The following is a 70,942-nucleotide window of genomic DNA, read 5'->3' on the forward strand; positions in this document are numbered from 1 at the left end:
TTAACCTGATGCTCTTTTTTCTTCAGAAAGGTCAACAGTTCTTGCCTTTCACTCCATAAGTTACTAAGAAAATTTTTGGATTTAAAACGTGTACATAAAAGCACAAGATGCTTTCATGATTGGTATCAATCTGTAACATGCAATACTATGGAGGAAATGCTTCATTTGCATTTTAATTAATTTTAATCCAATTAAAATATTTTCCCCTAAAGAGACATTGGAAAATAGTAGGAAAAAATTCTAAGTCTTTTACATTTTTATTTATTTTTAAGTGATAGTTCTTGAAATCTGTCATTATGGGAAGACATTTCATGGATGCATGTATAAAAACTGAAATAACCAGCAATGCATCTGACAGCACAGCACTAAAATTTTTTAAAAACACATTGTGCTAACAAGTATAGCACAATGTGTCTTGGCAATTAAATCTGATTTTTATGTTTTAAAGGCTTCAGCACACTATAGTTTGACCAGACAGTTCCAATAAATATAAACCAATACCACAACAGATACCAATTCTGTGTCAGTGAAAGCAAAAAGCAGAAATGTTGCCATTTCTGTTTAGTGTGAGATAGATGGCAGTGGGCACAGGCATAGACACCAATTAGTAGAAAATTATCTGCTTTGCATCCTACACAGTGCTTCAGGCTGATTCTCTGCCATAAGGCTGTGTTAGAGAGAGTGAAACTGGATATTTATATTGTCACATTCTATTGCTTTAAGCAGAATGCAATAGTTGGACTTGTAGAGAACCAGGCCCAGGAAGTGATCATTAATTCTAGTTAATTGAAGTTGCCCTACATCAGCATATGTATTACTTCTAATGTTAAGTGTTGTTTCCAAGGCAGATTATCTGTCACACCCACAAATTTTGACACACAGAACAATCCAAACAAGAAAGAGCAGAGCTAATGAAAGGAAATGGAATTATTTGTGGAGCTCTTTCTTACCATGGGAAATAAACCAATATATTTCAGGTTCATTCTTCCATTTCTACCCACTTCAGGGATCAATTTTGCTTTGTGGGGAGAGGCTATTTAGAGCCTAAAACCAACATTGTAATGTCTGTTCAACAGTTATGCAATCTTTTTATCTGAGAGATTCTTCTGTGTTCCTGCTTCCACTTCCAATTTCCATTCATAAACTGCTCAACTGCACAGTGAATCATTCAGTTTTCCCTCTGTGGGAGAGAATAAAGAGATATCCCCTGATCAGAGACAACAGAAAACAAAAATCATATCCAAAGGAACCACAGGGTGCAACATACTCTGTTTCTGTAAAGATATGTACCAGGAGCATTTCTGGAGTAGTAGCAAAGATTTAGATGAACACATTTAGATAAACCATTCTCCAAGAGATACAGCTAAGTTTTAAACTAAAAAGAGGTTTTCTTCTTCTTTGGTGTGTTTCAGAGAGGAAGGAAGATGGAAGAAAAGGAAATGGAATTATACTGGGGTTGTTGTTTTATTTTATGTAAACACCCACGTAAACATCTTGCATGCATTTCAGCAAATGGGTCAAGAAAACGGTGCCTTTCAGGAAGAGCAGAAGAAGTACCCAGATAGGACCGTGTGTAGTAGGGAGGATTACATCCTGTTCCAAGAAAGGAAGAATGATCTGTATTCTGGCATGAATACAAAACCTAGTATCTGCTGTTTATAGCCTATTTTAATTGTGTTTATGACTAGATCTCTTATATGTAAGTAACAAGCACTCCCTCTAGTGAACTTCTGTGGGATTTGGTGTTTTAACTACAGAAGGTACAGAACAGAGTGAATAAGCAGAAGTGACATCTTCCATAAGAGTCTCTGTTGAAGTCAGAAAAAAGGTAAAAGCTTTCAGACATGATATACAGTTTGTAAGGTCAACAGCACAATGTATTTGACAGAGTTGGGAAAATCAATGTCTTACAGTAAAAACCAGATTTACATGCCCAGTTGCACTCAGAAAGTGTCCCTTACAGATGTTTACTTTTCTGGTTCATCCTTCTGCCTCGTTGGTGTAATATCCTTTACTGACCTTCACTTCAGACTCTGAAAGCCAAAGGGAGAAATTTCATTTACTGATTTAAGTATCTCACTGAAAAAATAAAAATTAAATTAACACATCTGCCCAGTGTAAAGAACTGCATTTCAGCAGAGATAGTTTACCCTTTCTATACTGCAGTACAGATGTTTGATTACATCTTTTAAAAGGTGTGTACATTATCAATACTTCCTCTTGCCCATCTAAATATAATGTTTGTAACAGTTCTTTTGAGTATATCAGAAAAATAGTCTGTGATAGCTTTTAAAATTGTGGCTAATGTCCTGTCATGAGTAACCTCAATGCTGGTATTTTGTAACTTTTCAGAGCATTGTTCCAGTGTTTGAGTTTAAAATACAGAATATTGATTTGTGGCACAGTCTTGAGCAGTGGGGCTGTCATTATGCACAGGATTCAAAATCACTGCCATATGCAGGGCCTCTCTGCACTGCTGCTGAAACTCCCTGGAACATATCTGGCTTAGCTTCGTGTGCTCCCAAGGGCAGGTCTGTAGAAGAAGGTGCGACACACAATGCAGGGGCTCTCACACTACAAAGCACGCACTGTGTCAAATGTTGTCGGTAGCAGTAGTTCCTTACTCTGCGTTTATACTGCTACTTAACCATAACAGAAGCAGAGGGGGACCAGCAGTTCCCAGCATCTGCGCTGTGAAGTAGCACCTCTGTGCAACAGCTGCGGTCGTGCTGCAGCTGCTGGATTGATGGTGACCTCTGCACCGAGGTCAGTGGTGCTTCAAAGCCATTATTTACACACAGCCTGCTGCTGAAGGTTTCTGCAGTCCCAGTTTCCCAAATGGTGGAATTCTATCAAAGGCTGGACCTGAAACCTGTTTTAAAATAGTGGAGCAGGGGCAGGTTACCATAGTCAGCCCTGCTCTGCCTTCCAAGGTCAGGTGGCCTTGGCTGTGCCCTGATGTCCTGGGCTGACAAGAGGGAACACGGGTCCTATGGAGTGCATGTCCCATGGAGTGTGTGTCCTGTGAGGAGTGGCTGACGGAGCTGGAGTTAAGCATGGAAAAAAGGAGGCTCAGGGGGGACTTTATCACCCTCTGGAACCACCTGAAAGGAGGCTGTAGCCAGGCAGGGGTCAGCCTCTGCTCCCAGGCAACCAGCAACAGGACAAGAGGAAATGGCCTAAAGCTGTGCCAGAGAAGGTTTAGGTTGGATATTAGGAGGAATTTCTTTACATAAAGGATTAGACATTGGGATGGGCTGCCCAGGGAGGTGGCGCAGTCACCGTCCCTGGAGGTGTTTAAGGAAAGGCTGGAGGCGGCGCTCAGCACCACGTTCAATGGACACGGTGATGTTCAGGCAGAGGTTGGACTCCATGACTCAGAGGTGCTTTTCCCACGGAACCGATTCTGTGCAAGGGGGAGCACTGGCATGCAGCGAACCCAGCTGTCCCCAGAGCCGGGTGTGCTCTTAGCACAGCACACGGAGGGTGCCGGCGGAGGCCGGGAACGCGGGCCGCGATTCCCCGGGGAGCGGAGTCCCCGTGTCCCTGAGCCCCGCATCCCGCCCCGCCGCCAGGCGGCGCCGTCCCGCCGCAACGAGGCGCTCCCGCAGGCCGCGGCCTCGCGTCACGCGGAAGCGGAAGCGGCGGCGGCGCACGCGGGGTGGCGTGTCCCGGCGGCTGCGGGTGAGGCGGGCGGGGGGTCCCGTCCGGGCGGCGGGAGCGAGGGACGCGGGGCCGGGCTCTGCCTGCCGGGGGACGCAGCGCCCGCGGCGGGGGTTGCGAGTGGACCATCGGCGAGGTGCGCTTTTCCCGCTGTCGTCTTCCCGGGGTGTCCCCCCGCCGCCCGGGCTCCGCCCGCCGGGGGCAGCTGCCGGCCGTGGCCGCTGGCTCCGGTGTGATTCGCGGTGTTTCCCAGCCTTGTCCTGCGGAGCCTGCTCCGCGCTGCCCGCAGGGAGGGGCGGTGGGGCTTCGGGCTTTTAAATAAAAGGGGCGCTTTTCTCTCGTTGCAGACACTTTCCAGGTCTTCCTTCCGGAGAACGTGAGATCCGCCTCGGCGCCAGCCTGCTGGGGTTCACTGGTTGTTAAGTAGATTGGGGAGCGGTGTGACATCGCGCCGCCAGTCCCTTCCCTCCTGAGAAAGGGTAGCTGCTTTCTGAGCAATCACATACCAACTTCATGTATTCCTAAGACTGTCATCAGCTTCTAGTTTTCTATTCAGAGGCCTTACAGAGATTTAATTACGTATAGACTCTAGAGGTTGTAAAGTAATTTAAGATGTTTGTACTACTCGGTTGTAATTATCTAATTCACTCTTGTGTTAAGAGACATCATTTTAACTTGGGAATGGTTAAATCGCCAAAGAATTAAATTATTTATGGATAAGGGCTATTTTATTTGACTACTGTTGGCCTGCAACTTAAACTTGCATCTTTTATTTTTTTATCCTATGCTTTTTCTTTGTTATGGCTGCTGCAACAATAGTTCATGATACATCAGAAGCTGTAGAGCTCTGTGCTCCCTGTGGGTTATACCTTAAACCCATTACAAAAATGACCATCAGTGTGGCACTTCCTCAGCTGAAGCAACCGGGAAAATCCATTTCGAACTGGGAAGTGATGGAAAGATTGAAGGGGATGGTGCAAACTCATCAGTTTTCCACTCTGCGGATTTCTAAAAGCACAATGGATTTCATTAGGTTTGAAGGAGAGGTCGAGAACAAAAGTTTGGTTAAATCTTTTCTGGCATGCCTTGATGGCAAAACAATAAAGCTGAGCGGCTTCTCTGACATTTTGAAAGTGCGTGCCGCGGAATACAAGATTGACTTTCCTACCAGACATGACTGGGACTCATTTTTCCGTGATGCAAAAGATATGAACGAAACCTTGCCTGGGGAAAGGCCAGACACTATTCATTTGGAGGGTTTGCCTTGTAAGTGGTTTGCAGCAAAGGAGACTGGCTCAGAAAAGCCAAGTGAAGAAGTCCTTATAAAAGTTTTCCAGAAATTTGGAGAAATCCGTAATGTGGACATACCCATGCTGGACCCTTACAGAGAAGAAATGACTGGCAGGAATTTTCACACTTTCAGCTTTGGAGGCCATTTAAACTTTGAAGCCTATGTTCAGTACCGGGAGTATGCAGGGTTCATCGAGGCCATGAATGCCCTGCGAGGGATGAAGCTGATGTACAAGGGCGATGATGGCAAAGCAGTGGCTTGCAATATAAAGGTGAGAGACTGCAGCCTTTTGTGAGGGAACCCGCATGAAGGTCTAAATACAACTAAAAGTTATTTCCGTAGTGCTTGAAGCCTTTATCTGTGTACCACAGTGATGGCAACAAGTGACATTGACAGCATTAATATAGCTTTATGGGACAGACATAGTACAATTTTCAAAGGAAAATGTTGGTAGAAAAATGCGTTGTTAGACTACATAACTAAAGTGAGTGGGGTTTTGCTTTTTTCCTTAATAAGAAAATTCTAGAAATGAGAACTGCTGGTGGAAGGATCAAGTTTATGAACATGATTTTCTAAATTTCTTTAAAAATAATATGTATTTATAAATCGCGATTTCACTTAAAATTCCAGTTCTGAACAAGTTCAGACAAATTTCACCCAAAGATTGACTGTAAAGTGCATTATTCTTTCACATGAGAGACATTTTGGGGGAGAATTTCACCCCTGCATTGATAGCTGGGTCTACCAGTCAAAGGTCAGAACTAAAAGGCTTTGTAGCATGTTGTCTGTCTGGTCTGGGAAATACACAGTTAATAGTCAGTGTACCTTGTATACAGGAAGGCCCCACAGAAATTTAAATGATAATTTTCATTTGTAGCACAGCTTCCTGTAATTTTCCTATGCTTATTTCTTAATATTTACATACAGAGTTTTCCAGAAGTAATTTTCTGTAACCTTATTGTCTTAGAAATTACAGCTGTGACAGGAGGGAGCAAGGCAGTCTGTTCAGATGGAGTGTTTCTGAAAGCACAGCCTCAAGAAAACTTCCTCTCTTTGGGAGTGGTCTGTGCATTTACATATGGGTTGAGTGAAATGTTTGTGGATGTATTTTGGGATGCTCAGTAGTCATTCATCAAACCAGGGAGTGTATTTCAGAAAAAAAACCCTTGAGTATTCCTTTGTGCAATATGGGAACATGAAGATATTTATTCAAATTGTAGTTTAGTCAGTGTAAGTAAAATACTGCAATCTTTTACCTTGCTATCAAAGCTTGTCAGTTGTGGGATAGAAACTGTGCCTTGACCTGGTGAAACTCAACCTGTCATTTACATGCAGGGATCAGGGTTCCCAAATTTAGTATGGCTGTGCAAGAAGAGTCATGCCTTTCTGGCAGCTGCCTTTTCAGGACAGCAGCTCTCTGTCATACAAGGTCATCAACACCTTGTCTGTTTGTGCCTATTTGTCCTTTCAGTATGTTAATGAAACATCATTTGGTCTAAAGCCTGAGTAGATTAACCTGCAGAGGCTGTGCTCCTTGTTCTCTGCCCCATGGTTCAATGGCCATGGGTCCATTGTGGAAATGTGTTATAGATCCCTGCCTGCCTGCACTCAGAATTGGAGATTAGGACACCAGGGCTGTCATGTCTGGTGGTGTCCTGTTCCAGCACGCAGCTGGACGTGACCAGGGTGTGTTCATATATCCTGGAAGCTGAGTGCCTCTGAAGTCTCATTTTTCAGATGTGTGTGTCTTTCTTTTCTTTCTGCTCCTAGGACTTGGGATCTTCTGCCCAATGTACCTCAATTTGGGAATCTTGGTTTTAGAACTGGTGGGGAGGCTTGAACCAGGTGTTGAATGCTGTAGAGCTATGTCTTCTGCTGAATTTAAGGATCACACTTTTAGACAGAAAGGAAGGCCTTTATTAAACTTATTTCTACATAGTGCTGTACAGTCCCTAACAGCTTGCATTAATTAAGAGTTCTGTACATGCCCATTCTGACACATTGAAAACATGGGACAGACAGAGCCTCAGCCACATGGGGGTTTGTTTTTGGTTGTGAGACACAGAAGTGGTATCTGATGTTGCTACATGTGTGCACACATTTAGTACCCAGTTACCTGATTAGAATAGGTGGTGCTTTCTCTGGGCATACAGAGAAAGCACCTTCCCTTTGTTTTGAAGAAGGTTTTACACATCTGATTGTACTTACACCAAGGTCTAAGTTAAAACTGTCAGGTTGTAATTTTTGATCTTTTTTCTGTTTCCTTAAACCTGTTTTCAATTGTGTCATGTACAGGTTTCTTTTGACTCAACAAAACACCTCAGTGATGCATCAATTAAGAAGCGTCAACTTGAAAGGCAAAAGCTTCAAGAGCTTGAAAAGCAGAGAGAAGAACAAAAACGTAAAGAGAAAGAAGCTGAGGAAAAACAAAAAGAAGAAGAAAGGTATTTAGCGCTTGTTGTTCAGTTATAGTTTTAACAATCAGGCATAACAAAACTGCTCTTTCATGTCAGCATCAAAAGATAGAAAATAAGTAAACACAAGTTGCCTGTAGCTAAAATGAAGCACTTAAAGCTGACTGTGGTTTAGTTTACCACTTATGCTTATGTTCAGTTCAAAGTATTAAACCTGCAAAATATTCAATTTCCTAAAAGTCTTGCCATTACACACCTCGTTTCAGAGGCCTTTAACAAAAGCTACTATTTTGTCCTAATCACAGAAATAAAACCCACCACCACTGCACACATTTGTTGGCTTGATAGTCTTCTGGCTGTGATAATTCTCTGCCCAGCTGCCTCATGCATTGTTATTGCCTCTGGTCAAAGTTCAAAAAACAATTATTTGCTGTAGCAATTTTTTTTCTTTGAATTCCGGCTTGTTAAAAATAAATAGAATATGATTGTTTGCTGTCACAAGTTTAAATGTTCAGTTTTCTACATTTGTTCTTCATCAGCATGATTTATTTAGAAACAAATTTACTTGAAGTGTAAAATGTACATATAGTAGGAGTTTGAAATTGTACTTTACCTAGATAAGGCAAAAATATTTACTCGTTTTAGGAAGCAGAGAGAGCTTGAAGAATATGAGAGAGAGAGAAAAAGAGAAGAGAAGTTGCGCAAGAGAGAACAGAAACAGAAAGATCGTGAAGTTCGACGAAACAAAAAGCAACTTGAAAAGCTTCAAGCTGAAGAACAGAGAAAACTTCAAGAGAAGATAAAGCTGGAAGAAAGGAAGCTCCTGTTAGCTCAGAGAAATCTTCAGTCCATTAGACTAATCGCAGAACTGCTAAGCAGAGCAAAGGTAATTTCAATATTTATTTCAGAAGCTAATGAAGAACCCAACAGAAAAAAGCTCTTTGCTGGCTTGAGAGGAGGTGGGGAGCTCTGTTCATTAAACACAAGGTTTGCTACCTCTGCAGCTGCTGTTCCTTAGACCAAAATTTCAGAAAAGCACAATGAAACAGTATTTCTCTCTTGGTAAGATATGCACTTGTAGGTAAATGAAAAGTGAACTTGAATCTATAGTCCTGAATAGCATTTTTTATCTGTAAATTGTCAGGTTTTCTTAAGTCCAGGCATGATGAAGTGAGCTAACCACAGAGGATAAGATGCAAGACTCCTTTTCTAATTCTGATTTAGATGCAGTTTCCCATCTGCCTTGCAGCAATTCTGTTCACTGTTCTTTGCAGTTTCAGAGATTGAACTTCCATTAGTCAATGTTTGAAATGCACAGAATGTTTCTTCTGTAGGAAAAGTACTGTCAGCAGAGGTTTCAAATGTTAGATCCTCTCTCTCTAACAATACTGTTATTTTTTTCACTGAAACATTGAAGCTTAAGACTTGGATAAAATCATATTAGGGTGTACTGAATGTGAAATATTTTCTGTAGAAACGAAAAGCTCTGTGGTAAAGCACACGGTTTTTTTCTTGATGCCGGTGCACCTCAGGAGTGTTTTTGAACTCACAGTACTATGTACAGATCAGCTACATACTAGAAGAAGGGAGAAATGCCTTTTGCAGGCTTTTTAACTTTATAGCTGTGCATTAGATTGATGAAACAAGAGAGTGTTTCTCTCATTTAGAGAATTCTGAGGTCTCTACTAAGCCACTTGACTAGGTCAGAATAGAAAAAGGTTTGAACCTTTTCCAGTATTGTGAGTTTTTAAAGTGGTTGACAAAACGACAGTCGGTTTCTACATAATAATTGTCCATTTAGTTACTTGCTGTTTTTGTGGACTTACTGTAAAGTCATCTACAAGCCACAGATAGCAATCATCTAAAAGAAGTTCTTTTCAATAAAATTAAAAACATTTTCAATTTGACTGAATTTTGAAATTTTAAATTTGACTGAAACCTTCAAGTTTTCACCCTGATAAATGTACTTCAATACTGCAGATTTCACATGTTACTTTTGTTATATTGAGGAGCCATGAAGACAAAATTTTCTCTCAAGAATTGTGGGCAAATAATGTTTCAACTTAGAGCAGTTTTGGATTAGTGGGATTTGTTTATTGATTTGTTTTGGTTTTTTTTTTCCCTTTGAAAAGGAAACACCATTTTCTTTTGGAATGGTTAAGTTCTGTTGGTTAGATTTTATTTTCTTGCCACTTTACTGCCTTTGTGTTATGTTGTAACTTGGAAGCAGGAGCAGGTATTTTTTGTTTACTCTTCCCTTTGACTGTCTTTCAGACAGTAAAGCTTTTGGAGCAAGAACAGAATGAAGAAAAGATCTGTCTTCAGCAGCTAGAGGAGAGACGGAGGCTCCAGGAGGCTGAGCTTAAACGTGTGGAAGAGGAAAAAGAGAGAGCACTGGGGTTGCAGAGAAAAGAAAAGGAACTGAGGGAGAAACTACTGAACAATCTTCTGAGCAAGAAAATGGATGCAGTTAATCAAAACAAAGAAGAAACAGAAGCATCCCAGACTGATGTTCTGAAAAGCCCTAGTGCTGTTCCTCACACTGTGTCATCCAGCTGCATCACTTCTACCTCAGGACAGGCTGTTACAGGCAAACTGGCTCCTGGCTCTCAAATAGAAGTAGCATCCCCTGAAAGTGTAAACACTCAATGCAAGTACTTAAATGGCAACATTCACGACAAAGTTCATGTCAAAGAAGGACAGAATCTTCATACTACAAACTCTGAGAGGTGTTCTGACAAAAGGGGTTCGGGGGTACTTTCATGTGTTCCTGCCGATAACCAGGACCAGAAGAGCCTCCCTAGTTATGACCAGAACACTTGCAAGAAGGACTTTCCCTGTGAGCAGGACAAACGTAGAACAGAGCCAAGGAGAAGAAAGAGCCATTCATGTAACAGTGTAAACAGTGATGAGAGTAAGGGTAGACGGGAGAGCAGCAGACACAGAAGAGATGTGAGTCACCGGGATGAGAAGCATAGGAGGGACAGGAGGTATTACAGACACTCCAGCAGAAGTTACAGCCCTCGCCGAAGCCGCAGTCCTCGGCGAAGAAGCGCAAGCCCCAGGCGTTCCCGCTACAGGAGAACGCGCAGTCGGGAGCGGAGGCGGGACAGAAGAGAAAGGAGTCGGAGTCGCAGAAGCGTGAGCAGGAGACGAAGACACCGGAGGTGATCACTGAGTAGGCAAAGGAGTACTTAGAGTGGGTAGTGGAGGCCTTGCCTCCTTTGAAAGGCTCTGGTAGGACAAAAGGGCCACAGAATTGGACACCAGACCTCATCGGTGTGACTGTTATAGAAAACACAATTGTTTCGACCAATTCTTAGCTTGCATCTGGTCCTCGAAATCAAGAAAAGAGATGCCTCATTTTTTTGATCTTCCTTCCTTTGTTGTCTCTTTCTAGGTTTCTACCACAATGTAGGTATAATTGTGCTTGTGCTGAAGTTCCTAAAGTGCTAAAAGCCAACTTGTTTTCTTCAGTTTCCGTTTTCTAAACCTTAATTTTAGTGTATTTAGTTTTTATCACCTAATTTGGCTTAAGAAATACATGGGTGCCAGTTATAGGAACTTCAGAGGTGACAAGCTGTTACATACAGATTTGGTTTAAATTGTTTCCTGGTACATTCAATGAAATCATGTTTAACAAAGTAGAGTTTTTATTGATTGAGATGGATAGCAAGACTTTAATATTTTTTCTTAAAACTGATTATAAAGTTACACAGGATACCTTTTAAACTGCTTTGATTCCTTCATATGTCTGTATGATGCCAAGCTTTGTGGCCCAAATTATTCTGGCTTGTAATGCCTTTGTATAATATTTTCCATGTAAGAGAAGCACACCTGGTGTTGGAACTAACAAGCAGTGGTAAAATGGTTGAAAGTTGTTCTGATATTTTGTTGATATATTTGGCTTTGTAATTATTTCAGGTGGCATAGGGCTACTTGAAACATTTTTTCAGGTACATAAAGAGCTAAACATTGTCTTGAAAAAGGGGCCTTCTTGCTAAATTATTTTTACTTGTGTTGTTGAAAAGTAAGGCTGCAGTGTCTCTTGTTAAATCCATTTAAGAATACTTTGCTTTTAAAATGCAGCTCAGGAATATTAAAAGCTATAATGTTACAGTGAAAGAGTTTATTTTGCATTTTTATGGTAAAATTAAAAAGAAAACTGTTTCCAGTGAACTGAAGTTGCTGTTTTCATGTGTCAGTATATTAAAATCTGCAGAAGTGTTGTCTTAAGAACCTGTTCGTTGAAAGCATCACTCAACACATTTGAATAATGAAGTTCAGCTTCTCTTGATGGTCCTGTTATGTTACACATATGTCACCTCTTAATTCAGCAGGATGTGTACTCTTTAACTACAGCCTTCAGATGCCATTTTCCTCACACTGATGCATGAAATCAAAGTGTATCCTTTTCCTGGAGTGTCTGAGAAGCACATTAGTGCTGCAGCTCAGCTGGATCCTTGGCTAACTGAGTTTGTTTGCTTTATTTGCACAATCCATGTGAGTTTGTTTCTTACTAGACCATGCTGCTGAAATCTTTGTAGTTACTAGCTGTGGACAGAAAAGGTAAGACATTGATAACACTAAATTGTGAGGAGCTGCTGTGTCGCTCAAAGGCAGAGAGGCATAGACAAACCAGGGGGCTGGGCAGTCACCAGCCATTCGAAGGGCAAGTGCTGGATTCTGCACCTGGAATGGGGCAGCTCTGGACGTACACACAGACTGGGGAACAAGACACTGGAGAGCAGCCCTGCAGAAAGGGACCATGGGGGTTGTGATGGCTGGCAAATTGAAGGTGGGTTTCAGTGCAGCCTGTCAGCCAGGAGCTCCAGCTGTGTCCTGGGGCACACCACTTAGTGTTGCCATCTGGTCAAGTGAGGGGATTGTTTCTTCTGTGTCATTCCAAAATCTGTAGTTCTTCCCTTGCAAAGTCAAGAACACATTCAGCTTCTTGCCTTGTGTCAGGCAGCCATACTTGTCAATTTAAGCTTAGTTTAAAATCAGGCTTTGTTGATGGGGAAAGCTCAGGTTCACTCTTAACTGGCAGGTTATTTCCTTCACTAGTGGAAAAATTTCCCCAGTGAGCATGATTGGTGTGGTATAAATACAGGGTGTAAATCCTGTTAAACCATGGATTGGGCAACTTCATGCTGTAGCCCTGTGTTCTTGCCTGCTGGGAAGTCTAGGCAGCGGGGAAAGAGACCTCTGAGCCCTATTTCATGTACTGAGTCCCAAGAAATGCCCAGTGTTTATTCCAGTGTTCTGCTGTCATTGATCATTCTTAACTCACATGGTGAGACAGGAGGAGAGTTTTCTCAGTTGTGAGAATGCACCTCAGTTGTTGCACTCGGCTCCAGGAGAGATTTCACAACTGACACCACGATGTCTCCTTTATGTCCTTGCCAGAAGGACAGGATCAAGGATCTTTGCTCTTGAGGATGCGTACTAATCATCTAGTGATACAAGGGAGCTTGTGACCTCTTCCTGTTGGAGGTGTGAACCCTGCAAATCACAGACTGCCTTCAGCAAGGTCTGAGCTGAAGAGGGTAGGAAGTTGGTGGGCCAATGCTCTTGAGCTCCATTTTCTGGGCAGGAACTGGTGCATGTGCTCTCTGCATGTGCTGCTGCCTTGTCACAGCTGTTGGCAGTGGCAACTAGGAGTGGTTTTTCTGCAGCCCTTGTGAAGCAAAGAAGAACAGGAGTCTCAAAGGGGTAAGAAATCTAAGTTCCTGTTGCTATGGGCAGCGTTACTGCACAGTCCTGTTTTATCCTTAAGGAATGTCTCCTCTTGTATCTGTCTGAAGGCTGATGAGCCTCTGCACATACCAGCCTTTTGACCTGCAATTTTCTTTTTATCTCCTGGCCTCAGCCTGCACTAGGTGGCTTGGGAAGCAGCTTAGTCAAATGACAGCTTTCCTACAACAGAAAGGCCAAAGCCCTTCAACGTCAGCGTGATATTTTCCATCTGATTACTGCCCACTGTGGTAAATGAATTTTGATAATGTATGAGTCAAATTGCCAGCAGTAATTTATATTAGTAAAAATTATTACCAAAGCTGTAACCATATCCAAATCCTGTTTCTAATTGTCTCTACCTTTGTAGAGTAATCTATTCAGTGTCCTAAAATGAAGACATAGGCATAACTAGATATGTGTATAAAAATATGTTATGTTACCTGGAAGCATCATCTTTAAAGCTGACAGAGAAAAGAGGAATTTTTGCAGTCACTCCCAATATTGTGAATGCAAGATTCTATCAGTGCCACAAGGCTATAAAGACAAACTAGTGAGAGTCGATTGGTGATCAGGACTTCCTGGATTTTGCACCAATGTCAGCTTTAGGGCAGTTCTTGTATAGGATCATATAACAGACTATTGTGGCTGCTCATGTTTGATAGCAGAGCTAGAGATGTTGTTACATTCTATATAAGACAGCAATTAAACCAACTAGTTTGGCAAATATCTTAATTTATAAATGTGTGGACAGAATTGGCCACATCAAATTTGTGTTTATTATGCATCGCCTGTGTCTTGATCTGGTATCCTGCTTCTGAGGCTTGGTTCTTCTGAATACAACACCCATTTCAGTAAGCTTACATTGCATTCTTTGATTGGCCTTTCCCAAGTCTAATAAACATATTATTTGCGGGAGGTATCTTTGGCTGCTTCACAGTAAATTTGCAGTTGTCTCTAGTGTTTGTATAAAGCAGCAATCTGGTTGCTGATGATGCTTCATTAGTGGGTTGATGCTTCAGAAATGGATGTGCAGAATTAATTAAGTGTCCTATATTAATCTAATACTGGGCTCTTGAGGCTTGTTTGAAGTGATGTACACCACCACCCTTTCTTCTTTAGTGGCAGCACAGAAAATCAATTTGATCTGGTACCCCCTCACATGCTTCACCTGAATCTCCTGCTGCCTGACAAAAAAAGAGAATTCATAAGTTAGCTCAGGTTAATGCTTTGCCATAGCATATGTTATGAAATTTTTGAAGAGCTAAGTCTGATTAGAATTGCTCTCTAATTGATAACTAATCTAGCTGCATGTGGACTATAGCACTTGCCAGGTGAGTTCTAGCTGCTCTGCATTGGATGTTCAGGTGTGCTGTCTGTGATATTGGACTATTTGTAGGATGATATGAAGGGGTGTCACTCCCAGGCACTGCCAGCCAAGTGTCTGAATAAGGATTGATCACCTTCAGATTAGATTTTCCCTGCAGTTCTGCATGTGATCCTGGACATATGTTCATGAACGCACTGAGGAATTGCCTAGTGGTGTCTTTTACTTTCTACCTTCCCTGTAAAAAGGAAGGGCTGGAAAAATCTTTTCTGTTCATTGCACGTCTTGCTGCTATGATTTATTGCAGCTGGCAACTAAACTCCATGCAGGTGTTCACACACTCCTGGTGGGATGGGATAGAGAATTGTGAGGGTAAAAGTGAGAAAACTCATGGATTGAGATAAACACAATATAAAGGTAAAGCCAAAGCTGCATGCACAAGCAAGGCAAAATGAAGAATTTATGCACCACCTCCCCTGGGCAGGAAGGCGTTCCTGCCATCTCCAACAAAGCCAAGCCTCTAAAATCCCTGTTTAAGGCAGTTGTGTATCCATGGTTTTCCTTTGTGATGTTTGACAGAACACAAGCAAATTCTGAAATCAGAGCCTGCCTCAGCTGCTATCCATCTTGGTTTTCTGTTTGCATCTGTCTCTCTCTCTCTCTCTCTCTCTGAAGTTTCTGCATTTATCACTTTTAGCTGATGTAGCTGGATGTCCTCAGGAAGACTATCACTCTTATCTGCTGGGACTTTCCTCTCATAGAAATCTCTATGATTATTTAGTTGAATTATATGTTGAGAGATTATTTGCAGTCCACAAGTTAAACGAAGAACAACTCTGGATTGCCTGAGATACACTTTAAAAGATGTTCTCAGAGTTTCTCCTGCAAGTGAATCTAAAGAGAAGGGAGGGTTTGCTTAGAAAATGGGCTGGATATACAGGTTTTTGTGTCCACTCCAAATGTTTGCTGTTAGCATATGTGATGAAAACAGGAAAAAAATAAAATTGGTGGGTGTCAAAAGTGATGGAAATAATAGTCATGTTACTAGGAAAATGCATCTATTGTAAAATATGAGATTAGAAGCTAGAAAGAAGGAAAGGAGCATTTAAAACTTGATATTCTACTTCAAAGAAAAAGTATGGTACTTAGTATCTTGTAGGTTTTTTAGGATTGCTAGAAAACAGGCCGCAAACTATTACCCTAGGACCCTTCCAGGGCATGTGTTATAAGCTGGGTATACTTAGAGAGACTCATGATAGCAAGGCACAGTTGTTTCCCTACTGGCACTATTGAAACTCATCGTAGTCACATCCCGAGGATTTGTAGTTTTTGCTTACAAGGGAGGTTTTGTGTGAGAAGATAGTGTCATCTGCCATTTCTCACTGGCAGACATTCATTTTACTAAACCTCCTTTGTTCATAGATAATTTCTTACTTTCAAATGTTATGCAAAAATTACATAATTGTTTTTTGTGTAGCATTTGACTGTAGTGAGTCATTTAGACAAAGAAAAATGCATCACTGAAATAGAACTGTGGTGGTAAAATAAGGGCTTTAGCCTGCATGTGGTCTAAGTCCTATGAGAGAAATCTTGATAGGGTTTTCAGAGAAAGCAAGCCATTGCAATTTCATCTTCATGAATGCATTTCTAGCTTAAAAGGAGCTTAAACTCTAAGCCTCACTAGCAATTTACTTGGAAACAGCTACTGCATGTGGCTTTTTTCAATCTGGTGTGGGTTATCTGCAAGCCTCCTCCCCTACATCTAACTACTAGTGGTAATCCCATTAGATGATTATAACTGGTATCCTCAACACACAGATTTAGTCATAATTGAAAAAGAACTTCAAGTGTATTTAATCAACTGTGTGGTCATTTTATTAGTGGAGACTCATGTATCATATAACTTTGCCTTAAGTGAAGTGCATTTATGGCCTGGGGCTGATAGCTGTTGTGTTCCCAGGGGTGGGAAATCCTTAAGCTTGCATGAAATTGCACCAGTTTCTCAGAAGCAGGTAGAATTGGCCTTTAGAAGAGAATTTTTTTTTTTTTTTATTTTCATGCAACTTCCTAATTTTTTTTGGCTAACAATAGTTATCTTAGGCTGGTGATGTGTGATTATGTGCAATTTAGTTAGAAAGTACAGATTCAGAGAAAGATTATACAGTGAAATCTGATGCATGGAGAAAGCTGCTGCTGAAAAAATGCTGGTTTGTAACATTTTGACTTCAGTGTACTACCTAAATAAGGTTTAATTTAACATTGTTTCCTGAGGAGGTCGCTAAATATGTGATATCAAATCTGAGTATTTTCCTTGATGGAAAGGTTCTTTCCTCACCTGAATGTTGCCACATCTACCCTGGGGTGAGATGGGCAAGAGACAGAGAAATGAACAGCAGGGCAGCGAGATTTCAGGGAAGTAATCCAGGGGTTTAATTTTCTGATGAAAACCTATGGGGGATGTCCTGTGTGAAGTTAAAATTTCATTGTTCCTTTCCAAGGCCTTTCTGCTGCCCATGATTTGTTTTGCAGAGAAGGGGAGAAAAAATGTAGTAATCAGCTGGAAAATGTAAAAATGTACTGTCATCCCTCACCACCCTGCTCTGCCAAAACATGGCAAAGTACAAGTAGGACACCCCTGCTGAGGTGCTGCAGGTATTCCTTTCTAAGCTGGTATCAGGGTGAGTGGGAGGATCTGCAAAATACAGAAAAGTAAAAAATGTAGATTTAATTCCTCAAATGCTTCATCTGAGTGATCGTCATCAGAGCAAACTAATCACAGTAAGAAAACAGCAACAGATTCTTACAGCTTCTCTTTGGACTTGCTGCTTCTGCACTTAGGGATGAGGTGTACCCCACTGCCAGCCCAGGGTCCCCTGGACTGTGCCCACAGCAAGTTTCAAGTCCCAAGTAAGATTTTGCTTTGGTTTATGAATGTTGGTGCACAGCACTGAGTTCAGGTTCTTGGTATAATTCTGTACTGATTCCTGTTTTGCTTGTTACAAGCTTTCAAGTGCTTCTGAGGTACCAGCATGTTGCTGACTGATGAACTGACAATACAAGCTTTAATCCACACTGCTCCTTTAGCCTAATACTTGATGATGGAAGATCCAAAGAAACAGTTGAACCAGGTAGAAAGACCCATCAAAGCCAAATAATTCAGCTAACACGTTTTGTAACCAGTGTGTTTCTCAGAAGCAATAAGATTATGTGGATCAGCTGGTGTGCTTTGTGTTTGGTGAAAAGAAGCTTATTTAAATGAAGAGAGCCAGGAAATCTGTGTCTCAGTCCAGAAGGAAGATGGGTTCCCCAGAAGACCCTGACTATCCTCAAATCATTGTGCAATACAGCAATGGATTTTTAATCTCAAAGGTAAGAAATATAACTCTTAGAGTATGCAGAAAGAAATATTCAGGGATTTCTCTTTAGGTCCCAAATGTAAGTCTTTGGAAGAGGTGAAAGCACTGCTATAATAACTGGTTTCCCAGACATATTTTTAAGGTGCAAAGGCAAAACTAGTAATTCCACTCTTCTTATTGTTTGCTGATGTTATTTGCTTAAGCAGGTGGGCATAATATTATAATATCCAGTGCAGTGGATGATTTTTTCCTAATTTACTACTTAACTTTCCTATTGTCCCCTGCTGTACCTCTGGCCAACATGGTAACAGAAGGTATGCTCTTTGGGTTGTGCAAAAACTGCTGCACCTTAAGCTCCTGAAAGGCGGAGCTGACAATAAAGAGAGGAAAAAAGGTAACGAAAAATCACTTTGTTTGAAAAAGAAGTGCCCAATGCTTTCCAATTTAGCACTGTTAGTACTACTAGTTTTTGAGAAACAGCTTCAACTTTGGTTAAGCCCTGTTTACTCAGCGTAAAAGGAGCTTCATTGTACAGGTCTCATTGTAGCTCAAATGACTGTAGATATAGGCAGTCAATTAAACTGATGTCTTTGTTACTGTTTCAGGAGTGTTTATGTGACCACAGTAATAGGCTGATACTTGTAAGGTTGACTGTGCATACCTAAAGAAAGATGGTTGGTTCTTGTATGATTAGCTATGTCTGTCTGAAGGTTGACCAATGTTGCTGGAGAAGTTGCACAACTCTATGGAAAGACTGGGCAATTTTGTTCAGTTAAATGAAGCAGTTCTTCTGGATGAGAGGAACCTCCCTGCTTCTGGAAGATCACTGTAGTCCTTCACATCAGTCCCTGAAAACAAGGTCCATAGAATGGGATATTCCCCCTATTGCAAGCCATAAGAGAGTCTCCAGGGTTCACTGAAGCATGTGTTAGATCCTTAGTTAAAGAAGAGAAACATAAACAGACAACAAGCACCCCCACCTAGTCTTGCCTTTGTTCTTTCTAGGAGATTGTGAGAATGTGTTTCTAAACTAAGGAAGAGGCAGGGACATTTACACACAAAATCTGGTCTCTAAATGTGGACTTTTGGAAGCCAAAAAGCACTGGTTGGCTTCACTGGAAAAGGAAAAAAAGTACGACTAATGAGTGCATTACATTCATAGTATGTTATATTGGTTCTCAGATAAATGACAATTTAATAATTGGACTTGTTTATGTGAAATACAAGTTTATCTGAAATAAATATTATTAAATTTATATTTTCCTTATTTAAACAACTTGTGAAATGCAGTAGGCTTTGTGATTTCACCTCATCCCTCACTCCCATCTTTCCCTACTCCCAGGTTATGTTCACTGCCTGTGAGCTGGGGGTGTTTGATCTTCTTCTGGAGTCAGGAAAGCCTCTGTCTTCAGATGCCATTGCTGCAGGTGTGGGTGCCAGCACCATGGGGATGAAAAGATTGCTGGATGCCTGTGTGGGATTGAAGCTCTTGGCAGTAGAGATGACACAAGAAGGAGGTAATAAAGGCAGAGGAATAGGAATAAATTGAAAGATTTAAACCTCTGATGGTTTTGAAAGTGAGGTAAAAGCTGATACCAAATGCTAAGTCAGTTAATGTAGCTGGAAGAAGGAGAGAATCACTCTTAGGAAAGAGGAGGCAAATGTCAGCATGATCACAAGTATAAAATGAAACACAGGTGCAGGGCTCAATATCCCTAAATGTCTTTGTACAAGAGCCTCATGTGACTTTGAAGAAGATATTTAGGATAGCTCCACAAGCTCTGTGGAGCTTGTCTCAAGAAATCTTTGGGGTATGGGCAGGATTTTAAACTTAAAACAAAATGCCGGGGTGGATGGTAACAGCATGATTTAAAACAGGTCTTGTTTTTCTTAGGGTTTTAACATTATGTGAACTATTTTCTTAGGTTGTGATCAGAACTGAGAGGTGATAAAAGTTTTTCCTTATGTCAGAATTATGGAATCCACTTGGACAGAAAGGATCTCTAGCCATCAGACAGCTGGTCAGGACCACCTAGAGTCTCACAAGTTGTGTCCCCTGTTCTGCCTTGTGTTGGCATGCTCTGCTTTAGGGATTATAGTTCTTGCTCGAGGAGTTTGGAGAAAGCAGGATCTTCTTTTATATTCCTTTGGTATGCAAGTCCTGTGGGTGAGTGATGCCACTGCAGATGCATTGGAGGGAGTGGGAGATTTCTGGGAGTCCTTTAGACATTCTGTTTGCAGAAGATCCAGTCCTAGTGAACTGAGGGAGGGTAGGTGTGGCTGGCCTGCTGTTTTGGGGACTTCCCCCCCCCCCCCCCGCTGACCTTGTTGATCAGAAAAAAGATTTGTCTACAAAGAATTCTCACTTAAATAGAGTACACCAAAAGCTTCCTCTGAGAGCAGAAGCCTATATGTAAATGATAACACTTTTTAAAAGGCATTGTTTTTCTCTCCTTGAAAGAAATATTTGGGGCTGGAGGTACTTTTAGGGAGATGGTGTTTACCTAGATTGAATGGGGTAGCACAGATTTCAGCAGCTCTCACTCACTGCTCATTGCAGTGGAAGGCTTTGGTTGTAGAAGTAATGTGGCTGTGTCTTTGGCTGTATAGACATCTTCTGGTGATAAACAGCAAGCTGTACAACAGACTTGGCAAGGTGATATATATGTTAGTAAATATATTTATTTTACCCTTTAGCCCTCTACAGAAACACAGAAATTTCCAATGTCTACCTTACAAAATCAAGTCCAAAGTCTCAGTATCATATTATGATGTATTATTCCAACACAGTCTACTTGTGCTGGCAGTACCTGGCTGATGCTGTGAGGTAAGGAGGAATGCTATGTGCTGTCTGGTGCTTTGCAGCATCTGTGTCACTGCTCTCAGTGGTGTGTTTCTGGAGAAGAGCTCAATAAAGGTGCTGGTGGGTTCTCAGAAATTAAAAGCAACAGATAATTCAGCTGTTAATATGGCCAATATGTATGCTTTTTTTCCCTCCTTGTTTTCTATTTGTGTATGTTCTTATTTTCCTTTTCCCTGTCATTGTAGAGAAGATCTAGAAATCATATTTCTTTATGTGTCACCTTCAGTAAAGCAATTTATCATTACAGTGGATATTACTGGACGTGGCATCAACAAAGTAAATAATGAGTAGTGGTGGCTAAAGATCCTTCTGTTGCTAAGGTTTATAGGGGCAGTTTAATATGCTCTGGAGTCTCACCTGTCCATGCAACTGATGACCAGATATGGTGTAGGTGATGGTGATGATTGCATCAGTCTTGTAACGTTACCTCAGGTGTGCTCCCATAAATCACAGACTCCTAGAATGGTTTGGGCTGGAAGAGACTCTGAAGATCATCTAGTTCCAACCTTCCTAACATGGATGCCACTCAGTAGATCAGATTGCTCAAAGTGCCATCCCACCCTGACCTTGAAAAGAACCAGTCATTCTTGTGAGAGGTTGAGAAATATATCAGCACTCTCATAGGCTTTTTCAATTGCTATTTTAGAGAAGGAAGAAACCAATATGAAAGAGCTTTTGGTGTTTCATCTAAAGACCCTTTTGGAGCAATGTACAGGTAATCATTAGAATATTTATAGAAATTTTTTTCTTCTTGTTGTGGATAAAACTAATGTGTTTAATTATGGCTGAGGACAATTAAATATGATGATGTGAGAATTGCTGTCATCAGCATCATGCAATATTTTTATTCCCCAACAATATCAATTACTGGGACACTGTCTGATATTTTGAATAGAAGTATATATTTTCCTAATCTGAAAAATGTCACAGATCTCTGACAGAGGCAATGGTAGTTGAAGGGAAAAAAAGTCCCTTGGAAATTCTGAGAATGAACAGCATAATACACTATTAGATTTCACTAGTCTTAATTCCCTATTTAAATGCATGATTTCATAGCTGTACACTCCTGATACAGTAATATTCAAGGTATGTTTATATGCAAAGAGGACATATTCTGTGTCAATAAAACCAGAGATTTTTTTTTTAAGCTAAAATCTGTAGCAGCAGTTATATTATAGGAATCTCTGAGGATGTGGTAAGGAACCCTCTCTCTGTGCTGTCTCTGTTTGCATTGCTAGATCAGATGAAGAAATGTTAAAATTCATGGCTGGCCAGAACTCAGTATGGAGTATATGTGGCAGAGATGTTCTTGCTGCATTTGACCTTTCCCCTTTCACGCAGATCTATGACCTGGGAGGTGAGTGTCAGAAGATCTTCTTTAACAAGCCTCTGAACTGTCTTTTATAAGCTCTGCAGGGGAAAACAACTCCTATGTTAAATGATGGACAAACAATGGAAAGTAGGACATAGCAATATAAGGAGAATTTTACTGATTTGGTTGGATTAAAAACAGAAATGTGAGAGTGATAGGAAGCTGAATGTTTTTCTCTACCATCTGATTTGTGTAAGCAGTTACTCATCCCCTTGTGATTGTGGCAGCTTTAGCATTTTTCATGCCTTGCTTGATGCATTCTTCCAATGCTAGATTCTTTCCTTCTTCCCCTTCAGTCACTGTTGTTGAGGTAGTGCCTGCAGCCTCTTATCCTGCAGCACCCTGCTGTCCCAGCACGGCTGAGTGCTGCCAGGATTCACAGGACGAGGCGGGCTCCCTCCTGGCCTCCCTCACTTCTTCCCCAGAGCGTGGTTTAGTGACTGTTTTTCATTTTTCACCTTCCAGCACCTGCAGCTGGTCTGGCTAGGAGGGAGTGTAAGACTGGTAATGGCAGGGGCTGACCCTACATGTCTGGGTGCTGCAGGCCTCAGATCTCCCTGCAGAACACATGGTGACTTCTCCTGTCCCTCTTCTTCCCTCCCAGCAACACATAGGAAGGGGTGTTTCAAGAGGTGCAAATGTACATTGCCAGCTTCCATGAGGCTGAATGCACCGTTGCGTGTTTACTTTCATGGGGGTGTCACTGAACAGGTTGGGTTTGTGTCACTACTGACCTTCTTTTACTGTCCCCAAAGGAGGTGGAGGAGCTTTGGCCCAAGAGTGTGTTTCTTTATATCCAAATTCTACCGTCACAATTTATGACCTGCCCAAAGTTGTGCAGGTGGCCAAAGAACAGTTTGTTTCCCCTGAGGAGCGTCAGATCACTTTCCATGAAGGTAGGTGTGGGCAGTAGTGGTGTTGTCCCAGCTGTTGCTCCAGAGCCCTGGCTCAGCTCAGAGGTGTCATCCTAGAGGCTCAGGTCCCCAGCTGCCCCTTATTGGGACAGTGTCTCAGGCTGCAGCCTCCCCAGCCCAGCTCTGCAGCTGTCCCAGCTGTCCACCAGCAGCTGTCAGAGACACAACTCAGTTATTCAGCAACATTAATTCCTGAAGAGAACTATTTCATTTCTTAAGAGCAAGGGTACATTAGCAAAAAACCCAGCATCGTGCAATTTTGAAATCTGCTATGCTTTGTTTTAAATTTTCCTAACACTCCCCTTTTCTCCTATGCAAACCTCCTGGCAGATGTGAGGGATGCCAGGTCTGCTCTGAACAAGGGTTTTTCCTTCTCTAGTCAAAACTGATTGATCTTCAAGTCCTAAGATATTTTAGAGCATGAAAGTAGGTGAGCTAGCTCCTATTCCTCTTGCCCAGACCACTGATCCTGCATAGTCTTTGTACTATGTATGTGAAAAATTACTATAGGGAGATCTCATTTTTAATGTTTACAAAAGTCTTCAAAGTGCTGGAAGTGCTTAAAATTGCTCAAAGATGAGAGAGAGAAAAGGAGCCTTGAGGAGGGAAGGGAGTGTACAAAGATGCAACAAAATGGGAGAAGAAATGACAAAGTAAAATGCTGAGAAAAAAATCTGAATGCAGTACAGCAGGTGCTAAACAAAAGGAATAACAAAGCTAGGGCTAGGAGGTGAGAGATGTGTATTTTTATCTACAGATTTATGAAGCAATTCCGTGATTACCAAAGATCTTTCAAAACTTTCTTAGAGAAGGCAAGATTCTTTCCTTCTTTCTCATGACAGGAACTGTGTGAACCTATGTCCTTAGTGCAGTATGAATTTGAATTTCTTTCATTGGAGAAAACCAAAACTGAAATGCTTTCCTATGCATCAGTCTATTTCAGGATGAGTTATTGCCTTTAAATGTTTCAGATCTTCTTGAGACTGATCAAGAGCAAAATTCGCTATGCAGTGCAACAGAGGACTTTCACCTGGTACCTCCATTGCTGTCTGATATGTCTGAAGGACATTGCAAGTCTGGAATTAAACAGAACTGAAAATATTTGCGTAACTCAGCTCTCAGTGTTATGGGGATTTGTATAATGCATGTATTCTTGCTTTACAGGAGACTTCTTTAATGATGCAATACCTGAAGCTGAACTCTATATTTTATCCAAGATACTGCATGATTGGGATGATGACAAATGCAAACAACTGCTGGCAAAAGTCTACAAAGCTTGCAAACCTGGTAGGTGTGACCTCTTGAAGAGCAGAGAGACTCTTACCTATCAGCAAGCAGAAGCACACCAGTCTTGATGCTCAGTTTGGATGACAGAGTTTCAGTGCAGGGTTCCTGGGCTTAGTCATTTGCTTTCCCTAAGACAGCCACGTGCAGCTAAGACAAACAGCACCCGGTCTAGGATCTCTTTGTCTGGCTTCCAGTTTTTGTCTCTTCTGCAGGGGTTCCTCTTTCAAGGACTCAAGTGTAAGGATTGAGAATTTTGGGTATTGTTTATATGGGTGTATACATGACAGCAAAAAATCCCATTAAGCGTCACAATGAAGCCTCAGAGTTTCAAAAGCACTGCCTACAAAGCAAAATCAGTAAGTTCCTGCAAATTTCAGCTGGGGAAAATGGGAAATTTCTGTCCCAGCCATAGCACCCCCTTCAGCTCTGGGATGTCAATACCAACACAGCAAAGACATCCTCTGGTGCTTTGGCTCTTTCATTGTCTTCTATGATGCTAAAATGTGACTTAATGTAGAGACTGCTTCTTCCTGAAAGTAAGTTTCGGATCTGTCCTAGTAAAAGCTCAAAAATAGCTCAGCTTTTCACTGCTCAGGGTGTGTTTTCTTTCTTTTCTCTCCATCAGGTGGTGGAGTACTGCTGGTTGAATCCCTTCTGAATGAAGATAAAAGTGGGCCTGTAGAAACCCAGCTATATTCAATGAATATGTTGGTCCAGACAGAAGGGAAAGAGCGAACAGCAGCAGAGTACAGCAAGCTCCTGGAGGCAGCTGGCTTTGGAGTGATTCAAGTAAAGAGGACTGGAAAACTCTATGATGCTATGTTAGGAAGGAAACAGTAGTACGTGTTTTATGTATGTAACAAAACAGAAAAGGTTGAGAAATGTGCTATTTTCTTCTTAGTGGGCAATGATCAGCTTAGCTTTTAGTTAAGGCTGCCAACTTTTTTGTAAGCTGATACATTGTCAAAAGACTCACTAATAACAGATCTTCAACATGCATGTATTACAAATGTAGAAGCCTGGCTTGGCTTGACTTTGGATCTGGGAGGAAAAGAAAGAAATCAGCACCTGTTCCACAAGAAACAATCCACAGAAGAAATGTGTAATGTGTCTGCTTCAGCTTGTATCTGTCTTTCTGATTTTTCACACTGTATCTGACAAAAGCAAAGCTGAATTTGTACTTGAGTTCCTGCAAAATAAAACTAATCCCTGTATTGAGCTTTTGTGCCTGCATTTTTATTCCTGAAATATTGATATAATAAAATCAGACCAAATTATGTCTCCTTATGGTCTTTTCAGAGTTCCAGGAGAAACCCTGTCTGAGCCTTGGGGAGTTTTGAATGAAAAAATATATTAATATTTTATTTCCTCTAGACTTTGATTTAAATTATGAAAAAGTGTTGTACTTTAGTGACTAGTTGAAGCCCAGGGATTCTTATTACAAGACAAGTAGGAAGAAGATGCAGCCAAGTCATTCTGTTATGTACTTGGGTTGTCCTTACTGCATGCCTCCTGCTATTCCTTTAAATCATTTGATCAAACACAGTCTGCCATTACCCATGCAGTTCTTGTAAGCAGAATAATACATTACTGAAGTGAGAAACATTTGGAGAAGGCACTCTGCAGTTTGGAAGAGACTCTGAAGATCATCTAGTTCCAACCTTCCTAACATGGATGCCACTCAGTAGATCAGATTGCTCAAAGTGCCATCCCACCCTGACCTTGAAAAGAACCAGTCATTCTTGTGAGAGGTTGAGAAATATATCAGCACTCTCATAGGCTTTTTCAATTGCTATTTTAGAGAAGGAAGAAACCAATATGAAAGAGCTTTTGGTGTTTCATCTAAAGACCCTTTTGGAGCAATGTACAGGTAATCATTAGAATATTTATAGAAATTTTTTTCTTCTTGTTGTGGATAAAACTAATGTGTTTAATTATGGCTGAGGACAATTAAATATGATGATGTGAGAATTGCTGTCATCAGCATCATGCAATATTTTTATTCCCCAACAATATCAATTACTGGGACACTGTCTGATATTTTGAATAGAAGTATATATTTTCCTAATCTGAAAAATGTCACAGATCTCTGACAGAGGCAATGGTAGTTGAAGGGAAAAAAAGTCCCTTGGAAATTCTGAGAATGAACAGCATAATACACTATTAGATTTCACTAGTCTTAATTCCCTATTTAAATGCATGATTTCATAGCTGTACACTCCTGATACAGTAATATTCAAGGTATGTTTATATGCAAAGAGGACATATTCTGTGTCAATAAAACCAGAGATTTTTTTTTTAAGCTAAAATCTGTAGCAGCAGTTATATTATAGGAATCTCTGAGGATGTGGTAAGGAACCCTCTCTCTGTGCTGTCTCTGTTTGCATTGCTAGATCAGATGAAGAAATGTTAAAATTCATGGCTGGCCAGAACTCAGTATGGAGTATATGTGGCAGAGATGTTCTTGCTGCATTTGACCTTTCCCCTTTCACGCAGATCTATGACCTGGGAGGTGAGTGTCAGAAGATCTTCTTTAACAAGCCTCTGAACTGTCTTTTATAAGCTCTGCAGGGGAAAACAACTCCTATGTTAAATGATGGACAAACAATGGAAAGTAGGACATAGCAATATAAGGAGAATTTTACTGATTTGGTTGGATTAAAAACAGAAATGTGAGAGTGATAGGAAGCTGAATGTTTTTCTCTACCATCTGATTTGTGTAAGCAGTTACTCATCCCCTTGTGATTGTGGCAGCTTTAGCATTTTTCATGCCTTGCTTGATGCATTCTTCCAATGCTAGATTCTTTCCTTCTTCCCCTTCAGTCACTGTTGTTGAGGTAGTGCCTGCAGCCTCTTATCCTGCAGCACCCTGCTGTCCCAGCACGGCTGAGTGCTGCCAGGATTCACAGGACGAGGCGGGCTCCCTCCTGGCCTCCCTCACTTCTTCCCCAGAGCGTGGTTTAGTGACTGTTTTTCATTTTTCACCTTCCAGCACCTGCAGCTGGTCTGGCTAGGAGGGAGTGTAAGACTGGTAATGGCAGGGGCTGACCCTACATGTCTGGGTGCTGCAGGCCTCAGATCTCCCTGCAGAACACATGGTGACTTCTCCTGTCCCTCTTCTTCCCTCCCAGCAACACATAGGAAGGGGTGTTTCAAGAGGTGCAAATGTACTTTGCCAGCTTCCATGAGGCTGAATGCACCGTTGCGTGTTTACTTTCATGGGGGTGTCACTGAACAGGTTGGGTTTGTGTCACTACTGACCTTCTTTTACTGTCCCCAAAGGAGGTGGAGGAGCTTTGGCCCAAGAGTGTGTTTCTTTATATCCAAATTCTACCGTCACAATTTATGACCTGCCCAAAGTTGTGCAGGTGGCCAAAGAACAGTTTGTTTCCCCTGAGGAGCGTCAGATCACTTTCCACGAAGGTAGGTGTGGGCAGTAGTGGTGTTGTCCCAGCTGTTGCTCCAGAGCCCTGGCTCAGCTCAGAGGTGTCATCCTGGAGGCTCAGGTCCCCAGCTGCCCCTTATTGGGACAGTGTCTCAGGCTGCAGCCTCCCCAGCCCAGCTCTGCAGCTGTCCCAGCTGTCCACCAGCAGCTGTCAGAGACACAACTCAGTTATTCAGCAACATTAATTCCTGAAGAGAACTATTTCATTTCTTAAGAGCAAGGGTACATTAGCAAAAAACCCAGCATCGTGCAATTTTGAAATCTGCTATGCTTTGTTTTAAATTTTCCTAACACTCCCCTTTTCTCCTATGCAAACCTCCTGGCAGATGTGAGGGATGCCAGGTCTGCTCTGAACAAGGGTTTTTCCTTCTCTAGTCAAAACTGATTGATCTTCAAGTCCTAAGATATTTTAGAGCATGAAAGTAGATGAGCTAGCTCCTATGCCTCTTGCCCAGACCACTGATCCTGCATAGTCTTTGTACTATGTATGTATGTATGTGAAAAATTACTATAGGGAGATCTCATTTTTAATGTTTACAAAAGTCTTCAAAGTGCTGGAAGTGCTTAAAATTGCTCAAAGATGAGAGAGAGAAAAGGAGCCTTGAGGAGGGAAGGGAGTGTAAAAAAACAAAGATGCAACAAAATGGGAGAAGAAATGACAAAGTAAAATGCTGAGAAAAAAATCTGAATGCAGTACAGCAGGTGCTAAACAAAAGGAATAACAAAGCTAGGGCTAGGAGGTGAGAGATGTGTATTTTTATCTACAGATTTATGAAGCAATTCTGTGATTACCAAAGATCTTTGAAAACTTTCTTAGAGAAGGCAAGATTCTTTCCTTCTTTCTCATGACAGGAACTGTGTGAACTTATGTCCTTAGTGCAGTATGAATTTGAATTTCTTTCATTGGAGAAAACCAAAACTGAAATGCTTTCCTATGCATCAGTCTATTTCAGGATGAGTTATTGCCTTTAAATGTTTCAGATCTTCTTGAGACTGATCAAGAGCAAAATTCGCTATGCAGTGCAACAGAGGACTTTCACCTGGTACCTCCATTGCTGTCTGATATGTCTGAAGGACATTGCAAGTCTGGAATTAAGCAGAACTGAAAATATTTGTGTAACTCAGCTCTCAGTGTTATGGGGATTTGTATAATGCATGTATTCTTGCTTTACAGGAGACTTCTTTAATGATTCAATACCTGAAGCTGAACTCTATATTTTATCCAAGATACTGCATGATTGGGATGATGACAAATGCAAACAACTGCTGGCAAAAGTCTACAAAGCTTGCAAACCTGGTAGGTGTGACCTCTTGAAGAGCAGAGAGACTCTTACCTATCAGCAAGCAGAAGCACACCAGTCTTGATGCTCAGTTTGGATGACAGAGTTTCAGTGCAGGAGTTCCTGGGCTTAGTCATTTGCTTTCCCTAAGACAGCCACGTGCAGCTAAGACAAACAGCACCCGGTCTAGGATCTCTTTGTCTGGCTTCCAGTTTTTGTCTCTTCTGCAGGGGTTCCTCTTTCAAGGACTCAAGTGTAAGGATTGAGAATTTTGGGTATTGTTTATATGGGTGTATACATGACAGCAAAAAATCCCATTAAGCGTCACAATGAAGCCTCAGAGTTTCAAAAGCACTGCCTACAAAGCAAAATCACTAAGTTCCTGTAAATTTCAGATGGGGAAAATGGGAAATTTCTGTCCCAGCCATAGCACCCCCTTCAGCTCTGGGATGTCAATACCAACACAGCAAAGACATCCTCTGGTGCTTTGGTTCTTTCATTGTCTTCTGTGATGCTAAAATGTGACTTAATGTAGAGACTGCTTCTTCCTGAAAGTAAGTTTCGGATCTGTCCTAGTAAAAGCTCAAAAATAGCTCAGCTTTTCACTGCTCAGGGTGTGTTTTCTTTCTCTTCTCTCTGTCAGGTGGTGGAGTACTGCTGGTTGAATCCCTTCTGAATGAAGATAAAAGTGGGCCTGTAGAAACCCAGCTATATTCAATGAATATGTTGGTCCAGACAGAAGGGAAAGAGCGAACAGCAGCAGAGTACAGCAAGCTCCTGGAGGCAGCTGGCTTTGGAGTGATTCAAGTAAAGAGGACTGGAAAACTCTATGATGCTATGTTAGGAAGGAAACAGTAGTACGTGTTTTATGTATGTAACAAAACAGAAAAGGTTGAGAAATGTGCTATTTTCTTCTTAGTGGGCAATGATCAGCTTAGCTTTTAGTTAAGGCTGCCAACTTTTTTGTAAGCTGATACATTGTCAAAAGACTCACTAATAATGATCTTCAACATGCATGTATTACAAATCTGGAAGCCTGGCTTGGCTTGACTTTGGATCTGGGAGGAAAAGAAAGACATCAGCACCTGTTCCACAAGAAACAATCCACAGAAGAAATGTGTAATGTGTCTGCTTCAGCTTGTATCTGTCTCTCTGATTTTTCACACTGTATCTGACAAAAGCAAAGCTGAATTTGTACTTGAGTTCCTGCAAAATAAAACTAATCCCTGTATTGAGCTTTTGTGCCTGCATTTTTATTCCTGAAATATTGATATAATAAAATCAGACCAAATTATGTCTCCTTATGGTCTTTTCAGAGTTCCAGGAGAAACCCTGTCTGAGCCTTGGGGAGTTTTGAATGAAAAAATATATTAATATTTTATTTCCTCTAGACTTTGATTTAAATTATGAAAAAGTGTTGTACTTTAGTGACTAGTTGAAGCCCAGGGATTCTTATTACAAGACAAGTAGGAAGAAGATGCAGCCAAGTCATTCTGTTATGTACTTGGGTTGTCCTTACTGCATGCCTCCTGCTATTCCTTTAAATCATTTGATCAAACACAGTCTGCCATTATCCATGCAGTTCTTGGAAGCAGAATAATACATTACTGAAGTGAGAAACATTTGGAGAAGGCACTCTGCAGTTTTTTTCTAGAACAGTAATTGCATTTGCTCATAAAGCTGGATACTAGAGGAGCTTGATATAATTTACTCAGTGCCCATCTACAGGAGCCTCTCACTCATATGACTGTAGGAGAATGACAGGGAGAAAGTAGCCTCAGTACACACAGGAGACACAAGGCTTTAATAACATTGCAATTACAGAGACATGATGGGAAAACTTGCATGATTGGAATGTTGGGTTTTGGGGAGTTGTTTTTTTTCCTTTTTTTCTTCTAAATAACAAACACTGTGAAGAGAACCTGAAACAAGTGCTTTGCTACATGCAGGTAAATTAAAACCCTGTTTGTTCTATAGTTTCCATATTCCAACAGACATTTCTGATGACACCTTGCTATATATAAGGTCTCTTGTCCTTATTTTTCGCTTGTTCTTGAATATGTTAATTTTTAAAAAGCTTGTGCCAGAAGAAAGGAATGAAGGTGGAGGTTTCCAAGTTACTCATGTTTTGGGTAATGAAAGCTGTTCCCAAGTTCATGCCCTCTCATGGTGCTGTAGTGGGAGGTTTTCTGTTTGAAGCAGATGGCTCTGCCAATGGAGTTCTTTCCCCCTTCCACAGAGTTTTTCACCGTATAGACTGAGATACATTTTCTAGCTCCAGTATGGCTTAGGCATGATGAATGAAAGCTGGCCACAGCTGGAGGGAATCAGCCCAGAGCTGAAGAATGCCCGGGGCAGGAAACAGCAGGAAACAGCTGAGGCTGGCTGTGCTTGGCTGGGCTGAGTGAAGTCAGCTGCTCCCCAGGCTGCTCTGTCTGGGAGGACAAAACTTCCAGCAGGGCCTTGGCCTGATGGCCTGGGAGTTACAGGAAACAGCAGACCGCAGGAAAAGCAAGGAAAGTTGCCATCTTAAGGAACCCTTCCTTAGAAAGACAACAGCCCCACTGCAGTAGGATCAGGCACAGGCTGGGGCCTGAATGCTGCCTAGAAACATCTTGCCAAAGGAGACCTCAAATGGAGGGCAGAATGGGGGAAATTGTCCCATGGGATCTGTGGCTGTAGAACCACTGTGGGACAGCAGGACCCACACTCCAGGTTCCATGCTGGCTCCAAGGTTCAGCTCTCCCTTTTTCCACTGACCTGCTCTAGAGAACCCTCGAGGCACCGGGCACCTCTCCACAGGCTGTCCTGGGCTGTGTGTGCTTCTATAAATGTGTGGGGTTTTACCCCAAAATTCTCCACAGTTTTCCCTTCTAATGTTTAAGCCTTGTAAAAAAGCCTTATTGCAGACTAGCTTAGTGTAGTGCAACGCTTTGAATGAAGCAACATTTTGAATGAATGCAACATTTTGAATGAAGCTCTCTCAGGGTTACAGAAAATGCTCTACACCGAAGGCAGGGGTGCTTTCTGGAACTCAGTAAAGAAGGCCTGCAACAAATGGCTTGATAAAACAACTGTTTTAATGAGAGAGAAGAGGCAGATAGAGAGCAAATAAATCTTGATGTTTCTTCAGATGCCAGGCACCTGACATCCCTCCCTGCTCCATCCAGCACTGCATGGAGCCCTGTTGGATTTTCCTACAGTGTGTTGTACAGACGCTGTCCCTGGAAGGAAATGCCTCATTTTGAGTCCTTTGGGTTATAATTTTCTTACAAGAAAGAGGCTGCTCTCACAACAACTTGTTGTTGCGTTGTTAAAGGCAAGGCTGTGATGATGGTGTAGGAGTGAGAGCTGCCTGAGCCCCCCTGCAGCTGAGGGATATTTGTGGCACAGCACAGGCCTCACATGCATGCAGCATGGCACCGGCCATGAGCAGCACTGACTCCTGGGTGTACAAAAAGCTCCTGCTCAGGATCAGTGCTTTCCACCCCTTGGTCCACCTGCAGCTCACCTTTCCCAAATATTTTATGGATTACAGGTTACCTTAATAACACATGAGTTTCTCAGGCCCTATGAGCAGACGTGGCGTGTCCCTCACTGACTCCCTGAGCACAATGTCTTCTGAAAGGCAGCCAGTAGGGCAGCCTTTTCAGAACTGGGTGTTCTCACACTATGAAGCTTCTGAAAGGGTGCAGTATACATGTACAGGCTTGTTAAAAGCAATTTAATTGTTACAGGATGAAACAGATCCCTTTAAATAGGAAATAGGTCTTTATGTTACATATTGGTGCAATCTGGCTCTCAGGAGCTGACTTAAAGCACATAAAACTTGTTGGTTTTTTTTCCAACATCTCAGTATGAGGCTTGAGAATGACTTAAGACTCATGCTGTCAGAAGGATACATATTAAGTCTTTGTTCTGTGCTGTGTCTTGTACCTTTAAAACAGGTAATGCTTTGTTGAAATGGAATACACTCTTAAACCCATAAACCTTCTGTGTGATGAATGAAGCAGTGCTGGTGTTACACCTTGCTGATTTCTTCTTTCAGCATTTATAGTACAAAAGGAAGACTGCAGTTCCAGGCTGTGATAGGAATGTTAATGATGCCATGGCTTGACAAAACTGTTCACCTCTCAATGCTTATTAAAAACATGAAAAAATTAAAAATGGTGTCTTGTTAAATGCAAGCTTCACAGATTCTGGGCTACGTTGTCCAGAATGAGGAGTTGTACATTTTTCTAGTTTGGAATTTGCTCTGACCTTTGTATGTTTAGGCCTAGTATTTTGGTAACACAGGAGATCCTGTAGTCTTAGAAGCTGGGAAACAGATACTGTTTCTGAGCTGTATATATTACGACATTTTGAATGTTAAGAATATTAAGAAATCCATAATGTGAGGATACCTGAGTTTTGAGACCGATTGTTAAGGGCTCTTCAGCCTCGCAGATAAAGGCAAGAGACAACAGCAGTAATCAACCAGGTCTAAGTACAAAAGCTAACAAACAGGCAATGAGAAGCACGGTGACAAATATTGGAACTCCCTGTCCCCTTAGTGGAGGACCACTGGAGGATGCCCACAAAGCCATGAAGAAGTTCAGCCAAATATTTTTAGCTGAGAAGAAGGGTGGAAACAAAATTATCAAATGGCTTATCAGAGTGAAAACATCATGGGAAGTTAAAGTTGGCTTGTGGTAATTATTGTGGGACTTGTGGGAAACTTGGAGTATTTAGAGAAAGGGCCAAAGGCAGGAAATGGAGGAATCAAGGTGGGTAGGGGAGGAACCAGCCTGGTGAAACAGAGAAAAGATGAGAGAAAATGTACTGATCATGTTTTGTAAGCCACTGTTCCCCACAATTGTCTAGCTGAGCTGCATGCCAGATCAATAGAGGTTTTCTTCATATTACATTCTATCCCTTGCTATCTTCTGTTTCTTTTTGTAAAGCCTTCCCACACCAAAAGCCAGTTCAGTGAAGAATCTATGTTTTTGAACAAGCCTAAAGTAATATTCTGCTTTGGTTTATGAACTCTGGTTCATCAAGCTGAATTCAGGTTCTTGGTATTCTCCTGTACTGATTCCTGTTTTGCTTGTTACAAGCTTTCAAGTGCTTCTGAGGTACCAGCATGTTGCTGACTGATGAACTGACAATACAAGCTTTAATCCACACTGCTCCTTTAGCCTAATACTTGATGATGGAAGAAACAGCTGAACCTGATAGAAGAACACATCAAAGCCAAATAACATGTTTTGTAACCAGTGTGTTTCTCAGAAGCAATAAGATTATGTGGATCAGATGCTGTACTTTGTGTCTGGTAGAAAGAAGCTTATTTAAATGAAGAGAGCCAGGAAATCTGTGTCTCAGTCCAGAAAGATGAATTTGACAGAAGACCTTGACTAGTCTCAATTCATTGTGCAATACATCAGTGGATTTTTGGTCCCCAAGGTAAGAAATATAACTCAGCCTTTATAGATGTTGAAGACTGAAATGTTCAGGGACATTCTTCTCTGAGAATAAAATAGTTCATAATGAAGCATCATAATGTAAACTAACTTTGAACTTGAGCAAGCATGATAGAAGTCTAAAGGTAAAAAACCCCAGCAAACAACTAAGGCAGATTTGGCCCTCAGGATGGACTTAACATTTATTGAGACCCCACTCACCTTTGAAAGCTTGGTTGAGTAGACCTTGTCTCTGCATGAAGGTTTAAAAACATAGTGGTTTATACGAGGGCTTGTTGTCTGACTGCCTTAAATGTGGAAGGTCTCTTCTGTGGTGGGATTTCTTCCCACTTTTAATTTTTGAAGTTTGATAAACAAAGGGCTGCCTTCAATTGCCTTTTCAACCCTCTGTTATACCATGCAAAGAACAAGATTTTTCACCTATTTTCTTCCCTTTCCTAATTTGCCATGCAGATGGCTAAGTTTGATAACATTTGTATATTATGTCCCTTCAGATGGAAGGGACTGTGAATACAGAGTGTCTTATAATGACTTTCTCCCAGACAGCATATCATTGAGGCAGACAGGGAGCAGTTTCAATTTCCTTAATGTTTGCTGATTCTGTTTTCCTGTGTGTATGTGCATTTGCATAAAATTCCTCTATTCAATTTCAGTTTGAATGTTCCTCATTAACAATCTATAGTGATTTCAAAATTCACATTCTTGTCATGTTTTTGTGAAGTAATCTCAGCCATGTTCTAACTGAAGATAAAAGAGTCTTCCCTCTGATGGATGTTACCAAGTCTTTTGCCAATGATGCTAAACTAGGTACCTTATGTTGCTAAGTTAGGGGGAAGCATTGATTCCCTTGAGGGTAGAGAGGACTTACAGAGTGTCTTGATAGATTAGACCACTGCAGAACCACCAACCATATGAAATTTTAGAAGGACAAATTCCAGATTCTGCACTTGGGATGGTGTAATCCTGGATGTACTTATAGACTGGGATACTGGGGCTTGAGTGTAGCTCTGCAGGAAGGGATCTGGGGGTTTTGGTTGATTATAAGCTGTAGGAACAACCAATTTGCTGTGGTGACCAAAATGAACAATTGCCTCATTGGGTGTATGAAGCACAGTGTAACTGAGCTGTGGAAAGAAGTGGCTGGCCCACTGTACTCAGGGTAGGTGCAGTTCCACTTTGAGCACTGTGTGTAGCTCTGGGCTCCAACAATATAAGAAGGATAGAATAACAACTGTTTTACAATTAAACTAATGCTGAATAGAAATTCTGAAATTAATGACTGGCCAAAACTCTGTGGAGTAAATGTGGTAGAGATGTTCTTGCTGCATTATACCTTTTCCCTTTCAGGCAGGTCTGTGACCTGGGATGTGACTGACAATAGATCTTTCTTAACAAGCCTCTGAACTGTCTTTCCCAAACTATGAAAAGAAAAAAATAACTCCTTTAATATATGACAGGTATGACATTAGAAAACAGGACCTATGTCAGAATCTTGTAAACTGTAAAGGGAGCATTTTACTGTCTTGGTTTGGTCAAAAAGAGGAATGTGAGAGTGATGAGAGCTTTAGGAAGCTCAATGTTTTTTCTACTATCTCATTTGTGTGAGTGGTGGTTTATCCCCTTGCGTACATGGCAGCTGTGGCTTTTTCCCTTTTTGCATTTTTCTGGTGCCAGATTTTCCCTTCTGCCCTTCAGTCAGTGCCATTAGGTTGAGAGACTCTCAGAAGCCTCTTACACTGCTGTCCCAGTGCTGCTGAGCATTGCCAGGATTCATAAGAGTCATATTGCTCCCTTGTGGGCTCCATCACTGCTTTCCCAGTGCCTGGTTTAGTGGCTCTGGTTTTAATTTCCCATCTTGGAAAGAGGAAGCCAAAGAAGGCTAATCTGCAGTGACTCCTTTCACATTATAAATACCAAAGTTGTGATTGCCAGTGTTTTGATGCCAGGGGCCACTTAGAGTGCTACCATTAGGCTGGAGGTGACACAGTTCTCTTTCATCAGCCTTTGTCTCTTTGCTCTCATGAACTCTGTGTCTGCATGTCTGGCAGTGAGGGCTCCCTATGTGCCTCTGATGAGGTTCAGCCATCTCCAAGGGGAGAGACTCAGCAGTGTCTTTGTGCTTCAGGTTCAGCTGCCATCTTTTTTAGCTTATTTTTGTACAAAATAATTGAAATCTAAGAGTGGTTATCTAATGTCTATCAACATTTATGCCTTTTTTTATGAGAAAATTGTGTGAGCTCTTTAAAAGACATTTTTCTGAGAAGGATTAAACTTTAATCTTTTGTGGTATTTTATTTTACAAATCACTGCTCTTATAAGGAATATCAGATATGCGCCATAGCACTGTGCTGTTAGACAAGTGTATACATCATAGAAAAAATCCCATTAAACATTAAACTGAACCCTAGGAGCATTGAAAGCACTGCCTACAGAGTCATCTGAGCAAAATCAGTAAGGTCCTGTCAATTTCAGCTGGGAAAAATGGGACATTATCCCAGTGATAGCACCCCCTCCCTCCCTGGGACATCAGTACATGGCCAAGCAAAGACATGCTCTGGTGCTTTGGCTCTTTCATTGTCTCCTGTGGTGCTGAAATATGATTTAATGTCATATTTCATTGCTCAGGGTGTGTTTTCTTTCTTTTCTCTCCATCAGGTGGTGGAGTACTGCTGGTTGAATCCCTTCTGAATGAAGATAAAAGTGGGCCTGTAGAAACCCAACTGTATTCAATTGTTGGTCCAGACAGAAGGGAAAGAGCGAACAGCAGCAGAGTACAGCAAGCTCCTGGAGGCAGCTGGCTTTGGAGTGATTCAAGTAAAGAGGACTGGAAAACTCTGTGATGCTGTTTTAGGAAGGAAATGATTCTCTCTTCTTTCTTCTACCATCTTGCATGCAGAAGTGGGAAAATGAAATATGCCATCCACTTAGTTTTTATTTAGGGTTATCAACCCTTTGGTAAGCTGACACATTGTCAGTAGAAACACTGACTGTTGAACACATACAGATTGTTTTCTGAGAGTGGGAAAAAATAAATTGACATGTACTCCCTAAGAAATTACTTATGAAGTCTTCCAAGGAGAGATTATACTTCCTTATCTGTTCACAGTCTCTGCTTCACATTTTACCCCTATTTTTTCCAACACTAATACAGTACTTGACAAAGACAATTTTCAAATTCTATTCTGTTTACTTCCTTTAAAATAAAAGTGTTCACTGTAGTGAGTTCCCAGTTTCTTCACATTCTCTGTGGACTGATATAAGCACAGAGAAAATTCTAACTCCTTGTGATGAGCCTCTTTGGAACATGTAATTCTGTCCTAAATCTTAGGAATGAGTGATAGTTGATAAAGGAAATTAAAAAAAATAAAAGAACCTAGCAAATGAATTAAGTATCCTTGTGACACACATAGGTGCAGGGTGTAGAACAGCATGTACACAAGGTCTGGACAGGTTTAGTAATATAATTTGCTATTAGAGGAATAAACATACTCTTTGTATATCCTCCTTAGGATTTAAGCACTGGATTTCTCTATATGCTTTGCCTACATACACCAGATTTCAGGAGGAACCTTGCTGCTGAAGACAGTTTTTCTCTAACCAGAAACTGAATATAGGGGAAAAGTGCCCTTTTGCTGTGGTTCTTCTCATCTATGAAAAATGTTCTTCATGGAAAAAGCATCATGGATGAGGAATGGACTTGGGGGAGAACAAGTCCAGACTGAGTTTTGTTGGGATAATCTCAGGAGGTGGAAAATTTGGTTGTAAGTGATCAATTCAAGGGCAAAGCAGTGTCCAGGGATGAATTCATGAAGAAGCCAAGACACAAGAAGTCTTCTGGGTATGAAAAATGATGCTGTATTTCTTTTAGTATATAGTTTAACTTGTGAAAATTGGGAACTTCATAGCAATATCACAGCACTATGTCAAACATCACACTGGGTAGTTCTGGACACAGTGTAATGTGCATATTTAAAACAGGATATTAAGCAAAGGAAGCCTATTTGTGGTGGGTTACACTGACCAGCAATCACACAACAGATCCACTGCATACTCATTCCCTGAGAGAGTGACAATTGAATCAGGAAAGTCAAGAAAGACCTTCTGGGTCATTATAAAGACAGTTTAACAAGTGAAAGAAAGGGTAAGGGAAAAAAGAAACCAAACCAAAAACTCCAAGGAGGGCAAAGGCAATCACTCACCACTTCCTACCAGCAGACTGATGTCCAGCAACTTCTTCAGCAGCAGCTGCCTTGGAAAGACTACCCATAGTTTTTACCATTGAGCATGAAGTTTCATGGTATGGGATATTCCTCTGGTCACTTTGGGTCAGCTGTGTACTTGCTATGTCCTCTCCCACCCCCTTGCCCACTCCGAGGTTAATCAGTGTGGGGGCAGAGTGAGAAACAAAGAGTGTTCTAATGCTGTGCAGGTACTGTTCAGTAATGGCTAAAATATACCTGTGTTATCAACACTGGTTTGATAACAGATGTAAAACAGAAGACTGTATGGGCTACTGTGAGGAAACTGAACTCCATCCCAGCCAGACTCAGTACAATGGCAATGAGGAGATGTAGATTAAGTGCATGTTTTAACTAAAAAATCATCTATCTTGAAAAATGGTTGTTTGGCATGCAAAACCCAGGACTTGTGCCAGAAGGGAAAAAGAGCAAAAAAAAATTTAATTGTTTTGAAACTTGCATAGGAAAGACAAGGTAAAATCCTGTCCTTGCAGGAGAACTGAATGTCTTATTGTACAGCTAATGTTTCTCTGATGCTTAAGGCATCATACTGTTCACTGACTGAGTACCCAACAAAACTATAATTGCATGTATAATTTCCCTTGAAATTCTGTTTTTATGCTTCTGATGTGTAAAATCTAAGCATACTAAATAGGATATAAACATATTGTCATCAAATCACTTGGTGTTTGAAGCAATGAGTGTCAGTCGTGTGAAGAAAAGAACAACTTAAGACTAGTTTATTTTTGAGATATATATATATATATATTCTATATGCTATGTATGCATGCAAACATGATAAAACTTATAAATATAAATTAATGCAGAATTTTTTTCTGTTTGCTACTTTCTAACCTTGATTGTTTGTGCCTGCTTTATCCTTCCTTCACCGGGAGGTGGTTTCTGCTGTGCTGCAGCCACCAGCCCTCTTTCCACTAGATGTTGCTGTTGCTGCGCTGGTCTGATGAGAGGCATCGGCCGTGGAGAAGGGAAAAGCACCGAACTCTGCGCGGTCATTTGCAGTCACAGACAAAGTGCCACCTAAATGAAACAGTTTAGGCACTGAGGGTCAAGGTAAAAGGGACAAAAAAAGCTAAAAGCTGCACCCAGCTGTCAGTAAATTCAGGTCTGTTTTTGTCCTGCAGCTCATGCGTGGAGGAAGGAGCAAAACCCTGTTTGTGTGAAATGATGGCAATGACAGCAAGAGCCCATCCTTCCTTACTGTCAAGTTAAGCCCAGGGCTCTTCTTCTCAGGTGTTACAGAGCTGGGCTGTAAATCCCTGTTACAGCACCACAGGAAAACCAACATTTGTATGTGACCCTTACATTTAATTTCTTCTCCTTGCTCTTTGCATAGAAACATCCTTGCAAGAGCAAAGGCAGGTTATACCATGGGGCTGGTGCTTCTCAGCCAGTGCTGCCTGGTGGGGGACAGAAGGTGACATGAGGACTCCAGGGTATGCCTCTGGGGATCCCAGGGTCCCATGCTGGCACAGGGTGACACCGAGGGCTCAGTGCTTTCCTTGGCCATAGGTGCTGGTACTGTTGTGGATCATCACCTGCCCAGGGGTGGGTCACTGCCTGGCCCTGGCTGAGTGTGGATCCTGATGGTATCCTGTGCCAGCCATCAGCATGAACCCCTTTCCCATAGTCCTTGCAGGCATTGTCGCCCTCATTTCTCTCTCCCCGTGCAGGACCTGCTTTTGCTGCCTCCCTGCAGTGCCTGGCTCCTTCCCATGCCATTCCTAACACCCCTGGCTTTCTGTTGGCCCTCCCGAGAGGCTGCTTCACCAGGCACGGCTGCCTGGTCCCCTCTGTGGGGTCTGGCCTCTCTCACCAGCCTCCCTGCCACCACAGCCACCCCTCTGGCTGTTTCTCAGCATCTGCTTGGCCAGCAGCACCCCCAGCCGTGGCACTGTCACCTGCCATAAATGCACAGCAGGTGTTCCTATATGGGCTACTAAAGTGCCCAGGACACTTTAAGGCATCAAGGCAATGCAGTGGAGGTTATGGCCCCTACTTGTGGCTGGAAGCAGCAAAGGCAGGCGGTGTGACCTGCTTGGACCATCCCACAGCCCAGGGTGAAGACAGCAGTAGAACCAACCCCACCAACACCATGTGGGTGCACTGTCACCAGAGGAACTCCACTGGTATGTGTCGTTGGCATGGTCTAATCATGACACACAACCTGTTTTTCCAAGGATGTGGTCATTCCAGAGCTCCCCTACTATCGAGCATCAACACATGTGCTGTAGACAGTGGTCCACATGATACAACTGGAATATTTTTGAAGTTTTCTTTAACTTCCTGTACCCACACCAGCCTGTGATGAGCACACAGTACATATTATTAGCTCACATCTTTGGATTCATGTTGTGCATATGTCCATGTGGTGCAAGACTGTTTCCTACAGTAGCTGAGGTCATGTTCCTGCATTCAACAAGTGCATGAAAGCGCATGCAAATCAGAACTTTTTGACTTTTGGACAATTTCTGACTTCTTTTGAAGGCAAAAGGCATAATTGCAGGAAGACTGTGAAGTCCCCTGACTCAAATTCATCCCAATGACAGTGTTTTGACCTTGGCTGTCAGCTTAGCTCCCACAGCGGGATAGGGGAGAGAATATGAAGTTAAAAAGTGAGAAAACGCATGAGCTCACATAAAGAGAGATAAAAAACTTAGAGTAAGAAGAAATAAAAAACAAACTAGTAATATAAAGGCAGTCACTCACTGCCTCCCACAGGCAGATTAATTCCCAGCCAGTTTCCAAGCAATGAGTAGCTTCCCTAAACCATCCACCCCTCAGTTTTTATTTCTGAGCATGACATGCAATACCATATTGGTCAATCTGGGTCAGCTGTCCAGCCTACTCACTGGGGGAGCAAAGTTGGAAACAGAGGCAGCCTTGAGCAAACACTGCTCAGAAATAGCTAAAACATGGGTGTATTATTGACACTGCTTAAATTGCAGAATCAAAATACAGCACCATACGGGCTGCTATGAGGAAAATTAACCCTACCTCAAATAGACCCAGTACACCAATTTAAAATATAATTCTGTAGGGATTCAAGGTTATGATTTGGTATTGCTAACTAAAGCAAACGTCTGAACGATCAGTGCTTTGCATCTGAGAAGGTGCTTCTTCAATTCTTTCATGTCTTATCCTTCATTGCAGGTGGTAGATGAAAGCACTTAACTGGAAACACATTTTTATTCTGTGTATGTGACGACCATGTCAAAGTTCAGGCTTCTAGAGTGATCTGTGTCTAAGAATTTCTTATTTCTTATATTTCTTATTTTCTGAATACCTTTCAATTACCTTATTCAAAGGAAAAGTCCTGAAAATGAAGTCTAGGTGCATAGTAATGATGATTAACAAATCAATGCTAAATAAAAGAGAAAAAATATTGAATTTTTCTAAAGAAAGACTTATTGTAAATCTAATCAATGACTTTCAAAGTGCAGGCTTCCCCTATGCCTACCTTCTCAGGATGAGGTATTTATATTTAGGAAAATGAACTTTTAACCCTGTCCTGTTGTCTTAAAACCCAATTCTCTGAGCACCTGGATGTACATCAGGGATCTTCTGGTCTGGCACACCTGGAAATTGAAACTTGAAGGGTTAGATCATACAAAACTACTGAAGGAGACACATAAGATCTGCTGAAGAGGACAGTATAAGTACCAAGAAGAGGGTACAAGTAACTATCCTGAGGCAATTGAAATAAGGAGCTGAGCCTGACATGCTGCAGTTTGCTTTCCCAGCTCCTTCACAAAATTGATACAGCCTGTCTGCACAAAGATGGCATAGTAGAGATAATACAGGAAGTGTGGGTTTGAAAGAGGGCAATCTACTTGGTTCATTTAGGGTTTGGGCTAGGGATAATGTTTGGGTTGAGAGAAGAAGAGCCCAGAGCACCAGGTGGACTGATTCTGGAAATTACCTATCAACAGGAATGATTCACTGCAAAGAGATCTTGACTGGAAGAAGCTTTTCTTCATGATAATGGATTGATGACTTTGTTGAAGACTCAGCCCAAACTTAAATTCTTGTCTTTCACCTGCTGTGCAGACTGTAGGTTTGGAGTTCCTTCTGGATCTGTTGACAAAGTCTTATATTTCTGTTTTCATTGCACTGGGGCAGATGGTAGAAATGTATTACTGCTCTTTGCTAATCTGCCTTGTGGATCTGAAAGATTGTTTTATGGTGTAAGCAGATATTTCAAATGTGATACCTTTCTCCTGAATGGCTTATCTTGTTTATGAAGTTTTGACAGAAGTTTAAGGTCATCTTTATTTATCTTTTGTGTCATTCTGCATTAAGTTTTAAAATTTGCCTTGTGTTTTTGGCCAGAAGCTGGTATTTACAGTGTTGTCAACCTTAACTGCGCAAAGATTAGGAAGGTCTGCAAATCATGAGATTTATTTTTAAAATGTATTGACATTTTAAATCTCCACATTTTTGAGAGTGTAGGACAAGGTTTTTTTTATGTTTATGGGCATGTCTGCACAGATACATGGGCTAGAAGCCTCTCTGTCTCTCTCTTTTATTGAAAGATGATATTTACTTGCTTGTGATTCTCTGGCTATCAGGAAAAACCTCTAACCAGGTGAAAAAAGAAAATTAAATTTTAGGGATAATTAAAGCAGTGAAGCAGTGGTGTATTCAGCATTGTTTGGGGTGGACTCAGCTCATCTGAGCCTCTGAAAGTGATCCCTTATGTTCAAGGCACTCCACAGTACCATTTCTCCAAAGTATTTTTCATGCCCTATTTTTCTAGAAGGACTAGAAAGCAAAATGAGGGTGACTGGCTGAGACAAAGATATCAGATAATCTTATCTGTAGTGTCTTCAATTCAAGAACAGATGCCTTTCTGAAATGAATGTTCACTTCAGTGAGTTGTTGAGCTCAGTAATGGACAACAAAGCATAATAAAGAAGTCTTTGCAAAAGCTATTAACTTTGTGGGGCTAATCTGACTATAATCTCTCATTATAGTCAGAGGAGATGGAATGAATCAGGTACAGAAGGAGTCTGAACTCAGCCTTATATAGGAACATCCTTCTCCCTTGGTTGTAGGAGCAGCACAGGGAGAAAGTAGCCTCAGAAGAGGAAAGTTGGCCATTTGTCCCATTCTGTGATAGGCATAAAATTTAATCATAAGGCTGTGATGGTCTTTATAATCCTGACAACTAACAGAACACAGTTAATGAGCCGCTTAATCTCAAGTAGAATCAAGTAGAATAGTTATCTGCAAGATAGTGCAGGAGTTTGGGCAAGTGGTTTTGAGGACTTCCCTCTTAAGCTGCAGTCCCTGTGCAGTGTGTTCTACCTGCAAGTTATGTGGCATGAAGGTGACTTTGCCAGGAGCTGCAGCCTGTGAGTAATGTATTCTGAATACTTGCTCACTTTCCACGGAGAGAGAGGTGCTACATCCTGCAGAAGTCAGGCACTATCACAAACAGTGAAATGAGGCTGACCAAACAGCCAGCAGGAATGTGTGGGGCGGACTCAGATCTTTGTCTATTCCCCTACCACCACCTTAAAAATAAAACAGTTCAGAAAAACGATTTTGCTTATTTGATGGTACCAGTTGTATAAGTTTCATGCTAAGAAGTAGCCTGAAGGAAGTAGTGGTATCTGTGAATTAATTACCCTTTTAAGTGAATGAATCTAGTGGCTAGATGTGAACCCTCCAGAGTTTTTACCAAGAAAATGTTAATTTACTCTTGATTGAGGAGTACTACAAAAAACAGCTGATATTATATGCTGGGGGGAAAAAAAATCCCATACATGTGCTTGCAAGGTCTCCCAAAAATTTCCTTCCCACACTGGACTCACAATGCCAAGACGATCTCAGTGTCTTCCCTGCTCATAATTCTGTCCTCTAATACCCTTTTCAACCCTGCCATTCCCTTGCTGTGTGAAGCCAGCTACAAAAATTCAGATATTTAGGTTATGGAGATGTCATTTCATGTGCTTGTAAAACACCCTTCATGCCCGTGGATTGCTGCAACTCAAGAGAAAGTTTGGTTTCAGGGTGTGAAGACCTGAGACCTTTACACCGTAAATGTCCTCAGTCCTGAAGACCTTTACACCATAAATAAGAAGTCTTGCCAAAAAGATGAAACAAGGGGCCTTTGGTTCCCAGGATGAATCTGGAGGTGTGCAAGGAAACAAAAGTGGAAAAAGAGGTAAAATCAGGGCATGGCCATGGACTGCCATTTGCTCGTGCTGCTGCTTTTTTCCCCAAGTTAGCAAATAGGTTAGTCATAGTCAATATGCTAAGCTGCATATATAAACTGATATTTAAGCTTGATGAGTAAAAAAATTCCTTTCTCAGAGTCAGTGATGATTCTTCTCTTGTCTTCAGTAAGTGCAAGAATGGGGCATTTTGATTTGTGGGATCTAATTCCCTGAACATAGTGCTTCTGTGAATTAATTCATTTCAGTAGGAAAAGGACTATGACATGGACCTACACAACGGTGTCTTTGCTGGGAAACTTTTACAGAGTGAGCTCAGAGTCCTTTCTGTTCTTTTGAATGCTGAAGTAGTTTTGATGTTAAGGCATCAGCTTCTTTATAGGGAAGGTAATTATCAGCTTGGGTGGATGATCTTAATCTAAAACCCTGCCACCTCTCCTTTAAAAGGATCCTTTACATTTTTTCTTATTGTTTTTCTCTGTGTGAATTCTGTATTTAGGATCTGAAAGAGCCCGGAGCAAAGCTGTTATGGAAGTGACAGGGTAATCTCTGGGTGCTCTGCATTTAAAACTGAGGCATTGAGGTGTCATCAGCCTCACCAGAGACTCTTCCCTTTTTTCTCAATAAATGAGAAATACTGAAGAAGAGCTGTTCCTTACATTGGGAACACACAAACTTAGCAGAACCAAGCTTCTTCTTGAGTTCACCAAGGACTGTGCTGTGTGAGGAGGAGCCACCTTTGCAAGGTGTCTGCTAACACTGGTGATAAATCTTGAGGAAAAAAAATGCTTTTTCAGGGATCTTTCTATGTAACAAGTGGTTTACTGTATGCAAAGAAGTGAAAACTCTATGCTATGGTTTTTATGCTAAACCAGGGATTTTTAATTACACCTTTTTGTTTTTGAAGTTTTCCTGTTGTATCTTTGCCTGTCATTGGTCTTTTAATGCATATATTCCAGCAATAGACAAACTGACATCCTTCCAGCAACCTTTAACTGTCCTTTAAGCAAATTGCAATCAGCATAAGTAGTTTTAGCAGAACTTGGATTGAGGAATGTGGTGTGGGAGGCTCTTACATATGGTTAAATAGTACAGTCTACAAGATTCTCACTAAAAGTATTTCTGCTAATAAGCAAGTAACTTTGGACTTAAGTTTTCTACATGGTGAATATTCAGCTGGGTTGAACTTCCAGTTATGAATTCAAAGAGCAGTTCCAAACTTTGAGCAAATATGTAGGCTGAGTATGGAAAGATGCCTTGAAACAGTGAGGGTGTTTTATTTCCATGGGCAATGATGGTGTTTTTGTTTTTTGTTTTTTTTTTTTTTTCAATGATGAAGGTATTTTCAAAGGAAAATATCCACATGATTTTAGCAGAGGCTTTGGTGCCCCTCTAAGCCTATTGAGGTGAAGCTGATACATGTTGGTGTATTTGAGTGATGACTTGTGCTGAATCATTCTGTGTCATTTTGGTTTTCTTAGCATCTCTCTGGGATCTTCCTAGAGGAGGGGTATGGGGGAAGAAAAGTGGCTAATACCATATCTAAGATCCCCCTACACCTTTTCTGCCCTTATGTTTTATTGTATGTTGGGGTCTTTGCTGCAGAGGAGGATCAACTCTTCTTATGTGCCTAGAAGGAACATCACCTTTGTTTTTATGACATGCATCATGTCATGCAATGGAACTGTTCAGGAGAGCAGGGGCCAGGTATCAGTTCTCCATTGAATTTCATGGCTCTGAAAGCATGATGCAGGTCATGAATCCCTTTTCTTTCACACTGGAAAATGCATCTATGAAGTACACAAATTCAGAAACTATAAGGATATATCTAAATTCTTACCTAGCATTTATTAAATTTTAGAGGAATTACCCCAAAATTCCTAGTAGTGAAGCGTAACTGAAATTCAATATTTTGCCACTTTTTCTGAGGCAAAAGTTTATCCATCAAACTTAAAGTAACTGTGATGCAAAAATAAAATTTAGAAAAAATCATAGGATGGAGGTCTCTGCTTTTCACCAGAAACATTGGTTGCAAGTCCATTGTTTTATTTCTTCATATTTCTCAGGTCTTTCTTTGACATTAATTTTATGATGTCAAAATTGTGTCCCATGCACTGTTGACTCTAAAATTTCAGACTATCATTTTCTTCACTTTATTTTTCCTTGGTCTGGTTCAATTAGTAGCAAAGCTCCCAAATGCACTTCTTTCTACTCAATGTGTAATTCGGTACCTACCACGAAACAATGTAATATGGTTTTTTGTTACCCTTAAAGCAAAATGGAAATTTTTAACTTCCATGAAAATATTCTAACATTGAAGTAGGAAAAATCGTTTTCCTAATAAAATTCAGAAGCAAGAACTGGGCTCCTTTCTTTACTTTTTTATTGGTTTCTATAATCTCAGGGGCTAATGTGTTGTTCTACAGAACTGGAGACATATTTTATGCACGTTGGAGCATCACTTACCGTTTTCTTTGCAAACCCACAATGTAACATAGCATCAATTCCTGTGCTTAATAATCTGAAAGCTACTTTTGTCACAACAATGGAATAGACATATTAAAACCTGAGAATCTTGTAAGAAGAAGAATAAGTGGCTCAATTAGTTATGTTAGTCTGAGTGAAAATAACAAACCAGGCAAAAGTACAACACTGTTTTGTATTAAAAGATAAACTGTGAGAAAAATATGAATTATCAAAGATCGCTCAATGTATCGCCATCTAAAAATTCATTTATCTTCAAGAAAAAACAGCTGTTAAAGCTGGCCTAAGTATTTATATTTGACCTTGTTTTTTGAGCTCCTGGTAAGAAAATCCTAGTTTTCTTTGAAAACTAGCTGTTAGTGAAGTTGCCATTGGGTGTAGCTATTGTGTTACTCTCTCCCTAGACTATCGTATAACAAACACAGAACTGGTTATTTTTGCCAGACAGCCCATATAGAAAAAATATTTCTCCATAATAATGCCTGTTTCAGAGGTGTCTTAGAAGGATGACAAAAATCACGCTAATTATTAGCATCCCCTACAGCAGGAAAAGAGAGTTTTCCATAAACCCATTGTTGTAAGTGATGCATATTTTAATAATTGAAAAAAATACATATAGTACATTTTGTGCTTGAGTTTGAAGTTGACATACTTGAGGAGATGTGTCTTTTCCTAGTTTGAATAAATTTGGTTTTGAAATAACAATGATCTGGAGGAGTGGAAAAAATCCACTTTAAGCTAATGAAACCTCAAGAGCATGCAGAGATGTCTCATAAGCAGATTCTGTGTGCCTAGCAGAACTTGTTGTTCTACTCCCACGTGATTAGTTGTTCTCATGGGAATAAAGGCAGAAAAATAAATGGTTTTCCCTCCCTCTCCCTCCTTCCCCAGCATATAGGACACTGAGGTGTAAGCACTCAGCTGCTCTTTAAAATGTTAGCAGAAAAAGTAAGAGAAGTAATAGGATTACAGGACTAAGCCAAAACAACGAGGTGACCATTGAATTGTCTCAGATTGAAGAGTTCACCATGCTTAAACTGGTGCTTATTGTACAAATTTAAAACCCTGAATGTATGTTGCTTATAAACATTGCTTTTAAGATAGGGATATGATGTAGCAATAAAATCACTTGAAGAGTAGTAGAAATAAGAGCTTCTGAGATTTTTGTCTTCAGATGGCAGGGAGAAGGACATTCCCCTGTATCAAGGGCTAGTCTGTTCCCTGCTCTTCTGCAGTGCAAGACATATGTGACTTTCCAGGGGAAGGACAGAAGAGTCACATTATCTCTCTTGAAGCTTATGGAAGCTGATCTTGCAAGATGGAAATCATAGGAGTATAAGTGAAGTCTGGGAGATCCTTTGTGAGGGTCCCTCCTGCTGTGTCTTCACTTGAAAACATAGCTGCCTGCAGGATATAGTCTCTGCAATCATAATGAGGGGTGTCAAACACACTTCTGGTTTTAGCACTAATAGATTCATCTTTCAATTTAAAAAAAAAAAAAATTCTAAATCTGACTTCCGAGCTCTTGAAGCTTCACAGCTGACACAGTAGTTTTGGCTTTGGAATACCATAAAACACAGATGAGAAAAATAACAATCTAATACTGTATCTTGGTGTGCAATAAAGAGAGGGAGTTCTAGCCCTGACTTGCACTAGCACAGCCAGGTGTTTTCATGAACTTTCACATAAGTCTGTCCATCTGCAGATCCTTCAGCACTTATAACTACAAAGTATCAGGGAATGACCTGTGCCAGGATGCTGGGAAAGATCAGACTCCAGGTGAGGATGATAAGGGAGGTGCACAACTGACAATAGTCACTATTCTTGATCTTAACCAGAAACTTTTCCACAGCCATTTTAATTGGGCAGTTATTTGCTCAGCTACCAAACAGTTTATTTGTGATCCAGGTTATGGAGGACAATCAAATTAGCCTGTTACTCACAGTAAGTTATTGCTTTCTTATTCACAGAATTTTTTAGACAGTCAGCTAGAATATCCATAAGACTCAGACATACATTTGTAGTGCAAAAAAATGTAAATTTTAAATTTGACCCAAGGAATTATAGGAAATGTGGGTATAGATTCAAGAGTTCCCAAAAAATGAAACAAATCTGTTGTCTTTTTGAAAATATTAGCTCTGTCCACAGATCTAATAAAGTGTTTTACAAGATCACATGCTGGACATAAAACACTGGTTATTTTGTATCAGAATATTGAAAATCAATATGGATCATAAAATATGCATTTTTTGATGGTGCCTATAGAAAAGCAAAGTGTAGCTACAGGGCTACTGGTAAATTATGTTCTGTCCATTTAAGCCATTGTGAAGACAAAGAGCCTTTTTTCTGCTCTTATTTGGGTTCCCACAAAGGCTCTGATATCTATTTTAGCCTTTGATCTTTATAAAGGTGTTAATCTGGTAAGACCTCACCACCCTTCTTTTTTCTCAGCCTCAGAAGCACCTGGGAGGGCCCTGCAGTTCTCTGCATTTGATGACATCATTGAGTTAGCATGGATAAAGGGAGCAGCTCTTTTTTATGTTCTTATGACATTTTTAGGACTAGACCTTTGTGATTTTGCATTGTCCCTTCAGACAAATCCCATTTCCAGGGCTCTGGCTGTGATGACTTTTTCAGTTGCTCTGCATCAAAAGGATACTACAGAACTGTGGCACTGAAAGTTATATTGGACCATAAGGATGAAACAAAAGAAAAGCAAAAAAAAAAAAAAAGAGTAAGTGTGGTGCTTGTAAGATCAGAGGACAACCTAAGAACCACCACATTAAGCATAATGAAAATGAAAGTTAAAAAGAATTGCTTACAGTACTTAAAACAGTACTCCAATATGAGAAAAGAGGTGGGAGAATTATCAGAGACAATTTTTAAAAATCCTCTCTAGCCATTCAGGAATGGTTTCTAAGCAACCAGAACATGCAGATAGCCCCAGGAGTAAGAGGCATTATGAATGCTTGGAGACACAAAGAGAAAGAGAAAGGTGAAACAGAGCTGGAATCAGGCTGGGTGGATGCTGGAGTGGAGAGCTCTCCCTACTTAGCGCCAGCACGGCAGCTGGTGAGGCACAGGTTGAGCTGCCTCACCATGAGAACTTGCACCAAAAGAAGGAAAATGAAGGGTGTAAGAACCTGGATGAAAAGCATGAGCTTCATATCACTCTTTCAGGCCTTCCATCAAAAGTGCTCAAGAGTGCATATCTTGCTGTAATTATCTTTATTTTGCAGAAGACTGACATTTACAGTTCCCATATACTTTATTCCAGCTGTTTAAGAAATGTTCTTGTTAGCTTTTGTACAGAGCAGTAATTGTTCACTTTTTATTCTGGCAAATCTTTCATTAATGGCTGCATTTAATCACTAAGGAGAAAGATGAGTATCTAAAAAATTACTGGTTGACTAGATAAGTGGAAAAAAGTGCATAATTGAGTGAATATGATGGAAAACACTGGTCAAAAGGGTTGTATATTGTCAGCTTGGGTAAAAACTGGATTTTTAGAGCATGGTTCTATATATTTTTTAACTATTGATAAATAAACCACAAACCTCCTTAAATCATCCTTTGAAAGAAAAATCTGATGTGCTTTTCAGAATCTATATATAACCTGAGAATTAACTCCTCTAGGTCACATTGGCTGCCCAGAGAAGTTGTAGCGCGTCCATCCTTGCAGATGTTCATAACCTGCCTGGACATGGTCCTGGGCAGTCAGCTCTGGGCATCCCCTGGCCCTGTTTGACCAGGGGAGTGGACCAGATGATGTCTAGAGTTCCCCTCTAACCTCAACAGTTCTGTAATTCTGTTAAATGTAGCAGAGTCCATATTAACATGTTTTAAGGCAAGACCTATTGTCTCTTTGCTTTACCCTGTTTTTCCTAAATGAATGGCTTTCCTAAGCTCTCTTTTAAGACTCTCTAAGTGCAGCTTGGGAGACTCTATAAGTCAGGGGATTGAAGCTTCCTAAAAGGTGCTTCTAGTTGAGTCCAGTGGCAATACAGTTAACCACCTGCATGCTGGGAATTCAGATCCCATCCTGGCTGTGTCCATCAGAACTTTTGCTCTTAAGTTAAATCTGCTCTTTGCCAGGCATGTACATATCTAAGTACATTTTCAGTTCTTTTTACTGTGGAATATTCCAATGGCAAATATTACACTCTTACTGTTATATAAATTCTCACAGTAAAAAAAAAATAAGTAATGTATGTCTCATTATTGCAGCACTTAACATCAACGCCACCAATTTAAGGTCTCTCTATTTTCTCTCACTCTTAGGAATAAAATACCACGCTGGCTTTTTCTCCTCAATAATTTCTGTTTAATATAGGTGACTGCAGTCAGTAGTTACCAGGTGAAAGGGTGGTCTGGCACATGGCACACAAGCCACATGATTTTTTATTCTCATTTTTTGGGGAAGTGAGGCTAAAATTGTCATATGCTCATCTCTTTTGAGGGGAAATTGCAAAACCCGGCCATTTTTGTTTGATACCTTTTATTGGAGTGTATTTTAGATGTGGGTTGTCACCAGGAATCCTCTGCATTTCAGTTCTTATGGAGAAGGGTATGAGTAAGTGGAAAATGTCTTCTGTTGTCATGTCTTTTAAAATGTCTGCTAATTACTTAGGTCAAATAACAGAAGCTGAGATGAAAACATGAAGTCTGAATGGAAAAGAACCCTCTCAGAATAGATGGAAGCCTTTTTAAAATTCTTTGTTTTTATGATTTGCATTATGTCTTGTCATATGTCTCAGGACATGTCCCCAAAATGAAGAAAAATAATTTTTTAGTTAATATTTTTCAACAAAATATAATTTTCAAAGCTTGTTATTAGTTAAAAACCCTAAAAAAAATCCAGAATAAAAGTAATTGAGTTCTTTAGGTCAAAAAACCCCTTTAAGATCATTAAGTCCTATCATTAACCCATCACTGCCAACTCCACCAGTAAGCCATGTCCCTTAGTGTAACATCTGCATGTCTTTTGAATACCTCCAGGGCTAGTGACTCCACCTTCCTTGGACAGCCTGTTTCAGTGCATGGCAAGCTTCTGGATGAAGCAATTTTTCCTAATACCTAATATAAACATTCCCTAGTGCAACTTGAGAACTTGCCTCTTTTCCTGTTACTGGTTGCCTGGGAGAAGAGAATCACCCTCACCTGGCTACAGCTTCCTTTTAGGATGGTTGTGGAGGGTGGTAAGGTCACCGCTCAACTTCCTTTTCTCCCAACTAAACTGCCCCAGTTCCCTCAGCCACCCCTCACAGGATCTGTGCTGCAGACACTACACCAGCTCTGCTGCCCTTCTCTGGATTTGCTGCAGCAAGTCTTTCATGTCTTTCTTGTAGTGAGGGGCTCAGAGCTGAACACAAGATTCAAGGCATAACCTCATCAGTGCCAAGTACGGGGGACAACCCCTGCCCTCGTCCTGCTGGCCACCCTATTTCTGACATGAGACCATTGACCTTCTTGGCCACCTGAACACACACTGGTTCTTGTTCAGTTGCTGTCAACTGACACCCTCAGGTCCTTTTGCACTCTGCAAAAGTGGCTCTGCAGCCACTTTTCCCCCAGCCTGGAGTGCTGCAGAGGATCAATGTGACCCAAGGGCAGAACTCTTAGGCACTTCGAATTTTTGAACCTTATACTATTGCCCTCAGCTCATCAATGCAGTCTGTTCATGTTCCTCTGCAGAGCCTTCCTACCTTCCATCAGATCAATGGTCCAACCTAACTCAATGCCATCTGCAAACTGAGGTTGCACTTGATTCCCTCCTTCAGACCATTGATAAAGATATTAAACAGTGCTGGCCCCAGTACTGTACTCTGGGGAACACTACTTGTTACTGACCACCAGCTGGTTGGAACTCTGCTCAGCACCACTCTCTAGGCTCAGCCATCCAGCCACTTTTTTTTACTCAGTGAAGAGTAAAGTGAGTTACAGTCTACAGCAAGTTACCTTTATTTACTCACAAGTTTTGTTGCAGCATATGTCACAGTTGAGATGGTGACAATACACAGAACAACACCACAGTCTCAGAAGGCTTCAACCCATGCAGGACCAACACCACAGCAGTTCAGAAGTCTTCAAGCAGGTACCCTTCTTGTACTTTAGCTCAACCTTTTATACCCCTCATGGCTCATGCATTGCACTTGTGTGCCCTCTGTTCCTTTTGGTGATTGGTCAGTGCACCTCAGCACCTCATCACCTTCAATGCTGTTCACATGCTTTTCACAGTTGTAGCCCATTGGGAATGAGGCTTGGTCTCAGCCCCACTCCCAACTACCACAAACTGTGTATCTACAAAGTTTTCCTGTTGGGAACCAAGAACAGCTAATGGACCATTTCAACAGCTAATGGAAAACATAAATCTCATCCTTCTTCAATGCATCTGTAATGTGCATCTAGACAATGATTTAATTACTAAAAAGCACTTTGAACCTCTGATTCATTTCTAACTTTTTTTGAAAGTCTCAAGGATTCTGTAATAGATACTCTTGAGTTAATGGGTGATGGCCAGCAATGATTTACATAGGCTGTTAACTTGTTAATGTAGTATTTGATTTCAATCTCAATTTCCTTATAGTTACTTACCTATGAGTAAGAAGTTTCATACAGCCACTTCAGCTTATACAGCTTCATTTCTGCCTGTCAAAAAGTTTTTCTCCATCCTGGGAGTGATGTATGTGTGAGCTCACTAAAATGCAGCAAAAGCATAGAAGTGGCTGAGCTATATACAAGGTACTTCAACAGCAGGCTCCAAATTGAAGGGAATCATTTGGAAGAATAGCTAGAAACAATTCTGAATGCTTTGAACTGAGTTAGGGAAAGATTTGGCTTTGTAAAAATCAAGTTAGTATAGACCTGATTCTCTAATGTGTCATCTCAAGTTTTTATTGGTATAATCTCTTAGGATTGCATGGAGTTAAACCAATAGACAGCAAAAACAAGAGAGATGAGAGCTGGGCTCCTGTGAGTTTTGGGAAGCATGCTGCAGTGCAGTGCCTGATCTGCAGTATTGAATTCAAAATGCAAAAGAGAAAGCAGTCATATTAAAATGTCTAATCCCACACCCTCACTCCCTTGTACAAATATGAGTAATGTTTTCTTCAGACAATTTAGAGAAGAAACATGTTAAAATTATGACAGATTGCTGAGTAAGTCTTGTTTCTGTTGGAAGGAAATGTAGTTAGTTTTGAGCTGATAATGATTAGAAGAGATTGAAAATATAGTGGAAGTATTATTATTATCATGCAAAAAAGAAATTTTGAGTATGAATATCAGAACTCTGGGAAGAATAACAGGAAAACTGGGGGGAAAAAACATCCCACAGAACAAAAAACAGTCAGATCAAGGAAAAACCAAAAAAGCTAGCAAGCATCCAAAAAAGCTAGCACAATTTTTTCCCCCCTTAGAAAGGGAAATCTTGGATAGGTAACAAGAAAATTAAGAAATGGCCCAGTGGATGCAGGTCCAGGGAGTGCCATAGATCTTTGCAAAGATGCTGAATGTTACAGACTATGGAGGGACTCTGCATAGACACTAGTCTGCTCTGATAAATCTGATTACAGGAGAAAGCTTGCATATGGATATTCACAGAACGCAGAATCAACACAATGACAATAGGCATTATGAAGCTGTCCTGACAGGACCTCAGAAGACTGTGAGCCTCATGCCTAATGACAGGCCACTGTAGGGACACTGGGTAGCAGGAGCCCTCTGTTTCTTTTAATTTTTTTTTAAAGTGCATTGTTTCATAAGTTATTTGGGAAGAAGGGGGGTTTGTGGGCAGAAATAATTCAGCATTAGAAGGAAGATCCCAGTGAAAAAGTATTTTTGCATGGGCAGATGGGTTTGAAACTGCAGTTGGCTCAGTGCTGTTCCTAATCTATATTAAGAAACTGTTGTTCTGTGTGATATCCTGGCCATATGCTAAAGCCAGAGGATAGTCTATGGTAAAAGAGTGAAGAATAGTTTATCTTTCTGAATTTGTTCATATACTCTGTGGCTCATGCTTCTTCATCTGACAAGGAAAGCTCAGAGGATGGTAGCAGATATTTCTCTCGATTCCTGTCTTTATTGTAAGAATGGAACCTTTTCCATCTTTCCTGCAAAATATGGTTTTCAAAACAGGGAAGAATGAATTGAACTTTCAGACTTAGAGGTTTTAAATAACTCCATGTCTCTGACCTGTACTCTATTACAGAGGAGGTGGTGGAAGGAGGCATAAAGCACTTTATGTACACAGACAACTAGAGGAAAAAGAAAAACCCAGAGGATTTCCTCTTCATGCCATTATATCAGACCTTTTAGCACCTACTGTCCTAGAGAGCTTTCACTCTCTTGTTGACCTTTCTTTCCCAAGAAATGCTGTTTTGAATTACAGACTTTTTAGCCTTTAGAATATAGAACCAAACTGGGTATATGAATAAGGTCTTGGTGCCTTGAGGCAAACAGAAAGACAAAAGTGATAGCTGGATTTTTAAGTGTCGAGGGATGAAACAAGGATCCCGTAAAACTATGCTTCCATGCAAGATATAAGGAGATGCTACAATTTTGCAAGTAGAAAAATCTGATACAAAAAGCACCCTAGGATCATTCTTTCCTTGGAAGAGACTTTACGTAGCCTAGAAAACTGAATTGGTGTGCTAAAGTAGGCATACAGATTCACTGAAAGAAAAGTGAAAGGGGCATTCAACAGTTACCCCAAAACCTCCATTCAGTTCTTCTGAACAAGAAGGAGACTGGCTGCTGAAGAGAAATTGCTTGCACATCCTTAGTGCATCACTACAACAATCCAGAAATAAGCCAAGGGGACATCACCAATTGGACACCCAGTGACAAGATAAATACAGCAGTGTACAATGTCTTCCTGTCTAGGGTCACTTGCAAAGCCTGGCCAATGTGGAATCTTGCAAGGAACCTGGCAGAGCGCCTCCATTCTCACACATCACAGCAACTTCCACATTTTTGTAGCTGCAGAGTTTTACTTGATGCTGACTCACTTGTAGAAGCTGCAGACACAGTAATTGGTAGATGGTACTCTTAATACATCTTTATGCAAGGTTACTTTGCTTGTTTGGTCCTGTGATGGTTTTGCTGAGGAAGGGAGAATGAGACCTTAAGAAGTTTGAGGAGCACCTGTGTGGTGTGGAGCTGCTGCTTCCTGTGTCAGATATATTCTCATATTTCCAAATCAAATGCTATAATATTCTCCTTAGTCAAAACAAAAAAACTCAAAAAAAGGTCTGAATATTGCTGAGACATGCATATATGCCAGGAGGAAGACAGAGTTAGTTGATACATTTCCATTGAGATATGAAATCTGTAGATTGGGCTTTTGTCTTTCTGGTTTAATATCCATTTTTCAAGTGATGTATTTGCTGAAAGGAATGATAAAACTCAGGAATGTACATATAATTTGAAGTGAGCTAGGACTTACTAGTGTTGTGGCATCACATCAAGGTTCAGGAATTCAAGTTAGATGGCTGAACATGGGTATTTCAGTAGACAACAGCTCCTGAGGTATGTTGGCACACAGAGAAAAGCATTGTGTAGCATTTCCAAAGCAGCTGCAAGCTAAGGAATGCATCCACACTCCGCAGGACAATGCTCTGCAGGTGCCAGCACCAGTCCCAAGGGTAGAGGAGCCAGTACAGTGCTGACCCTGGCCTAATTCACCCTACTGCTCTGGACAGCTTATTCATTCAGACAGAACATCTCACGGAGTGGATTATCTCCTTCCAGGCCATCAGCTGACTGGGGAACTCAGTGTCCTTCTCTAGTTTTCAGGGCACACAAATGCTCTGAAAATGTCAATTTGGTTTGAATTTAGCATGTTTTTCTTCTAAGTCTCTTACTGACATCACATGCCTTTTAGTAGAAAAGGTTTTTTAAAAAAGGAAATATATATCTTTGTCACGGACCTAGGAATAGACTGATTTTCTTGACAAATTCTATTCTTGACTTTCCAGGCGTAACTATTTCCAGTAAAATGAAGTAATTTTATAATAATACCTGGCCTGTCTTTCAGGCTATTTTGACTGCAGAATGGGTTTTTCTTATATAACAAATATGATTTGCATTTAGAAGGGTTGAGGAATATATCTCATTAGAAATGAAACACAAATGAGATTTAACTCATTTATTGCCTAAGGTCCAGAGAAAATTCTTAGATCTAGTAAAAAAAAAAATAGGGGGAAATGATTGGAAATATTCAATATTTTTATTCCACAGTATGGAAAATCATTGCTTATACAAACAGAAATTTTCAGTTGAGATTTTACAAAGCTGAGGTTTTTTCCCACACCCATTTCTACCCTCCACATTCTTTGTCTGTTTCTCTACTACTTTACTGAAAAAATATGATGCAAAAGAGTGAGTTGACAAAATAGACTTTAATATTTTCATTTACTTGGAAAAATGTGACATAAAAAGATTTTTATCTAAATATAATCTCTTCTAAAATTAACATTTATTGGAAGAAGTTTAACCACCTTCAAAACAGTAAAGCACTGGCTAGTAAAAACAGGATGCTGTCTGTCCTGACTTTGCTTTGCTGTAGGGTTGCATGAGATTGCTCATTGGAATGGGTTGAAAGAAACAGAATATCTCTGCCCCTGTCAGACTGCTATGCTAGAGAAAATAAAGAATTGCATTTTGTTCTCAAATGAAACTTGAAATATTACGAGATCTATTGTCTTCAGTGGCAAGACATGAAGCTTTTTATGTTAAACCATGAGCGAAAGAAAGAAAAGAAATAGTTTGGGGGCAAAAGGTTATAGGGAGAAGCATCTGTGTGCCTTTGTTAATTTTAACTAAGAAAATGTCTGAACCAAATTAAAGCTGAGTAGGAATGAGCTGCCTAAAACTCTGAAATAACAGAAGGGATTTTTTCACATGATGCTGTAAATAATTGCTTTTTTACAATAAATTCACTAAGGTGCTATAAAATCTAGATGTTATCCTTCTAGATAGACATAGTTTTCCTCCCAGGAGAGCCAAAATTGGCTGATGGCCTATTCATGGTGTATGGAATAAAGAACAGATTGTTAGATCATGCAGAATTGGAAAAAACACTCGAGAAAAAAATTGAAAGGGATGAGTAGGAATAAACTCAGTGGATAAAAAACCAGCTAGTGGACCTTCTGTGTTGTTGTGTAGGATATGATGGCACAATCCCTTCATATGAGCTATTTCTGACCACAGCTAACAGGTCCTTTTGCAAGATCAAATGGAGGACAGTAGTGTTTGGAGACAGTAACTTGAATGCTCGTGGAAATGGATAACACATAGATTGACTTAAAACCCAGATATTTTCAATCTGTCAGGTGAAAATTCCTAAAATTAGAGGAGATAAAACATGTGTAGAATGGCTTCAGCCCTGGAAGACAAAAAAGGTATTATTTATAATTCATAGGGGAAAATGTTATTTGCTGTAATTCTACTGGAGTAGGAATTCAGCTATATAGAAGACAAATCTAATGGCAACAATAAACATGATGATAACCCTAATTCTGTGATTATGTTATTCTGAAAAGAGAAGCTGATGGATTGATGGCCAGAAAAGCCATAAGTTATATGACACTAAGATAAAGAAGCTTGTGAAACCAGCAGAAACCTGTAGAGTCATACGTGAGATGACTATAGTGGAGCACCATATAGGCAATTATAAATTTACCAATCTGACTACAGGGTAGAAGTAATTAAAAATTTATGAGTCTGACCTAGAGAGAGATTAAGTGCTCCAGAAAAAGAAGTTATTAGATTTACTGATCTATAAAAGAGTGTCTTCAAAGAAAACAATTTGGTCAGTATGGTAGCATAATTGCTTATGACTATCAATGACTATCAATGACTAGCCTGCATTTGAAACACTGAGGCTTACTTATTTATGCAGCACCAAGGACAAGCATTGGTGAGACAAGACACCACTTTAAACCCTCATTACTATAAATCCTTAGGGCCAGAAGCACATGCCCTTAATCATTCAGGGTGGGATGCCTCTTTCCCAGTTCTACCAATTAATATGTGCTAGTGTTCTGGGAACTGCTTTCAGAATTGTGTGTGCCTCCACAGCATTTAAGAATGTCCTTCAAATTTGGAGGAAACAGAAGCAAGAGATTTTTATAATCTTAGAAGTTTTTCAATGTTTTATTTTTTAAATTTTTTTATCCTGGGAACTCATCATATATCTCTTTTCTTCACAGCATAATACTTCCATTCCCTTTTAAAATATTCTCTTCCCCAACTCCTCCTTTTTATGAAATAAAAATTAAAAAAATAATCTTACCTACTTCTTCTACTCTAGTACTGTCAAAGGTGCCTAAGGGGAGCTGAACTAATTTCTGCTGGGAAGCTAGTAAAGTCTCAGACATAATCTGCAAGATGGTAGTGAATAAGAAATGGAAATAATTCATCAAAAATTAGTCCAGCAACGAATTCTTTGAAAGCTGGACATTTTTTCCTAATGATGTGAATGGAAGAGAAAGATCTCTACAGAGGAAAGCTAGTAAAAAGGTAGTAGAAAAGACATAAATTTTAATTTTTCATTAACTTAATAACATTGAGGATGGCAGCATTTGTTGAACTGTTTTCTCAGCTGTGCTATATACTGCACCTGGGAAACATAAATGCAAGCAGATGTATACCTACTCTTACTTCCAGTCATTAGAGGTTAATCTCAAGGTTTCCCTTCTCTTATGTCTCTCAGTGTCATCTATTTGCTGGTAAGCCAGTCATTCAGCTGGCTTTTGTTGACCTTCTACAGCAAATTCCATATGTATCTCCTTTTTGCTTCTCTGCAACTTCTCAGCTAATTTCTCTGAAAAACTCCATGCTGGGCTGCTGGGGGCAAACAGGGGTTTACAGGCCTGGAAAACTGTGGTTGGAGACAGTTCATGCTGGGGTCTACAGTTTTGGTTTAGTTTTAGCCTCCTGCAAGGCACCTACTCCAAACTGATGGGGGCCAAGACCCAGCAGAGGTTTTTCCCGAGGGTCATGATGCTCCCCATGAAAAGGAAAGGTATATGCAAGAGAATCAGGGCTGAAAGCAGATGATTCTAAGCACAGAGAGTGGGTGGAGATTGATTCAGTGAAGGATGATGCAACAGGGAAGGACAGAATATGGGTGTCTCACATGTCCTCGGTCTTTCTCAGACACTCAGTAACTGGGCTTGCACTGTTGTTCAATGGTTGTTCAGATTTTATTTAACGTAACCATTGCCCTTCTTTATTACTAATCATGCAGTGACACTTCATCTGTCATGTCTTGACAAGCTGGAATATTGAAAGTTGTGACACATTTCTCAAGAAAAGTGAAAAGGTATTTGTAAGAGCATCTTTTCAGATTCACCATAGCAGTGTTTTCATTGATTAACGCTGACTGCTGTATATGTTGTAGGCTGACATGTATCATCACTGTCTCTTCATCTATCTCCATATAGTGATCATTATCTCACATGCACCAATAGTTTACAAAATGATTAAATGGCTACTAAATAAACACAAAGGATATGGAAATTACTATAAAATTGTTTTGTCACCTTGGCTGCTATTTATCAGCCCTCTGATATCTATTGTGAACAAATTTACCCTTCAGATGAGACACCTTCTCTGATGTCAAAGCCAATGCCTGCAAGGACTTCAGTAATAGCAGCCATTTATCCTGGTCAATTTTTTCTGTCTTTTCTTTCCTATGTAAAGTCCATACAGTAACCTCTAAGAAGACAATGTCAGTACAAATGTGTTGAAATATTTCCCACCCGTGTCAGTTTACTGATCCTATATTTAGGCCACACTTCTCTGCTGAACCCTTTTTGCACTGGGTATGGAAGAAAGAAGGAGAAAAAAAATCTTGATGGAGCCAGTGAGTGCTCCCTCAGCCATAAGCCCAACCAAGCAGAAAGCAGGAGAGCCTGTGCCAGCCGGGGTAATCCAGCATGAAACACTTCTGCTGGGCTAGAGGAATGCAGAACAGCATGCCAGAGCACTGTTCCTCTTCATCTCTTTTCCTCTTTGAGGGAATTGTGATTAACAAAAGCAAGAAGAAAATGTCCTTCTCTCCCTGCGGGGGCACTTGTTTATTTCAGAGGAACCCTCACTAGAGCACTTCAGATAAGTCTCTTCTTTCTTTGCTTTGATCTAAAGAAGATGAAGTCAGCAGTAGATCTGCCTTATAGCAGCTAGGAAGTTTTTTCCTTTTCCTTTCTCTCTATTTTCACTGTTTAATAATGATGAATCAACAAAATCAAGATGAAAATTCTTTCCTTTTTTTTTTTTTGCTTTCTTTATTTCCAGTGGAAGTGACTGCTTATTGGTGCAAAGCTAACAATTACAATAATTTGTCCCAGAAGGGTTTTCAGAGAAATTCTTTAGAGCCAAAGCTTTTCTTTATGACTTTAAAGTTAGGGGTTAAGGTTGTTGATTTTCTTTTTAATTGAGGTTTTCAGTCCTTCAATTTTTGTCTTGCATTTGAGCCATCGCAGAATGCTTCAAAATTGCGCAATCTAAACTTCAAACAGGAGACCTGCTTCTTCTCCCTTTGAAGTCATGACAAACCTCATGCCGATTGCAGAGAGGGAAACTGGACCAAAAGTACAAAGCATTTCTATCTCTTTCTGATTTCATCAGTTACCCTGCTATTACACCATGTATTAGAAGTGCTGCAGACTTTTGAGGGCAAATGAGATATATCAGTAAAACAACTTCCCTATCAGCAATTTATTGAGCTCCTGCTTCAGCACTGTTAAGGCTGATTCAGCAGCAACTTTTTCTGGTCTCTGCTGAACAGTCTAAACAATCCATCTGTAAGATCTTCCTCTGGCCCTTTGCAGGACTAAGAAGAGAGCACTCAGAGGGGTTGGACAAGCTTCTGAGATCAGAAGTCCTGGAGCTGGCTGCCAGGCAGAGCTGCCCAGGGGGCTCCAGAGTTAGAAAGTGCAAACATCATGGAACATCTATCTCTCTTTCAGGTAACATCACAGACTTTGGCTTGAATAGACTCAAAAGCACTTATATTTTCTTTTAAATGACATTCCCTGCAGATTGGCAACATTACTTTCCTGTCAGATTTAATAAAAAAGACACCTGAAATTGATCAAATGGGAAAAAATGTTTGTCCTGGACTTAGAAAACTTAGAAAAATTAGATGCTCTACTCTGACAAGCCTTCCTTAATAAAAGCCACCAGAATGAAAGAAATGACACCAATTGAAATTTAAAGATGTCTCAGCTTCATTAACCAGGTCATCAGCAGAGATAAGTCTACTTGCAATAAGTCAGAGGAGGAAGATGCACTTGGGAGCTGTCAATGCCTGGATGTTCTGTTAATGAAAGGACTGCTGGTAAGTTTCTCAAAGTGCATCTCACTAAAGTTGCACCAACGCTGTTGCACTGAAGTTGCTGAAGTTCAGTGCCTGCAAGGTGATTCTCATCTATCATTCCTTTTTCTTTTTGTTCTTGTCCTCATCTTTCTGACTTGCTCCTACTCTTTTTTTTTTTTTCCTTCTTCACATGAAAGTACTTGCTCCTACTCTTTTTTTTTTTTTTTTCCTTTTCACATGAAAGTGCAAAGAGGTTGTCCTGCTGGAAGGGAACAAAATCGAGTATGTATTCAGGAATGTGTCACTGGGGTAGTGACTGCCATTAGTGGTTGGCATAGGAGGGAGTTACAGATTTCCAAGAGCTGGTCTGCCAGTTCTGCACACGGAAGAAGGAAAGGAACAACTGCTCATCAAGACTTCAGGATATTTGTCTGGGGAAAAAACCCCCCCAAAAAAGTGTAAAGAAAAATGTAAAACTGTGTACATAATTCACCAAATCTGCCAGGGCTGGGGTCCCTCTCACCTGACAAAACTGAGCTGTGCAAGCTCAGGTTTCCAAATTGCAAAGAGAGAGAAGTAGGAGCCTATTGGGTGATTCACTTAACCTATTTAAATTTGGCATAGGATAATTACCTTTAATTGTCTTTAAGATGGAATTGGCTGCAAAATGGGTATTCCTGCTTTTTCTGTTGGCTGTAAATTTGCAGCAAACACTCTGCATCCAAACAAGGAGGATCAGGCATTACAGCTATGGCCAGGTTGATTCCATCCCAATAGCCATGAACAGGATGACCTGGAATTTGCTTAAGAGGCTACAGTCAGCAGAAGGGCCTATGTTTAATGGCCAGACTGCAGCATGGATCAAGATAAAATTCTAATAGGAATATTTGCTGGAAGATAATTGCATGGGTTAAGACATTTGAGCCAGTCAGCTCAAATATCTATTACACAAATGCTGCATTCTAGAGTGGTCATTACTGGCTATGGTAACTTTTGGTGTCTAAACAATCAGGGAAACAGCATCTAACAAATGGTGGTGCCCTGATCCATGGTATTTTGTTGTAGCTGTGAAAGGCAGGGAATTTTTCCTCTAACAGTGTGTTTTTTTGTATCTTCTATGAGTTTCTACAGGCACAGACCTTTCACCCAGTCACCTCCATTGTTTATGTTTGACTTTTACTTATTAAAAATTCTATCCTTAACATTTAATAAATTTGTGAGTAAAAAAAAAAAAAAAGAAAAAGGAAAAAGGTCTGTATTATAAATTCTGCTTTGACTTCAAAAGTATTTCAGGGTATTCAGAAGAATTTTTGCCAGTATATGACTTGCCAAGTTGATATATCTCTAAAGCGTCCAGACAGCATTTCCTATTTAGGAAAGATGTGCAGTCTAGTTATTAAGGAGACAGATTACAAGACAAGGGCCTGGTTTGTACTCAACTTTGCATGCAGCAGTAAGCAAATCCTACAGTTCCTCTGCAGCTTAGTTTTACCATCTGTAAAATGAGAGTGACAGCATTCATTCATTTCACAGCCTTAATCATTGTTTGTAGAACACCTGTTGAAATGGATGAGAATTCTTTCTTCTGCCGTAGCCAGTGCAGGTTTTGCAATCTTCAATCCATTGGAAAAGGATAGACATATAATTCTTGAAGCTGTAACAGAAGAAAGTTTTTTTCCTGTGTCTTGAATGTCCTCTCTCCCTTGCTCACAGATGCCTCAACCACTCTGTTATCACATCAATTCAATTTATTAACTTATACCACAAGGAAAAAATTAAAATTATTAATAACATAACAATTTTCTGGTTTCTATTTTCCTTTCTTTCCCCCCCAGCAGAGTTGGCTAAAGATGTTTTATCTACCCTGAGTTTTTTTAAGCCCTCAAGCAAAGAGTCTTTTAGAAGCCAGTGAGGTATTAAAACTCACTCTCCATTGCTGAAGATCCTAAAGGCAATAAGAGCTTTCAGCTTTGCCCATCATTCAAGATAAGCTATTCCACAAAGAGTAATGGGAAACTTGAAATTAGGGAATTTAATTATCATATTATCTCTTCCTCTGAATCCTTTACAAAAATTTGACAAGGCAACGCTGTCAGTCAGCTCTTATGCAAATAAGATGGCTGGGCACAGACCTTGCAGTTGTCATAGAAAATCATAGCCATTAAACATCAGACAAGCACTGAGGAAATATCCAATGACAAATATTTTAAGATGATGTAAAAAATATATAGGGCATTTTCTTATGAAAATTGAGAAATATCCAGATTGAAAGATTGGGTATCCAAAACAGTAAGAACCTGAAAGTTAGCCTCTTGCCAAGAAGATGGAAAAAAACATTCAAGCAGTAAAGAAAGACTATTTAAATAATGCATGAGAGTTTCTTTTGGCACTAAAGGAACATTGAGGAAAAAAAAAAGAAAATAAAATTATGGCATTTTTTCAAAAAGATAAGAACACTGATTTTTAATGCTTGTGTCTCTCTTTACTTCATTAAAGATCAAGTAAGCCCATTGCTCACCAGCAGAGTCCTGTCTTTTTGCTCTTGGTGAAGTCTGCACATTGCAGATGTCAGAGCCTGCTCCTTCCCAAAGTGCTTGGCAGCACCTTCCCCACTAGTGGACAGCATTCCCCAGTGCCCAGGGAACTGAATTCTCATGGAGGAGTGAAATACACCTCCTCCATATAGGTTAAAGGGAGAAGGACTACTTTCTGATTTTTTTACAAAAGAGTATTTTTGCTTCCTGAGCAATTTCTGAAATACTACCAACTTATGCAATGAAGAATAAGAGTTGGCCAAGAAAAAAAGAATTAAATAAATGCAACCTTGTCACTATGATATTTTCTGAAAAATCCCTTTGCCAGGATTTCTTCTCCTGGGAAGCTGAGGAGCCTCCAAGAGAAAAGTAAATAATAATAATCTGATTGCTTCTCCTTGTGTTTTGCTGCTTTGGAATGTGGTAGGTGATTGATTGGTTCCATGTGAATTGTTTTAACTTAATGACCAATCAAAGCCAGCTGTGTCGGACTCTCTGAGTCAGTCACAGGTTTTTCTTATTCATTGCTGTTAAGCTTCTGATAGATCCTTTGTCTTTAGTATAGTTTTAGTATAACATTCTTTTACTATAATATCATACAATAATATAATAAATCAGCCTTCTGAGAACATGGAATCAGATTCATCTCTTCCCTCATCCTGGGACCCTCACAAACACCACACAACCTTCCATAAGACTTATAAAAAAAAAAAAAAAGCAAGGCAAACTATTTTCTTGATGACTTATATATTGGGTTTTTCTTTAATAGAATCCCTGGTCTTTACATTATAGTTTGGGAGTGAAGGTGGCACACAGAAAGATATTCCACATATTCAACTGAAGAATATTTAATTTTACTATTCATAAGCTAGTTAAAAAAAAACCAGGCAAATAAACAACACTGGACTTTTAAACACAGCTATTAATATTACTAATAGTAATATATTTGTAAAATTTTAACCATGTTAAGGAAAGAAGTACTTTAATTATTTCAACAAACACATCAGACTTATTCCTCAAAAAAGGCCTGGTCTAAAGCCTGCACTTATAAATGTTGCAGAATTTCATATTTATTCTGCAAATATAGGTGCAAACAGTTCTCTGGGAAAAAAAAAAAAAGTATTGCTGGAAATGGGGTATGTTACTTATTAATTTTGTATATCTGGGCTCAATATTTTTTAAAATTGCTTGAATTATTTAAAAAAGCACATTTTTAATCTCAATTTAAAATCTTAATAAACACCAAAATATCTCTCTTTTCCATTTGGAAATTTTCACAAAAATGGCCATTACCTTCGAAACCTTGAAGAGGTCCAAAGAGAAATTCAAGGAGTCAGGCAACACATCTTGTTTTGCATCCAGGTGACATTTTTCTACTTCTTACAAACCTCAATGAATTGTTCCAAACATCCTAAAATAATAATAAACTGTGGCAAGTCCTCTAACTGAAAGTCAAATTGTGAATAACCAGAAGCAGTGAGGATTTTGTTAGAGAAAGATGGATCTGGGCATCATATGGAAATATTCAGAATGAAGGAGGCAAGACAAACATCAAAGATTTAGACATCCATTTCCCCTTGGCAACAGAATAGAGCCAAGGTTAATGCAACTGCATAGTTACCAATGACATAAATATATGGCAGGCACTGCTTTTTTCCTTTTGTGAGGAAACAGCATAGATGCTATGAATGACATGTCTAGATTTCCATTTATTCTGAATATTCACCAATACACACTCCTGCTTTTAACACTAATTGAAAAAAAATTGATAAAACACCATATATTCATGGTTTTATTGGGACATGGAGGCTTACAAAAACAGAATTTCCTTGCAACAATGTAAATACCAAAGTCTATGGCTTGTTTTTAGATTTGAGCAATTCAACATATTTATGTCAGTTTTAATTCTGAGCAGGCAAAACACTAGTTTAATCTCATGGGTTACAGAGTGCCTGACCAGCTGTAGTAGACCTGGCTTCTTTATTCCTTCCCTACATGTTGCCCTTTGTCACCAAAGCCTTGCAGTGGAAGCACAGCCCTAAGAAGCAGTGTATGGTCTTCACTATCTTGAAAATATCTTATACTTCTGTGTGTTAGGGGAACTCAAGACTCTGCAGAGGAGATGAAACTGTACTTTCATTTTGGAAGATCATCTGTTCAATGGACTGACTGCTAAACAATGTATGGGTAAATACATTTTCCTTTTGCAGCAGTGAAAGCAAGACTCTGTCCAGAGAATAGCCAGAAATGAGAATATTTCCAACAGAACTAGGGTGCTGTCCTTTCAATAGCCTTGTTACACCTCTAATGGCGCCCTGCAGAATGACCTTTGTGATCCACTGAGGTTACTTGGATTGCCACAGTACGCAACAAATTTACACATCACTCCCCTGGATGTTTGAATTAAACATGGATTTCAGAGGAGAAGTTTTGGAGAAGGACCTCTGTGACCTCAAAAACAATAAAAACATATTTTCATATGTGTTCTCACCATTCCTTGGAGCTTTGCTTAGGAGTAATTCAGCAGTAAATTGCTTGAAAGATTGTGTGGGAACAGCTATTGACTATTTAAAACAGATGATGCAAATCACACTGGAGCTGATGTTGTGAGTTGGCAGGTGCTAAGTTGCTGCTTATGTTGTGGGAATACTTTAAGAACTTCTGGCTACATGTGGAGCTGGGTGACAGGTTTTTATTTGCACAGTCACTACAGTGTCATTGCAGCACCACTGTGCATCCTGATAAATAGAAGTTAAACAAATGTGAGAAGGGGGGGCTTTTGGTTTTTGGCTTTGTTTGTTTTTTTTTTTCTGTTTTTTTTGTCAAAGAAGCATTTAATATTGTCCTCTGATCAATGGTGTGTCTTTTCTCTGGAGTGCACAGATTTCAGTGTTAATGCCTCAAAGTGAGAGTGGCCACAGCTTGCAAATCCACATGAATGGAAATCAGTGTGAAAGCATGAGGAGCTGGAAGAACTTGTCCAGTTGGAAGACAGCTACTCTATGCCAGATAAAATGTGAAAATTCTGTTTTATATGGGGGAACATGGCTGCATGGTTGGCTACAATAACTTCCAAGCAGCATCTCTGCTTCCTTGTTAAGATGCAGGTGAAAATTTGGAAATCAGAAGTCCCAGGATTTTGAAGTGGTGGTGAATAATCAAAAATTGAGAAAAGAATGATTGCTATCTTGGGAAAAGGCAGGGAAAAAGAACAGGAGATGATTATATAGTTGTCTGCTAGGTGAGGATTTTTTTACAAAAGTTCAAAAGGTCTGGCGTCCCTGGGTACATATAAAAATCAGAAATCAGGCTGTCTCTTGCCCAGTGAATACTGAATCAGCCCCAATAAAAAATACTAGACGAGAACTCTGGCATATCCAATAAAAGTAAGAGCTTTTATGGTATAAGAACACCAGCAAAATGGGAGATCAAGGCCATGTGTCATCTAGATTTACATACCCTAATAAAAATATTATACTGCTATGAGGAGAAAGGAAAATTGTGTTGCCAGTATCAGGTATGATTTATATGCAGCCGAAGTTACAGGAATGCCTGACATTAAATCTGTGACAGAGCCCTTTTGTGGGATTTGTAAGTAGCTCTAGACATTGTAGGAGGACCCAAAGGTATGATGAATAATGTTATAGTTGTCATGGATATTAAAAAGAAGATATAAAGACGTGAAAGGTCAGTAAACAGAGAGCAGAGAATAGGAAGGCCCTAAACAATTTGTCCTTGATGAGCAGGTGACCAATCTTGTTCCTTGTGGTCTAGGGCTCTTTCTCTGGAGTTTCTGCATGTAGTTCAAAGGCGTTCTAAGCAGAGTAGGGAATCACCATAGGAGCAGGTGGATAAGGGAACCAAACTGACCTCATAATAGAAATTCTGCCCTCTACCATCTGTGCACATGACGCTGCCCTGCACTTGCCATCATCTTCTCCCTCTATGGGGCTGCAGTTTGAAGTTGAGCAAGTCTAATTCTCCTGTTCCACATCTGGAACACTCACACTCACATCACCCATGTTCCTGGCTCTGAATTTTCCCTCTGTTTAAAATATTTGTGGCATGGGTGTTGGCGTGTGACTCTCCAAGGGAAAGGCTTCATGTGATGAAAACTTCTGATAAATAACTTACGCTTAAATTCTTGGAGAACGGGAGTACAGGAAGAGGAAAAACTTGTAGAAACAGATATAGCAATGGATGAAGTCAGGATGGGGGACAGCAGAGATAGATTGATGGTATTAGTAGTGAGATGTATACTTGTGAATAGGGAAGTGAATATAGCATATTATGGAGGGTGGAGAATTATTTAAGCCAAAGAAAAAAAATGACACAAGTATAATGAAGCACAGTTAAGTCATGGAGTAAAAGACACCAACTGATCTGATACAAGGGGAGAGTTTGCATGAACCAGAGCGTTAACTTCCTGGAGCAACCTTGGGAAGGTAACCAAGCAGTGCTAGAAAAAAAACTGATGTAATTATGAAAGAAGTGTAATTAGTTGGATGTTACAGCCGGCAGAAAAGTAGCTGTTCTGGTCAAAACATCCTCTGATGGATCTATTTGTCAGTATTACCCTAAATATACATCTTATGCAAATGAAGTACCTGAAAGGGGCCTCAGTCTTGAATCCACACTGTAACACAACATGGGAGAAGTCTTTGTCCTTGGTACCTGTTAAACACATACCAAAGCCCTTCTCTGCCACCCAGTCTTTGCTGGATCACACATTGCTTGGCCTCTGGCCCTCCCTGGGCTGAGTCAGCTTGGCCCTACCCAGCACAGGTATACTCAGGGTGGGAGGTGGGCTGCAAACTTGGGCTGCAGTGCTGATCCACAGCACTGGACTCAGGGAGCCCCCTCGTCTCAGAGCCCTCTGCTTCTCAAAGGGAACAGCAATAGTCAGTTTCCCACCTACAACAGCAAGTCAGCCTGTGTTGGAGCAAAAACCTTGGGCTGAGCAGTAAAGGGTAATTAACACATTGTAGTTAGACAAAGAGGTCCAATAGTCAAGGTGTGGGTTAGAAAGCTGGAGCATACAAAGCCAGAAGAGTCATTCATGTGAGCTGCAGCTAATGTATTATCTCTGGTTTGTAATAACATTAGTATTAACCAAAAGACTGATCAACTGTTTGGATTGCAGGGATGATTTGGTGAGGAAAAAGTACATCTGGTAGCAAGGAAATGCTGTAATCTGCTGGGTTCTCTCTAGAGATAAGAGCTGGGTTTTGAGCTGTATGTGGTTCTTGCTACAATTGTGTTGTGCAAGTGTTGAGTTCCATTTCTGCTGCTGGCCTCTGGTAATGAAGTAATTTGAATAAACACATCTTCCATTTCAAAGGAAAACCAAGCTTCTTCTCATCCTTTCTACACCATACAGCATTTTTCTATTAACTCCTCCACTTCATAATAGATTGTTTTAGGTAACGCAAACATAAGACTATTTAGGCATGTAGTTGCATATTTCACACTAGTTTGGTCTTTTTTTCATAGGATTGTGATGAAAAGATAAAGAATGGAATACCCCATATCTTCACAAAAATGTATCGTTTCTGGTTTTTTCCCTTTATTTTTGCATTTGTTCTCAAGATCCTTTTACTTTTCTTTTGTTGAATGAGTATCCAGTTTTCTTTGGAGGTCTTTTGAAGGTTCAGCTAGCAGCAATTTTTGTGGAGTTATTGAATCATACGCTTGACAAGAATAATCTATTGTGAGTAATGTGAAAATATTTTTCTCCTTTTATAGGCTGTTTAC

At 40.4% G+C, this 70,942-nt stretch overlaps 3 protein-coding genes across 5 annotated transcripts; all 3 read left to right on the forward strand.

Annotated features, from left to right (window-relative positions):
* The first annotated feature begins 3,689 nt into the window (after positions 1 to 3,689).
* On the forward strand, positions 3,690 to 11,547 carry AKAP17A (A-kinase anchoring protein 17A). Of its 3 annotated transcripts, none has more exons than XM_041468534.1 (5): positions 4,011 to 4,142; positions 4,483 to 5,225; positions 7,250 to 7,398; positions 8,014 to 8,254; positions 9,643 to 11,547. In XM_041468534.1, the coding sequence occupies exons 2-5, from the start codon at positions 4,551 to 4,553 to the stop codon at positions 10,537 to 10,539; spliced, it is 1,962 nt and encodes a 653-aa protein (XP_041324468.1). In that variant the 5' UTR covers positions 4,011 to 4,142; positions 4,483 to 4,550; the 3' UTR covers positions 10,540 to 11,547. The 3 variants fall into 3 exon arrangements, with proteins under 3 accessions (XP_041324467.1, XP_041324468.1, XP_041324469.1); XM_041468535.1 differs by having other exon boundaries at positions 4,015 to 4,039; XM_041468533.1 differs by having other exon boundaries at positions 3,690 to 5,225.
* Positions 11,548 to 17,497: 5,950 nt separating this feature from the next.
* On the forward strand, positions 17,498 to 25,362 carry ASMT (acetylserotonin O-methyltransferase). Its single transcript, XM_041468508.1, has 8 exons — positions 17,498 to 17,800; positions 19,130 to 19,304; positions 20,485 to 20,614; positions 21,297 to 21,365; positions 21,889 to 22,007; positions 22,778 to 22,918; positions 24,101 to 24,223; positions 24,849 to 25,362. The coding sequence occupies exons 1-8, from the start codon at positions 17,687 to 17,689 to the stop codon at positions 25,061 to 25,063; spliced, it is 1,086 nt and encodes a 361-aa protein (XP_041324442.1). The 5' UTR covers positions 17,498 to 17,686; the 3' UTR covers positions 25,064 to 25,362.
* Positions 25,363 to 25,893: 531 nt separating this feature from the next.
* LOC121354077 (acetylserotonin O-methyltransferase-like) lies at positions 25,894 to 29,916 on the forward strand. The gene is made up of 6 exons (XM_041468423.1): positions 25,894 to 25,907; positions 26,025 to 26,093; positions 26,617 to 26,735; positions 27,506 to 27,646; positions 28,843 to 28,965; positions 29,592 to 29,916. The coding sequence occupies exons 1-6, from the start codon at positions 25,894 to 25,896 to the stop codon at positions 29,804 to 29,806; spliced, it is 681 nt and encodes a 226-aa protein (XP_041324357.1). The 3' UTR covers positions 29,807 to 29,916.
* Positions 29,917 to 70,942: the final 41,026 nt, after the last annotated feature.

Source organism: Pyrgilauda ruficollis, unplaced genomic scaffold (genome assembly GCF_017590135.1).
Source record: "Pyrgilauda ruficollis isolate IOZ18807 unplaced genomic scaffold, ASM1759013v1 scaffold22, whole genome shotgun sequence".
NCBI lineage: Eukaryota > Metazoa > Chordata > Aves > Passeriformes > Passeridae > Pyrgilauda > Pyrgilauda ruficollis.

Excerpts from the sequence above, each read along its gene's own strand:
- LOC121354077 (XM_041468423.1), top strand. Across the intron at positions 26,094-26,616 it reads CCTTTTGGAGCAATGTACAG|ATCAGATGAAGAAATGTTAA; the intron begins GTAATCATTAGA and ends TTGCATTGCTAG. Across the intron at positions 26,736-27,505 it reads GCAGATCTATGACCTGGGAG|GAGGTGGAGGAGCTTTGGCC; the intron begins GTGAGTGTCAGA and ends CTGTCCCCAAAG.
- AKAP17A (XM_041468533.1), top strand. The coding sequence starts at position 4,464 with ATGGCTGCTGCAACAATAGTTCATGATACATCAGAAGCTGTAGAGCTC. Across the intron at positions 5,226-7,249 it reads CAGTGGCTTGCAATATAAAG|GTTTCTTTTGACTCAACAAA; the intron begins GTGAGAGACTGC and ends TGTCATGTACAG. Across the intron at positions 7,399-8,013 it reads AAACAAAAAGAAGAAGAAAG|GAAGCAGAGAGAGCTTGAAG; the intron begins GTATTTAGCGCT and ends TACTCGTTTTAG.
- ASMT (XM_041468508.1), top strand. The coding sequence starts at position 17,687 with ATGAAGAGAGCCAGGAAATCTGTGTCTCAGTCCAGAAGGAAGATGGGT. Across the intron at positions 19,305-20,484 it reads AGAGATGACACAAGAAGGAG|CCCTCTACAGAAACACAGAA; the intron begins GTAATAAAGGCA and ends TTTACCCTTTAG. Across the intron at positions 20,615-21,296 it reads TACCTGGCTGATGCTGTGAG|AGAAGGAAGAAACCAATATG; the intron begins GTAAGGAGGAAT and ends TTGCTATTTTAG.